General features: G+C 49.6%; 2 protein-coding genes and 1 long non-coding RNA gene across 5 annotated transcripts; 2 read left to right on the top strand and 1 right to left on the bottom strand.

Annotated features, from left to right (window-relative positions):
- The first annotated feature begins 22770 nt into the window (after positions 1 to 22770).
- On the top strand, positions 22771 to 30047 carry LOC138753918 (zinc finger protein 703-A-like). Its single transcript, XM_069917470.1, has 2 exons — positions 22771 to 23212; positions 28280 to 30047. Exons 1-2 carry the CDS (start codon positions 23015 to 23017, stop codon positions 29594 to 29596), a joined length of 1515 nt encoding a protein of 504 aa, XP_069773571.1. The 5' UTR covers positions 22771 to 23014; the 3' UTR covers positions 29597 to 30047.
- A 558-nt stretch (positions 30048 to 30605) lies between these two features.
- On the bottom strand, positions 30606 to 45848 carry LOC138753919 (uncharacterized). Its single transcript, XR_011351510.1, has 3 exons — positions 45591 to 45848; positions 32882 to 33931; positions 30606 to 31462 (listed from the first exon to the last, which is right to left on the bottom strand). It is a non-coding gene; the product is annotated as an uncharacterized lncRNA (long non-coding RNA).
- A 730-nt stretch (positions 45849 to 46578) lies between these two features.
- On the top strand, positions 46579 to 70538 carry LOC138753916 (erlin-2-B-like). Of its 3 annotated transcripts, none has more exons than XM_069917469.1 (12): positions 46579 to 46637; positions 49004 to 49121; positions 51360 to 51441; positions 51921 to 51967; positions 53447 to 53508; positions 56810 to 56935; positions 57094 to 57167; positions 58850 to 58908; positions 60938 to 61029; positions 65347 to 65436; positions 65887 to 65966; positions 67630 to 70538. In XM_069917469.1, exons 2-12 carry the CDS (start codon positions 49012 to 49014, stop codon positions 67825 to 67827), a joined length of 1020 nt encoding a protein of 339 aa, XP_069773570.1. In that variant the 5' UTR covers positions 46579 to 46637; positions 49004 to 49011; the 3' UTR covers positions 67828 to 70538. The 3 variants fall into 3 exon arrangements, with proteins under 3 accessions (XP_069773570.1, XP_069773568.1, XP_069773569.1); XM_069917467.1 differs by having other exon boundaries at positions 46619 to 46673; XM_069917468.1 differs by lacking the exon at positions 46579 to 46637 and adding an exon at positions 46660 to 46740.
- The last annotated feature ends 239 nt before the right edge of the window (positions 70539 to 70777 follow it).

Below are 70777 nucleotides of genomic sequence, written 5' to 3'. Positions count from 1 at the left end.
TATGTTGGATGCTCTTTGGAGGCAGCAGGAAAGATCAATAGAGCTAAAGGGAATAGCGGAGGCGTTGTGTGACCATCTGAACCGCGCTAACAACTCTCTGGACTTTCTTGCGGTCTTGGGCAGTGCGGTTCACGTACTGCATAGTGATGTATCTGAGGAAGATACTTTCATGGAAGCATCTAATTTTAAATGTAGATGTACAGCATGGTACCAGGCCCTTCCCACCCACGAGCCTGTGTCACCCAAATATCTCAATTGACCTACAACTCCCAGTACATTTTGAAGGGTGGGAGGAAACCAGAACCCCCCCCTAGGAAAACTCACGCAGACCCGGTCAGCACAGGATTGAAACCGGTTGCTGGCGCTGTAACCGTGCTGCCCATGGGTGGAAGTTGTTGAGGGATGCAGGGGACGTGTTGAAATCCCTCAGGCTAATCTGCCACTGCTGACCCTGTTCTCCGGATTGCCGCCCTCTCCCACAGGCCGATTCAGGTGCTTGTGACCAGCTGTCTCATCCCACCACTCCCATTTCCTCTGAGATGCACTCCAACTCGCTCCACCAGTCCATTCCCCATGAGAGACTGTTTTAAGCTGGTGTAGGTGCTCAAGAGGGTGTTCTGGGGTGGGGGGGGCATTGATGGAGAGACAGATGGCTGGTCACTAGGAAGCCATCTTGCTCCTATCCAGTCACATACAGCTTGTTAAACCGCAGCCTATATGTGACTGGAAAGGAGCAAGATGGGCTCCTCGCGACCAGTGGGCTGCTCATCGTTGGGGTGAAGCCTTTTCAACTGAAGAAAAAAAACCCCAAATGATAGGGGCAGCATCATTGGCATAACGGTTGTCACAACGCAGTTACTGCGCCAGCGACCGGCGATCGAATCCGGTGCTGCCTGCAAGGAGTTTGTACGTTCTCCCCGTGTCTGCGTGGGCTTCCTCCCACCATTCGAAGTGTACCATGGGTGTAGGTCAATTGGGTGTAATCAGGCTCGTGGGCCAGAAGGGCCTGGAAGCGCACTGTATGTCTAGATTTATACAGAATTGAAAACACCCAGACAGTTCACAGACCCTGCTCCATTGCAGCAGCTTCCCAGCTGAAGGTTTGGATGCCAACCCCCCGCCCCCCCACCCCACACACACATACAGATTGTGCCAAGTTATGTTTTCGGATTTTAATAACAGTTAGTACAAATATCATAAATTTTAATGCTGCTTTGGAGAATGTGTTTTTTTTTCCCTCCAAGTTGCTCACCCCGAGGTCGTGATTTTTTTGCTTAGAGAGCCAGATGTTTGCACTCTGTCTGTACCTGACGTGATACTCTGGTGATGGCAAATCAGTGTATTTATGTGTAGCAAAAGTCCCATAAAAATGTCAGCACTTCAATTACTTGATACCATATTTCACTGTTTTCTATTTTCGTACAGTGAGTTCAAGCAGCAGAAATGTGTCCCCATTAAAGGTGATTTGATATATTTTCTGCCTTGTTTAGAAGGACATCCATCTCCTGAGCAATAAAGAAACTTGCCCTTCCATTATTCTTTCGCTCTCCCTGTCCTGTCTGCGATAATTTATGGCTTTACAGTCTCTTGGCAGCCTCTCACTGCAAACAACTAAATAACCTTTCGAAGGTTTTAAATGTGTTGCTGTAGTCTCAGTGTGCTGGGTGTATCAATTGCAAACTTCTGCAGAGGGCTTAGTGTGGTTAGTGGGAGGAGGTTGGGGGGCAGGGGAGAGGAGGGAAGGTGATCTATTAACGGGTCGATGAAAGCAGCGGCCCTGAAACCAAGCCGTGCGATTTCTGCTCCTCTTGGCTCCGTCCGCCGTCCTCCCTGCCCGCTCGGTGCGGCCGAGGACATTCGCGGAGCTGGTGGGCACATGGCCCAGCTTCCAGCACTATCCACCAGCTCCTCTCTGGTCGAGGTGGGAAGGTGGCGGTCAACATCAGGGAGTCCATGTAAAGGGTTGTCTTCTGCAATGAGGCCATAGAACCACGGAACAAAAGAGCACAGAAACAGGCCCTTCAGCCCTGTTAATCGCTGCCCAACTATTATTCCACCTAGTTCCACTGATCTGCAACCTGACCATAACCCTCCATACCCTCCCATTCATGTACCTGTCCAAATTGTCAAAAGTAAAATTGAGCTCGCATTCACCATTTCAACTAGCAGCTCGATCCACACTCCCATCAGTTTCTGCGTGAAAAAATTTCCCCTCACATTCCCTCTAAACCTTTCCACTTTCACCCTTAAACCAATGCCCTCTGGTTTGTATCTCACCTCCCCTCAGTAGAAAAACCTACCTACATTTACTCTGTCTAGACCCTTTATAATTTTAAATACAGTGGTGGGTTCAAGCCCTGCTCTGGAGACCGGAGCCCTATATGAGGGGTATGGAGGGCTTTGGTGAAGGTGCAGGTCAGTGGGATGAGGTGGAATAATAGTGCTGGCACAGACTAGAAGGGCCAAAGGACCTGCTTCCCTGCTACATTGCTCAATGCTTCAATGTTGGCAGAGAATGACAGACATTGAAAGGTTCTTGCTTAGCCAGGTTATGGGGAGAAGGCAGGGGAGTAGGGCTGATTGGGAAAATGGATCAGCTCATGATTAGGATTGGTGGGGCAGACTTGATGGGCTGAATGGCCTATGTCTTATGGACGGGGGGTGTTGCTTGTTGTTCCTGAGCAAGTCTCGAGAATATTTTTACACCCGAACGTCCATGGCAGGAGCAAGAGCTCTTTAATTCTCGTTGGGGTAGGTGCTGGGGACATGTATTAAATAGCACAGCTATCACTGGTGGTAACAAGAGCAGCTCATGAGGCAGAGGCTAAAGGCCAGAGGTTGTCAAGGGAGAAGAGAGGGGGGTTTTATTTGAGAGGTTGTAGTGGAGACTCATTGTGGGAACGAGATATAAAGAATATCACAGTGTGCTTAGCTTATGATGTAGCGAGCCAAGAAATGCTAGTTTCTGGCAGCCAGCACTCCATTTCCCAGAACTGTCATCATTCACTTCGATGACAGGCTGACATGAACAAAAATAAGTTATTAATTAGCTTCTTTTTAAAAATGGTGAATGGATTTAACACAGGAAACTATTATTTTAAGTTCTCACTTAGTGTTTGCAGAGGACAGTTCCAATTTTACAAACAAGCCCACAGCTCAGAATTTTTATCAATTATGGGCCGGAGGAGGAGAACCAGGAGCTGGTCTGATGTTGACAGCATCCGAGTGCTTCGCCCCATCAGCTGATCCATAATCCACAGGGGTGTGGGAGTCAGGGGGCACAGGAAGCCTCAGAACTTGGACCCACACTTCAGATTTATTGTCAGAGTGCGAACAGGTTGTCACATAGAACCCTGAGTTCCTTTTTTCCCCGTAGGTGAGGCAGGATTAGCTCTCATTGGTAGTACTCATGTCCCTTCTCCGTGGATTGTCACCTTTGGCGTCGGGGAGAAACTTGTGCGGTCCTGGGATCCCAAGAGCAATGCCATCTGGAGCTGTGGTCCTGGTGGTAAGGTCAAGGGGGAGGTCCCTGACAAAGAACAATCCAACGGTGGAACAGGCGATCGAACAGTGGAACAGGCGGACAAACTTGATGGCTGTGAAGGCAGACGAAGGCTGCAACAAGTCCATCAGCTCCAATCGTCGTGGTTTCCGTGCCATTGGAACTAGTTGGTTGATTTGTGAAGTATTGTGTGCTTCTTGGAGTGCAACACCACATGCACGTTAAATAAATACACGCACAGGCGTCACGCTTGGTGGACCACTCTCCAAGTTTGGACATAAGCCACTTGTGAGCCCATAGGAACAAGCACCATCCTTGACCTTGAGGGAAAGACACGACGACAATGACTCATGTACACATATAAACAAAGAAAGAAATGTAAACAAACTGACTGTGCAATAGAGAGAGAGAAAAAAATCAATCAAGTGCAAAACTCAGAGTCCTTAAATGAGTCCCTGATTGAGTTTGTGGTTGACGAGTCTGATGGTGGAGGGGGAGCTGCTGTTCCTGAACCTGGTGGTGCGAGTCTTGTGGCACCTACACCTCTTCCCTGATGGCAGCAGCGAGAACAAAGCATGTGGAACCTTGATGATTGCTGCTGCTCTCCGACGGCAGTGTTCCCTGTGGATCAGTTGTTCTCACTCTTTTTCATTCCACTCATATACCACTTTAAGTAATCCCTCTACCATCGGTGCTCTGCTTAAGATTGCTTAAGGTGGGATGTGGGCAGAAAGAAAATGTTTGAAAACCACTGTTGACTCGTTATGTGCACGGTTTCAGAGCTCCAAAGGAAATGGGCCAATGACAATTCTTCTCAAGCAAAATATTTCAGTAACAATAAGGACTAGAGCAATGATCCTCAACCTTCCCTTCCCACCGTAACCAATCCCTTACTAATCACAGAGCACCGATGGCAGAGGGATTATTTAAAGGAGGATGTGAGTGGAAAGAAAAAGGTTGAGAACCACTACTGTGGATGGTTTTGATGGTGGGGAGGGTTTTGCCTGGGATGTCCTGGACTGTGTCCACTACCTTTCACCTAGTGGTTGGAGATTGTTGACATTGTAAATACTGAATGAGGAATGTTAGCATGGAACAATGGTGTCCCAGTGGTGAACCTCCTCACAATGTTGATGGCAAACACAATAGTTTGTTTGTTAATGTTCTAATTGTTGTAACTTGGATTTTACTGTCCTGAGAAGCCCATGACATTGGAATGGAAAATCCAAAGTGAAAACATTCACATGTATCTGTTGATTTGACTTCGTCATTCCAGATCAGCCCCTCAGCACAAATATGTCCAGTCTGCAGCAGAAATGGAAAATGATTTCCATTTCTGCATCTTGCAGTATAACTCCTTTCCCCAGGAGCAGAAACCCGATGGAAATGCAAACTCTACATTCAACAATTTTCCTGGTATGCAAGTTCTAGGACCACTCCATGCAATCAGAATGTTAAACTTGGCCAGACCTCCCTCGCTGCAATGGGGTTCTATCAAACCCCCCAGGTCTAAGCTCAGAGTTTCTCTCCTTCTACCTTCTCCCCCTTCTCCCCTTAGTTCTGCTTTTGTGCCTGTTCAGGCTGTGAAAGGCCCAGTAGAAATGCAACGCTTTCTTTCTCCAGGGGTGGGGTATTTCAGCAGGTGTACTCGCTGGATGAAGGAGGAGTTAAAGGCAGAGTGGAGAACATAAGGAACATGAGCAGGAGTCGGCCATCCGGCCCATTGAGCCTGCTCTGCCACTCAATGTGATCTGGCTATGCACTTGGCTCCATTTCCCCAGAACTCCCCAACTATTTCAAAGGATATCATATACTCATAGATATGTGCTCAATCCATTCAGTGAGACAGCCTCCACTTCTTCTTTGGGCAGAGAATTCCACATTCTCTACTCTGAGAGAAGCAATTCCTTCTTATCTCTGCCTTAAATCTATTCCTTCAAATCTTTTTTCCCATGGTTCTGGTCTCACCTGCCAGTGGAAACAACCTCCTTGGCTCTATTTTATTCAATGGGCAGTTGGTGATGCGAGGCAAGGAACCCACGCAAGCTCCAGGTTGCTGGAGACTGTGGCCAAGGGACTCCCACCAGGCTGCAGACTGCTGGAGAATGGCTCAAGACTGATTGAAGGGGTGCCAGGTATCGGAACCGGGATGCGAGAGGGTGCCAAGGGCACTCAAGGGTTCCCAATGGAGCTCGGGCTACTGATGATTTGGACTGGACCCTGTGAGGCTGCGGGAGGTGAATCCACGGACACTCAGTGACTTTGGGGGAGGGTGGGCGCCCTCTTTTGTTTCTCAGACTATAAGGGGTGCTGGGCAATTTCTACTGAAAGCAAATCTTTTTCTGCTTATGATAGACTAAAGGAAATTTCATGTAATATATTTTATGACATGACAATAAATAATCTTGAATTATAATATTATGTCTTGATAAGATCTCTGCCCATCCTCTGAGGTTCCATTGAGTGTGGTCCTGGGCTAGTCACTTTGTCCTTTCCAGAACCAACCTGGTGAACCTCCTCTGCATCACCTCCCAAGCAGGGAAATCAAAACTGTACACAGTATTCCAGGTGCAGTGTCACCAGAACCCTGTACAATTGCAACTCAACCTCCCTGCTCTTAAATTCAATCCTCCAGCAATGAAAACCAATATCCCACCTGATTACCTGTTACACCTGTGAACCAACCTTTTGAGATTTATGCACAAGCCCTCCCAAGCCCCTCTGCACAACAGCAGGCTGCAATCTTTCACCATTTAAATCATCTGATCTACTTAAGAGAGGGTGAAGAACGTCATATTTCTAGGTGGCATCTCTTGAGGGCCTCGTCCCTCCATGTTGATGCAATCACGAAGAAGGCTTGCCATACTTCATGAGGAGTTTGAGGAGATTTGGTGTGTCACCAAAGGCTTTCAAATTTCTATAGGTGCACCGTGGAGAGCCTGGGACAGAGGTGCCAATGGACAGGACAAGAATAAACTCCAGAGGGTTGTTAACTTGGCCAGGGACATTACAGGCACCAGACTTCACCCCATCGAGGACATCTACATGAGGTAGTGTCTTAAAAAAGCAGACTCTATCCACAAGGACCCCACCACCCAGGCCAGGCCCTCTTCACTCTGCTACCAGACTGAAGACGAGCACTCAGTGGCACAAGGGCAGCTTCTTCCCACCGCTAACAGATTCCTGAACAGACAATGAACCAGAGACACTACTTGATTTCTCCTATTTTGTTTTGCACTATTTATCTTGAAATGTAATTTATAGCGATGTTTGCCCGGTGATGTGGCCACAAAACAACAAATTTTGTGCTATGTCATGACAATAAATTCTGATTCTGAAAGGTGATGATCTCACACTTACCAACGAGGTGCTCCATTTGCCAGGACCTTGCCTACTCGCTGAATGATATCTCTCTCTGCAAACCCTGTGAACTCGACACAACTTGCTCGCACACTCTGCCACACTTGGCCTCACCTTTACTCAGCACACATTATCCAACCTGAATTATCCATTCTTCTGGTTTTCTCAATTCATTACAAAGTAGTCCAAAGAGACTTAGAACGTGCCCTGCATATTCCATCTCGCATGTGTCAGAGATAGGATGGAAACGCTGGTCTGATCTCGGGGAGACACACTGTCAATCACTGGGGGTAGGCATCGGAGAGTCTGGGCACAGTCTGGGAGATCCCTTCACCTTCACTCTGTCCTCATCAGTGACAGGGACCTCCCAGTGTCCAGCCATTTCAATTCTATGCCCCATTCCCCTGCTGACACTTCTGTCCATGGCCTCATGTCCTATCCCACCGACCACCTGTAAATTGGAGGAACAACACTTGATTTTCCGCCTGGGCACTCTCCAACCAGATGGGATTAACGTCGACTTCTCTGGTTTCTGCCAGCCTGCTCTCCGTTCTCCCTCCCTTCCCTTTCCCTTCTTTCCCTTAGCTCTCCATTCCCCCTCTATTCCCAGAGTCATCCCTCCTTCCCCCGATTGATGCTGTGCCCTCCCTCCCTTCTCCACCTATTATCTGTGGGACTATGCTCCTTCCCCTGTCCCTCCTCCGCCCCCACCATTTTGTTTGGATGCCTGCCGACATTTTGTCCATGCCTTGATGAAGGGCTCCAGCCCGAAACATTGGTTCTGTAGCTTTATCTTTGCTCCGTAAAGTGCCCTGTTTGACCAGCTGAGTTTCTCCAGCCTTGTGTTCTCACATGGTAGATGGTGAGGTCATGCTACAGTACTATCACAGCCCCAAGTGTTCCCATACTGGACGGCTATTGTAAAGAACCCAGAAGAGATCAAGCATGGTGGCTTTGTGATTTGAATGCAAGTATCCCAATCTAGGATAGCCACTGTTCTAGAGAAGTTTCTTCTCTTCTCTGGGAGATTAGTGAGGATTGGATGAGTCACTTTGACAGCTGGATAAGGAAAGGAACAGAGGGTAAGTTGAAGAGCTAAAGGGGATGAGTCTCCCGTGGAGTTGAAGCACTAACACTGCAAACTCAACTCAACAAGTCCACCTCAAACCCAAAAATCCCCAAAACAGATTGAACGCTTCAGGTCATTTCAATATGACTGAAGTCGTCCCATTGTTCATTCAAACTCCTCTGAAAGGTGCAGGGACATGTTTTTGTAATAATATGGTGCTAAAGGGAGATTGCACAGAGCAATACCAATTGACCACATATGTAAAACGTATCCACTTTAATATCCCCAGTGAAAAAACGAGGCCAAAGTATCTTGGACGCAGAAAGGTTTGCTGAATGCTGTTTATATAGGGAACGAGAATGTGATTTAACCAACGTGGTCTTCATTAACTTTGCTCACAGCTTAACACAGCACAGATGCACACAATCAGATGGAGGCTCTTTCCCTGAGTTTGGCTCTTGTTAGCAATTCATAAATCACCCTGAGTGATGGCTTAAACCAGCGATGGAGTCAATTAGGAGGAAGATATGGGGCCCTTTATCCCCATGACTCTCTCGTCAGTGCCTCGCCCCTCCCTTGAGGGACTTTTCTCTGAATACCATGCCCCATTGTCACTTCCCACACCCATTGATGGACTCCTCCTTCAATCCCACTGTGGAAAACTTTCACCCTGAATCGTTTCTACCTTCCTCTTTCAAGTGGTTTGGAATCAGAACTTATCGTCATGAACATGTCACAAAATTTGTTGTTTTGTGGTAGCATCACAGGCATAAATGGTGTGAGCTTGCAGGCGCCTCAGATTGAAGAGACTGCCATCCGTGCGGTATCGGACGTAAACAGCGTCTTCATTGTTCGGGTCTTTCATGGCTTGGTTCAGCATCATGCTGAAGAAGATTGAAAAGAGGGTTGGTGCGAGAACACAGCCTTGCTTCACGCCATTGTTAATGGAGAAGGATTGAGAGAGCTCATTGCTGTATCTGACCCGACCTTGTTGGTTTTCGTGCAGTTGGATAATCATGTTGAGGAACTTTGGGGGACATCCGATGCGCTCTAGTATTTGCCAAAGCCCTTTCCTGCTCACGGTGTCGAAGGCTTTGGTGAGGTCAACAAAGGTGATGTAGAGTCCTTTGTTTTGTTCTCTGCACTTTTCTTGGAGCTGTCTGAGGGCAAAGACCATGTCAGTAGTTCCTCTGTTTGCGCGAAAGCCGCACTGTTTCTGGGAGAATATTCTCGGCGACACTAGGTATTATTCTATTTAGTAGAATCCTAGCGAAGATTTTGCCTGCAATGGAGAGCAACGTGATTCCCCTGTAGTTTGAGCAGTCTGATTTCTCGCCTTTGTTTTTGTACAGGGTGATGATGGTGGCATCACGAAGATCCTGAGGCAGTTTACCTTGGTCCCAACAAAGCTTGAAAAACTCATGCAGTTTGGCATGCAGAGTTTTGCCGCCAGCCTTCCAGACTTCTGGGGGGATTCCATCCATACCTGCTGCTTTGCCACTTTTCAGTTGTTCGATTGCCTTATATGTCTCATCCAGGGTGGGAACCTCATCCAGCTCTAGCCTTAGGGGCTGTTGAGGGAGCTGGAGCAGGGCGGAATCTTGGACTGAGCGGTTGGCACTGAAAAGAGATTGGAAGTGTTCTGACCATCGGTTGAGGATGGAGATCTTGTCGCTGAGGAGGACTTTGCCGTCTGAGCTGCGCAGCGGGCTTTGGACTTGGGGTGAGGGGCCGTACACAGCCTTTAGAGCCTCGTAGAAACCCCTGAAGTCGCCAATGTCCGCGCTGAGCTGGGTTCGTTTGGCGAGGCTAGTCCACCACTCATTTTGGATCTCCCGGAGTTTGCGCTGAAGATGGCTGCATGCGCGACGGAAGGCTTGTTTCTTCTCTGGACAGGACGGCTTTGTAAGGTGAGCCTGGTGGGCAGCTCGCTTCTTTGCCAGCAGCTCCTGGATTTCCTGGCTGTTTTCGTCAAACCAGTCCTTGTTTTTCCTGGAGGAGAAGCCCAGTACCTCTTCAGTGGATTGCAGTATGGTAGTCTTCAACTGATCCCAGAGGGTTTCAGGGGACGGGTCCGTGAGGCGGGTTGCATCGTCGAGCTTTGCTTTGAGGTTTGCCTGGAAGCTTCCTCTCGCTTCGTCTGACTGCAGGTTTCCAACATTGAACCTCTTTCTGGGGGCTTTATTGTTCCTGGGCTTTGGCTTGAAGTGAAGGTTGAGCTTGCAGCGAACCAGCCGGTGGTCAGTGTGGCATTCCGCGCTAGGCATGACCCTGGTGTGGAGCACATCTCGTTTGTCACTTTCTCGCACCAGGATGTAGTCCAGGAGGTGCCAGTGTTTGGATCGGGGATGCATCCAGGTGGTCTTAAGGCTGTCCCTCTGCTGAAAAAGGGTGTTTGTAATGACAAGCCACTGTTCTGCGCAGAGCTCCAACAGGAGGCGCCCATTGTCGTTGCACTTGCCGACGCCATGCTTGCCCAGGATTCCTGGCCAGGTTTCTGAGTCTTTGCCGACACGAGCGTTGAAGTCGCCCAGGATGACAACCTTGTCGGCTGTAGGGGTGCGTTGGATGAGGTTGCGCAGGTCGGTGTAGAACTTGTCCTTTTCTGCTGGTTCCGCCTGGAGGGTTGGAGCATAGACACTGATGAGGGTGATGTGACGCTTGTTTTGAAGGGGGAGTCGCATGGACATGATTCAGTCCGAGAGGCCTGTCGGAAGGTTTTCGAGTTTGGAGGCAATGAAGCTCTTGACCATGAAGCCTACACCAGATAGGCGTCGTTCATCCGAAGGCTTGCCAGACCAGTAGAGTGTGTAGCCCGCGCCGCGTTCTTGGAGGCTGCCTACATCTGCCAGGCGGACTTCACTGAGAGCGGCTCTGTCGATGTCAAGTCTGAGGAGTTCATGTGCAATGAGGGCAGACCGACGTTCAGGTCGGTGGCTGTCAGCCTTGTCTAGCATGGTTCTGATGTTCCAGCATGCTAGCTTGAGTTTGTGAGCATCTTTTGAGGGGGAGGACGTGGAGGGGGAGGACGTGGAGGGGGAGGACCACACACCAAGCTCACACCAAGACACAAGAGAAACTTGTCCGTGAACTACTCTTTGCAGACGATGCCGCTTTAGTTGCCCATTCAGAGCCAGCTCTTCAGCGCTTGACGTCCTGCTTTGCGGAAACTGCCAAAATGTTTGGCCTGGAAGTCAGCCTGAAGAAAACTGAGGTCCTCCATCAGCCAGCTCCCCACCATGATTACCAGCCCCCCCACATCTCCATCGGGCACACAAAACTCAAAACGGTCAACCAGTTTACCTATCTCGGCTGCATCATTTCATCAGATGCAAGGATCGACAATGAGATAGACAACAGACTCGCCAAGGCAAATAGTGCCTTTGGAAGACTACACAAAAGAGTCTGGAAAAACAACCAACTGAAAAACCTCACAAAGATAAGCGTATACAGAGCCGTTGTCATACCCACACTCCTGTTCGGCTCCGAATCATGGGTCCTCTACCGGCACCACCTACGGCTCCTAGAACGCTTCCACCAGCGTTGTCTCCGCTCCATCCTCAACATCCATTGGAGCGCTTACATCCCTAATGTCGAAGTACTCGAGATGGCAGAGGTCGACAGCATCAAGTCCACGCTGCTAAAGATCCAGCTGCGCTGGATGGGTCACGTCTCCAGAATGGAGGACCATCGCCTTCCCAAGATCGTGTTATAAGGCGAGCTCTCCACTGGCCACCGTGACAGAGGTGCACCAAAGAAAAGGTACAAGGACTGCCTAAAGAAATCTCTTGGTGCCTGCCACATTGACCACCGCCAGTGGGCTGATAACGCCTCAAACCGTGCATCTTGGCGCCTCACAGTTTGGCGGGCAGCAACCTCCTTTGAAGAAGACCGCAGAGCCCACCTCACTGACAAAAGGCAAAGGAGGAAAAACCCAACACCCAACCCCAACCAACCAATTTTCCCCTGCAACCGCTGCAATCGTGTCTGCCTGTCCCGCATCGGACTTGTCAGCCACAAACGAGCCTGCAGCTGACGTGGACTTTTTACCCCCTCCATAAATCTTCGTCCGCGAAGCCAAGCCAAAGAAAAAAAAAAAACAGGCATAAATATTGCTATAATTACACTTAAAATAAATAAATCAGTGCAAAATAGGAGAAAGTGAGGTTGTGTCTGTGGTTCATTGACCAGTTGGAAATCTGATGGCAGAGGGCAAGAAGTTGATTTTGTAACTTTGGGTGTTTGCCCTCAGGCTCCTGTACCTTTGTCTTGATGGTAGCAGAGTGAAGACAGACCTGAACGATGAGGGTTCTTGAGGATAGAGGCTGCTTTCTTAAGACACCACCTCTCGTGGATGTCCTCAATGGAATGAAGACCGGTGCCCATAATGGCAGTGGCCAAGTTCACTACTCACTGGAGTATAGGAGCTGGGAAGTGATGCTGCAGCTGTTTAAGGCATTGGTGAGGCCAGGTTTGGAGTACTGTGCTCAGTTCTGGTCTCCAAATTATAGAAAGGATATAGATAAGGTGGAGAGGGTGCAGAGAAGATTTACAAGGATGTTACCTGGCTTACAGCATCTAGAGTACTGTGAAAGATTAAGGAGACTGGGACTTTATTCATTGGAACATAGATGGTTGAGAGGGGATTTGATAGAGGTATTTAAAATTATGAAGGGAATAGACAGACTAGATGTAAATAGACTCTTTCCCCTGAGGGCAGGGGAGGTTGGAACAAGAGGGCATAAGTTAAGGGTAAGGGGGAAAAACTTTAGGAGAAATATTAGAGGATACTTTTTCACTCAGAGAGTGGTGGCAGAATGGAATGATCTTCCAGAGGAAATAGTTGCGGCATTTCTGTCATTTAAGAGAAGGTTGGATATGTACATGGATGTGAACGGGTTGGAGGGTTATGGGTGGAGAGTGGGAGGGGGGAGCTAGTGGAGTTGTTCAAGTCAACCAGCACATACTCGAAGAGTTGACATGGCCTGTTTCCACGCTGTAAACGGTTATATGGTTATATATAGGATGAGGCAAAACCCTCCCCACCATTGAGAGCATCTACGGGGAACACTGCCATCGGACAGCAGCAGCAACCACCCAGCACACGCTCTGTTCTCGCTGCTGCCATCAGGAAAGAGGTGTTGGTGCCACAAGACCCGCTCCACCAGGTTCAGGAACAGCTGCTGCCCCTCCACCATCAGACTAAACAACGACAAACTCAATCAGGAACTCACTTAAGGACTCTTACTTTTGCAGTTTATTGAATTTTTCCTCTCTGTATTGCAGTCAGTTTGTTTACATTTCTTTCTTGGTTTACATGTGTACGTCAAGTACAGGTTTTTTTTAGAGTGGTAATTCTGCTTCGCCCACAGGTAAAAGAATCTCAGGGTTGTAAGTGATGTCCTGTATGAATTCTGACAATAGACCTGAACTTCCCCACCTGGCAGGGGTGTTGTTCTTATTCATCATCTAATCTCTTCTCTCTGCCCCTGTGGTTAGTTGCAATGTAAGATCCAACTGTGCTGGGTAGGTCACGTCTCCAGAATGGAGGACCATCACCTTCCCAAGATCGTGTTATATGGCGAGCTCTCCACTGGCCACCGTGACAGAGGTGCACCAAAGAAGAGGCACAAGGACTGCCTAAAGAAATCTCTTGGTGCCTGCCACATTGACCACCGCCAGTGGGCTGATATCGCCTCAAACCGTGCATCTTGGTGCCTCACAGTTCGGCGGGCAGCAACCTCCTTGGAAGAAGACCGCAGAGCCCACCTCACTGACAAAAGACAAAGGAGGAAAAACCCAACACCCAACCCCAACCCACCAATTTTCCCTTGCAACCGCTGCAACCGTGTCTGCCTGTCCCGCATCGGACTTGTCAGCCACAAACCAGCCTGCAGCTGACTTGGACATTACCCCTCCATAAATCTTCACTCTGCTTCATCTGCCAAGGGACCTAGTCTCAAAAGTTGCGTAGATTGACGAGCACTGAACCCGGCTCAAAAGAGGGATGGCTGATGACGTTGCGAGGATGTCCTCAGCCAGCAACCGAAGCACACAAATTTTAAAATTAACCATCTGTGAACTGTTCCAATTCCAGCAGCCCCAGTTCAGTTGCAGCCTCCAATGCTCTCTGTGTGGAGTCTGCATGTTCTCCTTGGGACTGTGTGGGCTTTCCTGGATGTTTTCTTAGAACATCCCAAAAAGTGGTGGCCAGTAGGTTAATTTGATACTGTGAGTAGCCCCCAGTGCCTGGATGAGGGTTAAAGTCTAGGGGAATTGACAAATTTACTGGAATTCTTTGTGGATATAACAAGCATAGTGGATGGAAGGGAGCAGGTAGACGTAGTTTACATGGATTTCCAGAAGGATTTCAATAAGATGTTGCATAAAAGACAGACACCATAAAAATGTATAGAGTTGAGAGTGATGTATTAACTTTGGTTAACCAATAGAAAGGGGTGTTTTTCTGGTTGTCAATCAGTGGTGTGCGAGGTGCCACAGGGGTCAGTGGTGGACCCACGACTGTTCACTGTATGCATTAACGATCTGGAAGAGGGGACAGTGTGCAGTGTACCTATGTTTGCTGATGACACTAATTTGAGTAGGAAAGCAAATTGTGCAGAGGATACGGAGAGTCTGCAGAGAGATATAGATAAGTTAAGTGAGTGGGGAAGGGTCTGGCAGATGGAGGACAATGTGGGTAAATGTAAGATTTTCCACTTTGGAAGGAAACATGGAAGTTCAGATTATTATTTAAATGGCAAGCGATTGCAGCATATTGCTGTGCAGAAGGACTTGGGAGAGCTTGTGCATGAATCACAAAAGGTTGGTTTGCAGGTGCCACAGACTATGAAGAAGGTAAATGGAATGTTGGCCCTTGTTGCCAGAGGGATGGAATTTAGGAGCAGCAAGGTTCTGCTGCAACTGTACGAGGTCCTGGTGGGGTCGAATCTGGAGAATTGTGTACAGTTCAGGTCTCCTTACTTGAGGAAGGATGTACTGGGTTTGGAGGCGGTGCAGAGGGAGGGTCACCAGGTTGATTCCAGAGATGAGGGGGTTGGCCTATGAGGAGAGATTGGGTCGTCTGGGACTGGACTTGCTGGAATTTAGAACAATGAGAGAGGATCTTATACAAAAATGTAAAATTATGAAAGGCAGGGATAAAATCGAGGTAGGTAAGTCATTCCCATTGGTGAGGGAGACTAGAACCAGGGGATGTAGCCTCAAGATCCAGGGGAGTAGATTTAGGACGGAGATGAGGAGGAACTGCTTTTCCCGGGGGTGGAGAATCTGTGGAATTCGCTGCCCCTTGGAGGCAACCTCAGTAAATATTTTTAAGACAAGGTTGGATAGATTTTTACATAGTAGGAAATTAAGGGATATGGGGAAAAGGCAGGTCAGTGGAGATGAGCCCATCATGAAATAGGCACATGGATGTAAGAAAAATAGAGGGGCCATGGGTGTGAGGGAGTGGTCAGATTGACATGGAGTAGGCTTGCGTTGGTCGGCACAACATTGTGGGCAGAGGGCTTTGTATTGTGCTACAATGTTCTGCATTCTGAGGAAGTGGCTGGGAGCATTTCCTGGGAAGGAGACTGGAAACAGCTGGCTAGCGTTTTCACAGCTGTTGGTGCGATGAGTCAGGGAGCCCAGTTTTGTTGGGATTTTTCAGAGGCTTTCTGATCCACTGAAACAATCCATCGGAATGGATAGCTTGAGTCCTTCCAGCCCATAGAGCCAGCAGCTGATCCCATGCCCACATTTCCCAGTAACCCACTCTCCCCACATTCCCATCACAGACTCCACCCATCGCGCACACACTGGGGGCAATTCACATTCCAAGCAGCCCACCCTGAGATAGAGTGATGGAGGCACACAGCATGGAGACAAGCCCTTTGGCCAACTCATCCATGCCAGCCACATAGTCCCACCCACACTAGTCCCACCTGCCCGCATTTGGCCCATATCTCTCTAAAGCAGTGGTTCTCAATCTTCTTCCTTCCACTCACATAATCCCTATGCCATCAGTGTGCTCTGTGATTAGTAAGGGATTGCTTAAGGTAGTACTTGGGTGGAAATTATAAATGTTTGAAAACCATCGTTTTAATCATCCTTCATTGACTCCTTATGTGCACGGTTTCATGACTCCAAAGGAAATGGGCCAATGACAACTTTTCTCAAGCCAAATATTTCAGTAACAATTGAGTCCAGAGCAGTGATTCTCAACCTTCCTGTCCCACCCACATCCCACCTTAAGCAATCCCTTACTAATCACAGAGCACCAGTGGCTGAGGGATTACTTAAAGGGGCATGTGAGTGGAAAGAAAAAGGTGGAGAACCACTCGTCTAAAACCACCCTATCCATGGATCCATCCAATGTGGGAGGAAATCGGAACATCTAGGGGAACCCACAAAGTCACAGGGAAAATGTGCAAACTCCACATAGAGAGCACTAGAGGTCAGGATCGATCTTGAGCTACAGAGTGGTGAAGGATGAGAAAAAAAAGAGAACAGAAAAGCAAGAAAAAAAGAAGAGAGAAGGAACTGTTGGGTCCAGTCTCCATTTCAGAGGATCTGATTCCTTTTCTTACCCTCGATCTCGAGTAGGGAAAGAACCAGGATGTAGATCTCAAGAACAGAATAAGTATCTCTAAAGATTCAACCCTGTGTTTTGGAAATATGACTGCCATCCCTACAAAAACATTAAACTTCTTCCTCAAGTTGAAAGCAATCTTCTACAGGGGAAGACAACTCTGCATTTCCGCATTCCATCAGGCTGTGTCCAGAGGGGAATCAGACTTCCAAGTATCCGCAATACATTTCCTGGGCACTACCAATGCAAGTTTAAGAAATGGAGTGAGAATTTGATGGTTACCTCATTTCCCCTCCATCTCCCCGTTCCTCTCCATCTCCCCCATCCTCCCTCCTCCCCATCTCTCCATCTCCCCCTCCTCCCCATCTCCCCCTCCTCCCCATCCCCCCTCCTCCCCATCTCCCTTTCCCAGCGTGTTCCTCCCCACCCGTTTCCCCACGTTGATTGCCCGTCTTCATTGCATCAGTCATTTGCCGATCACTGGACCCTCTCTGCAGCTGTCGGGGAGCCAACATCTCGCTCTGGCTGAGGAGTTGGGCAAAGCCCAAGTTTCTCTGTACACAGCGCATTGCAACCTCCTCCATCCTGCACATTAACAGAATTCAGCCCCACGCCAGACAGCCCCTTTAATCCGACTCCACATGGCACGGCTCCAGTTCTGGATTTGCAGCTCTGACCCGGCTTGTCAAACGACACCACCGAGATTAATGGGGTGGGCGGGTTGCAGCAATGATCGTTTGTTTGATGTGACAGCCTTTGATGGACATTGATTTACTTACAGACGGATAGGTTTTTAATTGTCCGCCTTGATCCAAATCACTTCAAACGATCGCTTAAATCCTAAACCGGAGAGAGAAAGTGTCTGTGGGGCAAAGGAAAGGTTTCTGGAAATTCCGAGATCCCAGATGCATGGAGGTTTGAACGATCTCCCCGCCCCCGGGCTCCTCTGTCAGAGCGAACCCATTGCATTCAGCGTTTGGAAATCTGCTGATGTGCACGGTGCAAATTCCTGCCAACGCGTGGCCTCAAGGAGCTTCGTCCTAGAGGGAGAAAAGCAAGGACTAAACGCAAGGATTACAATGGAAGCAGGAGCATCGGTCCCATCCGCAGGACGCGAGCTGAACCTGCTCACCCCGCCACCCGCCCTCACCTCGCACGGAAAGGTTCTTGGACCTTCTGTGGGCCACAGGCTGTGGCACTCGCTCTCGCAAACCCACTGCTCCAAAGTGTGGGTTTCTCTTCATATGCACCCAGAATAGCCGCCTGTGTGTGTGTGTGAAAGAGAGCGAGAGTCTGTGTCGGAATGTGTGTGTAAATCTGTGTGCATGTTTCTCTGTCTGTTTTGTTGATGTGTGTCTGTGTGCAAATGTGTGTAAATCTGTGTGTGTGTGTGTGAAAGTGAGTGTAAATCTGTGAGAGTGTGTGTGTGTGTGGCTGTGAGAGAATCTGTGTGCCTGTCTGTGTGCATGTGAGTCTGCGTCGGCATGTGTGTGTAAATCTGTGTGTGTGTGAATCTGTGTGCACGTATGTAAATCTGTGTCCATGTGTCTCTGTCTGTTTTGTTTATGTGTGTCTGTGTGCAAATGTGTGTAAATTTGTGTGTGTGTGTGTGTGAGTGAGTCTGTGTACAAGTGAGTGTAAATCTGAGAGAATGTGTGTGTGTGGCTGTGAGAGAATCTGTGTGCCTGTCTGTGTGCATGTGAGTCTGCGTCGGCATGTGTGTGTAAATCTGTGTGTGTGTGTGAATCTGTGTGCACGTATGTAAATCTGTGTGCATGTGTCTGCCTGTTTTGTTTGTATGTGTGTGTCTGTGTGCAAATCAAGGGGAGGAGGGATGGCTGGGTGAAGGGAGGGGGAAGGGAGAATTGGGAAGGGGGAAAAAAGCAGGTTAGCAGAAACCAGAAAAGTCCATGTTCATGTCATTTGGATGGAGAGAGCCCGGACGGAAAATCAGGCGGTGTTCCTCCAATTTGCGGGCGGTCTTGGTGGGATAGTACATAAGGCCATGGACAGACGTGTGAGTGTGACACAGAACTGAAATGGTTGGCTACTGGGAGGTTACTGGTATGGACGGAGCAAACATGCTCAGTGAAGCAATCTCCCAAGCTGCGCCCATTCTCTCTGATGTAGAGAAGGCCTCAAAGGGAGCATCTGATGCAGTAAATCGGTCCTGTGGATGCTTGAAAAGTAAACAAACTGACTGTGCAACACAGAAAAAATAAAAAAATCAATAAAGTGCAAAAGTGTGAGTCCTTAATGAGTTCCTGATTGAGGAGTCTGATGGTGGAGGGGGAGCAGCTGTTCCTGAACCTGATGGTACAGTCTTGTGGCCCCTACACCTCCTTCCTGATGGCAGCAGCAAGAACAGAGCATGTGTTGGGTGGTGTGGGCCTTTGCTCTCCAGTGGCAGGTGTTCTCGAGGGTGGGCAGGGTTTTACCCATAATGTCCTGAGCTGTGTCCACTGCCTTTTGCAGGGCTTTTCACTTGGGGGCATTGATGCCTGAGTTATATTCACAACTCTCGCAGTTTTGGGTAGAGCAGTTCTTGACTGCATCCAGAGAGGATATTTGGTAGAGCACATCTGGGACACTTAGCAGGAGACTCTGAGAACATGCACATTTCCTATATTTGTTGGTGCACTTTCTTGGTCACTGTTGGAGCAGGATAGGTGTTAATGATATTTATACTCAAAAACTTCAGGAGAGCATTCCAGGATTGAGATACATTGATGAAGGACCAGTGGGGCATTTCCAAGTGACACACAACTTGGAGAGAGATCTGCAGTGGCACTGGTGGGAGAGTGTGCCAGTTCAGAAGTGCTGTTAGAAATAGGAGTCGGCCATCAGACCCGTTGAGGCTGCTCCATCATTCAATGAGATCATGGCTGATCTGATGATTGGCTCATCTCTACCTACCTGCCTTTTCCCCATCTCCTTTAATTTCCCAACTATGTAAAAATCTATCCACCTTGCCTTAAATATATTTACTGCTTTATTGGGCAGTAAATTCCACAGATTCACCACTCCCTGGGAAAAGCAGTTCTTCCCCATTTCCATCTTAAATCTACTCCCCTGGATCTTGATGCTACACTCCCTAGTTCTGGTCTCCCCCACTTACCTACCTCTACCTTATCTATACCTTTCTTAATTTTATACATTTCTATAAGATCCCTTCTAAATGCCAGTGAGTACAGCCCTAGATGTCTCAATCTCTCCTGTTGGAGTTGCCTTGCAGAGTAACTCAATGCAGTTTGGAGATGGTGCCGGTGATCTGTTGCATGATAAATCTTTGCAATTGGCCAGGATGTTAGTCAAGCAGTCAGATCTACATAGTGGGCAAAGTCAAAATTCTGGACGACAGCAACAGGTAGAGTACAAGTGAAGCACTTGCTCAGTCCTGGAGGATATCAAATTGAAAGGGTTCCACTCATCCATGCAAATGGTAAATTATTAATGTTCATAAGGCACCATTTAACTCAACTAACTGAGCAATGGAACATTCTAGAAAACACTAGCATCAATAACCAAATTCTCCAGCTAGATATTCCAAAGTTTTGATTCTGGTCACAGTGCACCATTAAGACTATCATCCATCGTAGCTCCACAATACTGTCACCATTTACACTATTCACACTGGAAACAACCCCAGCACAGGCTCCTTTAATAACTAGGTCGGACCTCATTTAATGAAGCTTGGGGAGGGGTAGTGAGGCTTGGGGAGTGGAGGTAGAATGAATCTCTGGAGAAGGACATTTCTCTATCCCAAATCTCTCAGAATTGGCTGAGGGGAATCTGAGAGATGTCACAATTTCAGCCCAATCACTGATTTTCAATTAGTAAAGAACTGGTGGGTGGGCACTGTTGTGGGAGGGTGGGGTGATGGTTCCCCTTCTCTGGTCCAGGCCTGACCCAGCCCTCATAGAATGCACCGCATGAATTTCAGACAGCTCCTGAACACAGTGCCCCTCAGACCTATACAAATCCACAGGGAAATAAGAACATGTGCTTTTCTCATACAAATTTACATCCCCCCATCTCACACATTCACATACCCCCATCTCTCTCCCCATTCACATACCCCCATCTCTCTCCCACATTCACATGTCCCCATCTCTCTCCCACATTCACATGCCCCCATCTCTCTCCCACATTCACATGCCCCCATCTCTCTCCCCATTCACATGCCCCCATCTCTCTCCCACATTCACATGCCCTCATCTCTCTCCCACATTCACATACCCCCATCTCTCTCCCCATTCACATACCCCCATCTCTCTCCCACATTCACATGCCCCCATCTCTCTCCCACATTCACATACCCCCATCTCTCTCCCACATTCACATACCCCCATCTCTCTCCCCATTCACATACCCCCATCTCTCTCCCACATTCACATGCCCCCATCTCTCTCCCACATTCACATACCCCCATCTCTCTCCCCATTCACATACCCCCATCTCTCTCCCACATTCACATGCCCCCATCTCTCTCCCACATTCACATACCCCCATCTCTCTCTTACAAAATCTAACAAAGCTCTCACACACGCAGGTACACAACTAAACTAGAACCCATTGTCCCTCAAGCGTGCTCGGCCATTTAATCTTATTACGTCTGATCCTCGCTGACCACAGGTCCCCAGAGTTTTCAATTCATTGATCAATCAAATATTTATCTGCAAAAACACAACACTGGAGAAAGTTAGCGGGTCAATCTATATGGCAAGGACACTGTTTGACCTTATGAATTTCTCCATTTTTTTTAACTTTAACCACGATGTCTTTAGACTTTAGTGTTTTACTTCAATTATTTACCTGTCTCCGTCTTATATAGAATCAAATAATGTCGCCTCCACTACCCTGAAGGTGAATGGACGACCAGAGATTCAACACCCTGATTTAAATGACCAGACCTTTAATTTGTAGTCTGTCCCCTTGATCATGACTCTACCACGGGTGAAAACGTATTGCAGACGTGACCTCCCCAACATCTTGTACAACTGCACAAAACCTCACTATTCACAAACTCCAACACCTTCCCTATAAAGGTCATCATATTCCTTCATGACTTAACTACTTAGTGGATCTGCCTGCATGCCCAAAAACACCCAAATTCCTTTGATCTCTCTTCCTACAGTTTTCCTCCATGCAGGTAAGAATCCATCTATTTTTGTGGCAAAGCAAGACCTCATATTTCCCCCATCAAAAACTCTCTCCTTCAAAAAAATATACCCTCAAACATAACATCTCACAGACTTCGCCCCCCCCCCACGCTTTAGCAGATTTACACTCCGCAATTTTTCTCACACTCACTCTCCCCCCCCCCCACACACACACACAAACATACACATATGTTGAAACAACCAAGGTGCCAGCTCGATGACCTAGGTAGGCCAGTGTGATTGTGGTTCACAGAGCAGTGGGACCTGGGATTTCCTTGTGGTTGAATTGAATTAAATAACAATTCAATCCAATTCTCTGATCAGGCATATTTCCACTCGCCTGTGTATCCCCCCACTCTCTCTCCTCGACTACTTTCTTTTTCTTCTATCCTTTGTTTTCGGTCTCCCCCTCACCCGGTCCATCGCCCCACTACTGTCTTCGCTCTCCCTTTTCCCATCTCCCCTCTCCCTGTCACTATCTCGCTTCACTCCCCTTCCCCTCTCTCCTCCCTCTCTTCCCCTCCTCCTTATCTTACGTCTCTCTTTCTCTCGCTCCCCCTCACTTTTCCCTCTCTCACTTTCTCCCTCCCTTCCTCCCTCCTTCCCCTCCACTCCCCTTCTCTCTCCTCCCTCCCCAACTCTCCTCTTCTCTCTCCTCCACCCTCCCCTCCTATTCTCTCTCCTCCACCCTCCCCTCCTATTCTCTCCCCTTCCCACTCCTCCACCCTCTCCTCCACCCTCCCCTCCTATTCTCTCCCCTTCTCTCTCCTCCCCTCCATCCCTCCCTTCTCTCTCCATCTTCTCTCCCCCCTCTCTCCTCCCCTTCTTCCCTCCTCTCATCCTTTCTCCCCTTCCCCCTTTCTCTCTCCATCCCTTCCTCTCTCCCTCTCCCTCCCTCCCTTCCTCCCTCCTTTCTCTCTCTCTCCCTCCCCTCCTTTCTCTCTCTCTCGCTCTCTCTCCCTCCCCTCCTTTCCCTCTCTTCCTCCCCACGGCAGAGTACGCACTCCCTTCTGGTGAGAGCGATGTGGCTTTAAATCTGGCTGAGGGCAGAGGCGGGGGCGGGCGTTGTCACTGCGCACGCCGCCTCCCTCCGTGGCTCAGACTCTCAGACGCGATGAGCTGGTTCCGGGCGGCGGAGCGTTTAGGGTGTTGTCGCTGAGAAGGGCAGCGAGCAAGCGGATGGCCCCAGCCCTAGTGCACGGGCGTAGCCGTGAAATTGCGGCCGCGATGAGTCTCGGCGCGCAGTGAGCCCTCATTCACCGTGTAGCCACCCCACCCCCCCCCCCCTTCCCTTCCTGAGCCTGGCCGCCCAGATCCGCCCTCGGGACATGCGGCAAAGTGCCCGCGGGGCCGGAGCGGAGCCGGGGCGCAGCGACAGCGAGCAGGCGGAACGCAGCCTGCAGTCCCCGGAGGCTGGAGCGCAGGCCAGGAGGCTGCCGGTCAGCGCCCTCAGTATGCTGAGCGCCCACATTCTGCATTCGGACTACATGCAGCCCGTGTCCGCCACCCCGCTCAGCCCCATCGAGGTGAGTGAGGGCCCGGAGCAATCCCGGATCTCGCTCATCCGGGACCCTGGAACTGAAAGCCCTTTCACCGGCCAGTGTCTCCCTCCCACCCCCCAACTCCCCGGTCTCCGGCCAGGGTGTTCCCCCCCTTCCCCGGTCTCCGGCCAGGGTCTTCCCTTCCCCGGTCTCCGGCCAGGGTGTTCCCCCACTTCCCCGGTCTCCGGCCAGGGTCTTCCCTTCCCCGGTCTCCGGCCAGGGTCTTCGCCCTCCCCCTTCCCCGGTCTCCGGCCAGGGTCTTCGCCCTCCCCCTTCCCCGGTCTCCGGCCAGGGTCTTCGCCCTCCCCCTTCCCCGGTCTCCGGCCAGGGTCTTCGCCCTCCCCCTTCCCCGGTCTCCGGCCAGGGTCTTCGCCCTCCCCCTTCCCCGGTCTCCGGCCAGGGTCTTCGCCCTCCCCCTTCCCCGGTCTCCGGCCAGGGTCTTCTCCCTTCCGCGGTCTCCGGCCAGGGTCTTCGCCCTCCCCCTTCCCCGGTCTCCGGCCATGGTCTTCGCCCTCCCCCTTCCCCGGTCTCCGGCCAGGGTCTTCGCCCTCCCCCTTCCCCGGTCTCCGGCCAGGGTCTTCCCTTCCCCGGTCTCCGGCCAGGGTCTTCGCCCTCCCCCTTCCCCGGTCTCCGGCCAGGGTCTTCGCCCTCCCCCTCCCCCTTCCCCGGTCTCCGGCCAGGGTCTTCGCCCTCCCCCTTCCCCGGTCTCCGGCCAGGGTCTTCGCCCTCCCCCTTCCCCGGTCTCCGGCCAGGGTCTTCGCCCTCCCCCTTCCCCGGTCTCCGGCCAGGGTCTTCGTCCTCCCCCTTCCCCGGTCTCCGGCCAGGGTCTTCGCCCTCCCCCTTCCCCGGTCTCCGGCCAGGGTCTTCGCCCTCCCCCTTCCCCGGTCTCCGGCCAGGGTCTTCGCCCTCCCCCCTCCCCCTTCCCCGGTCTCCGGCCAGTGTCTTCGCCCTCCCCCTCCCCCTTCCCCGGTCTCCGGCCAGGGTCTTCGCCCTCCCCCTTCCCCGGTCTCCGGCCAGGGTCTTCGCCCTCCCCCTTCCCCGGTCTCCGGCCAGGGTCTTCGCCCTCCCCGCACCCCCGGTCTCCGGCCAGGTTCCCCTCTCCACAACCCCGTCTCCGGCCAGGGACCACCCCACCCGCAACCCCGGTCTCCGGCCTGGGAACCCCCCACCCGCAACCCCGGTCTCCGGCCTGGGATCCCCCCACCCGCAACCCCGGTCTCCCGCCAGGGTCCCACCCGCAACCCCGGTCTCCGGCCAGGGTCCCCCCCACTCGCAACCACGGTCTCCGGCCAGGATCCCTCCCCACTCGCACCCCCGGTCTCCGGCCAGGGTCCCTCCCCACTCGCAACCCCGGTCTCCGGCCTGGGTTACCCCACTCCCTCCCCCGTCTCCGGCCTGGGATACCCTCCCTCCCTCCCCGGTCTCCGGCTCCCACCCCCCCACCAGGATCCTATTCCACCCCCTCCCCCAGCAGGATCCTATCCCACCCCCACCCCCCGGGCAGGATCTAATCCCACCCCCACACTATGGCAGGATCTAATCCCACCCCCCCACCCTCCAGGCAGGATCTAATCCCACCCCCCCCCACCCTCCAGGCAGGATCTAATCCCACCCCCCCCACCCTCCAGGCAGGATCTAATCCCACCCCCCCCACCCTCCAGGCAGGATCTAATCCCACCCCCCCCACCCTCCAGGCAGGATCTAATCCCACCCCCCCCACCCTCCAGGCAGGATCTAATCCCACCCCCCCCACCTTCCAGGCAGGATCTAATCCCACCCCCCCCACCCTCCAGGCAGGAACTAATCCCACCCCCCCCCACCCTCCGGCCAGGATCTAATCCCACCCCCCCCACCCTCCGGCCAGGATCTAATCCCACCCCCCCACCCTCCGGCCAGGATCTAATCCCACCCCCCCACCCTCCGGCCAGGATCTAATCCCACCCCCCCACCCTCCGGATCTCCTCCCACCCTCCGGCCAGGATCTAATGCCACCCTCCGGCCAGGATCTAATGCCACCCTCCGGCTAGGATCCAATGCCACCCTCCGGCCAGGATCCAATGCCACCCTCCGGCCAGGATCCAATGCCACCCTCCGGCCAGGATCCAATGCCACCCTCCGGCCAGGATCCAATGCCACCCTCCGGCCAGGATCCAATGCCACCCTCCGGCCAGGATCCAATGCCACCCTCCGGCCAGGATCCAATGCCACCCTCCGGCCAGGATCCAATGCCACCCTCCGGCCAGGATCCAATGCCACCCTCCGGCCAGGATCCAATGCCACCCTCCGGCCAGGATCCAATGCCACCCTCCGGCCAGGATCTAATCCATCCACCCCACCCTCCGGCCAGGATCTAATCCATCCCCCCCACCCTCCGGCCAGGATCTAATCCATCCCCCCCACCCTCCGGCCAGGATCTAATCCATCCCCCCCCACCCTCCGGCCAGGATCTAATCCCACCTCCCCCTCCTGCCATCCGCACAGGATCTAACCCACCCCCTCTCCCTCTGGGCAGGATGTAATCCCACCCTCCGGCCAGGATCTAATCCCACACTCCGGCCAGGATCTAATCCATCCAACCCACCCTCCGGCCAGGATCTAATCCATCCACCCCACCCTCCGGCCAGGATCTAATCCATCCCCCCCACTCTCCGGCCAGGATCTAATCCATCCACCCCCACCCTCCGGCCAGGATCTAATCCCACCCCCCCCTCCTGCCATCCGCACAGGATCTAACCCACCCCCCCACCCTCCGGCCAGGATGTAATCCCACCCTCCGGCCAGGATGTAATCCCACCCTCCGGCCAGGATGTAATCCCACCCACCGGCCAGGATCTAATCCCACCCTCCGGCCAGGATCTAATCCCACACTCCGGCCAGGATCTAATCCCACCCTCCGGCCAGGATCTAATCCCACCCTCCGGCCAGGATCTAATCCCACCCTCCGGCCAGGATCTAATCCCACCCTCCGGCCAGGATCTAATCCCACCCTCCGGCCAGGATCTAATCCCACCCTCCGGCCAGGATCTAATCCCACACTCCGGCCAGGATCTAATCCCACCCTCCGGCCAGGATCTAATCCCACCCTCCGGCCAGGATCTAATCCCACCCTCCGGCCAGGATCTAATCCCTCCCTCCGGCCTGGATCTAATCCCACCCCCCCACCCTCCGGATCTCCTCCCACCCTCCGGATCTCCTCCCACCCTCCGGCCAGGATCTAATGCCACCCTCCGGCCAGGATCTAATGCCACCCTCCGGCCAGGATCTAATGCCACCCTCCGGCCAGGATCTAATGCCACCCTCCGGCCAGGATCTAATGCCACCCTCCGGCCAGGATCTAATGCCACCCTCCGGCCAGGATCTAATGCCACCCTCCGGCCAGGATCTAATGCCACCCTCCGGCCAGGATCTAATGCCACCCTCCGGCCAGGATCTAATCCCACCCTCCGGCCAGGATCTAATCCCACCCTCCGGCCAGGATCTAATCCATCCCCCCCACCCTCCGGCCAGGATCTAATCCATCCCCCCCCACCCTCCGGCCAGGATCTAATCCCACCTCCCCCTCCTGCCATCCGCACAGGATCTAACCCACCCCCTCTCCCTCTGGGCAGGATCTAATCCCACCCCCACCCTCCGGTCAGGATCTAATCCCACCCAGCCACCCTCCGGCCAGGATCTAATCCAACCCCCCCGCCCTCCGGCCAGGATCTAATCCCATCCTTCCTCCAGCCCTCTGACCAGGATCTAATCCCACTCCCTCCAGCCAGGATCTAATCCAACCCCCCCCCCCCACCCTCCGGCCAGGATCTAATCCATCCCCCCCACCCTCCGGCCAGGATCTAATCCATCCCCCCCCACCCTCCGGCCAGGATCTAATCCATCCCCCCCCACCCTCCGGCCAGGATCTAATCCCACCTCCCCCTCCTGCCATCCGCACAGGATCTAACCCACCCCCTCTCCCTCTGGGCAGGATCTAATCCCACCCCCACCCTCCGGTCAGGATCTAATCCCACCCAGCCACCCTCCGGCCAGGATCTAATCCAACCCCCCCGCCCTCCGGCCAGGATCTAATCCCATCCTTCCTCCAGCCGTCTGACCAGGATCTAATCCCACTCCCTCCAGCCAGGATCTAATCCAACCCCCCCCCCCACCCTCTGGCCAGGATCTAATCCCACCCCCCCCACCCTCCGGCCAGGATCTAATCCCACCTGATCCCCCCCGCCCTCCGGCCAGGATCTAATCCCATCCACCCTCTGGCCAGGATTCTCCTCTCTCCCCCCCCCACCCCCGGTCTCCAGCCAGGGTCTTCCTATCTCCCCACCCCCTACCCTGCCCTCTGGCCAAGATCTTTCTCTCCCTCCCACCCCCTCCATTGCCCAACAGAACCTTACCGTCCGTCAGTGGAATTGAAGAACTGGCGAGATCTTTCGGCCCCTCTGTTTCTGTGCACGCCTCTTCCCAACAGTCCTCTGCTCTGCAGAAACCAGGTGTCCTGGGGGGGAAGGGAACTCGAGGATTCAGTGTGGGGGGATGGGCTGGGGTAGGAGAAGAGCGCAGGAGTCCGGTGGGGGGGAAGATCCCTGACTATCTTCACGGGTGCGCACCGCCCTCTTCCCTTCTCCACTCTGCTCCCCAGTATCGCGCTGCCCCCCCCTTTCCCACCCACCCGGTGCCCGCATCCCCTCAGCGTGCACTGCCCTCCGGTCGTGCGCCTCGCTCCCCTGCCGTCCCCCGGGGTGCGTCCACCACTTCCCTTTCTCCCGCCCCGCTGTCCCCTTCCCGGGCTCCTGCACCCACTTGTGGTGCTCCTCTCTTTCCCCCCTCCCCCCCCAATGAAGGTGATCTGCAACAAGCCCTTCAGCCTTCTGTCCTTACTAGCCATCAGCCACCCTCACTGATCCCCCAATTGGAGTTTCCCTGCTCCAAGTTGAGACCTTCCGGTCTCAGAGAGTCACTGCGAATACTGTGCACTGGGCTCAGATTAAGCTGGGGATGTGGAGACCATGGCACTACCTGCTGCTTCCTTCTGATACATCTCTCTCCCTCCTCCTGCAGTTGGATGCCAAGAAGAGTCCGCTGGCACTGTTGGCCCAGACATGCTCGCAGATCGGTAAGCCGGACCCTCAGCCAACCAGCAAGCTGGGATTGGTGACCCCCAGCGAGAAGGACTCTCCCAGGCCTTCTACTTGCTTGAAATTGGGGGAGGCGGCCCTCGAGGACAAGTCCAGCTTCAAACCCTACTCCAAATTGGGAGAGGCAAAGGATGCGAGCGAAAAGGCTGGATTCCGGCTGCCAGGAGGTTCCAGTCAGGCGTTCCCTGCCCGGCCACCGTCCTTGCCCACCGTCAGTTCCCCAGCGCTGGGAGAAGTCAAGGCTGGCGAGAAAGAGGAGAAGAAGGAAGCCGAGGCCAAGGTGTGTCGCAATCACTCACCCAGTGAGCCCACGCATTGCCGTCCAGCCTCTGAGATCACCCACCACAGGGACACGCCAACAGGGGCCAAGGGAGAGGCCGCCGCCAGCCTGGTGCCGGGTCACGTGGCCCCAGTGTCACCGTACAAGCCGGGACCCTCCGTCTACCCCCTGCCCCCATCCAGCATGGGGTACCATGGCTCCATCGTGGGAGCCTACTCATCTGCCTACCCGTCCCAGTTCATCGGAGGTGTGGAGCCTAAATCTGGCCTGGTAGGCAGCCCGCTCTCGGGGGCGGTGGGTTGCCCTGTCCCTGCTGGCAAGTCGGCCAATTCCAGCCCGCTGACGGGAGCGTCACCGCCTTCCTTCATCCAAGGACTGTGCCGGGATCCCTACTGCCTGGCCTATCACAGCGCCTCGCACCTGGGTGGCAACTGCTCCTCCTGCCTGCATGACCAGCCCTCACTGAAGACTGGATACCCGTTGGTCTACTCACCCCATCCGCTGCACTCCTCGGTCCTGGGCACTAGCAGCACGCCACCCCTGGGCACCCACCCCCTCTACACCTACGGCTTCATGCTCCATGGAGATCCCCGGCCTCATGTATGCAACTGGGTGTCAGCCGGTGGGCCCTGTGACAAGCGCTTTGGCACCTCCGAAGAGCTCCTGGGCCACCTGCGCACGCACACTGCCCTGCCCGGGGCCGAGAAACTGTTGGCGCACTACCCCTCACCAGCTTCCTGCGGCCTGCACCTGCCTCAAGGACCCCCAGGGAGCCCCAATGGTCTGGCCCTTCGCAGCCCTCACACCCTGGCCCTCGGCAGGTACCACCCCTACAGCAAGAACCATCTGGCCACCCCCACCAGCTCGGTGCTCAGCATGTCCGCCGCCAGTCCGTACTATTCCCCATATGCTCTCTATGGACAACAGCTGACTTCTGCCTCCACCTTGGGCTATCAGTAGAGGTGGCAACATTGGGTGTGGGAGGGCAGAAACTTGTACATCACCTGGTCTTCATCCTTGCTTCAGGGTGAACTTGACTCTCCACCAGGTACGTGAGCTCGAACCAGAGACTATGCGATCTTACAGATTCACTACTTACCTAACGTTGAATGCAATGTATATACCACACTCCTAGGGGTATTTTTTTTGTAACAAGTTTTCGTTAAATTGTCTTATTTAAAAATATTTTTTAATTTTCTGTTTCTGGTTGGAGGGGGAGTTGATATGCATGTTTTTAGTAATCCCTTATTCCATTTGCATTTGAGATTTTTTTCTTTATTTTTAACCTGTATAATGGAGATGTACTATTTTTTTGTATGTATTTCAAAAGGGGGTGATACATATGATGGCAGGGCTATCCGAGATGTGGGAGGGCTTATTTTGTTATTAAACAAGAGCCTGGTTATATTTATATTCTGATGGCTGGTGCTTTTCATGACTTTTCCAAATGTTTCCAGTGCCTTTGTCCTGCTCACTCGCCCCTCTCTGTCCTGGGTTGGGCCCTGGCCCAGAGGTTTGAGTGCACAGTTGAAGCTGTGGTGAAGGACTGAGGGAGCACATTCAAACTAGGCGTTGGGTCTGGCTGCTTGATCCCTCCTTGAGGGGACACGGCTGATATCGCAGCACCTTTACGAGCGGGGTGGGGGTTCTGGCAATTCAGTTGCTCTTGTATGATGTCCACTGTAACAATACATTTTTTGGGATCTTGCTCTGCACATGTTAAGTGCCTTGATTCCTGCAATGCAATGGTGACGGAACCCCATTGGCTATGCAGCACATCAGGAGGACGTGTTGTGCTGTAGAAATAAAAAAACTGAAGGAACTCAGTCTCACACCATCCAGAGGAGGTAATGGTAATGTTGCTGACATTTCAGGCCTGAGCTCTTCAAGGAATGAACGAAGAACAGGAATGGCATAAGATTAAAGAGACTGAAGGCTGCCTGGGGGAGAAGTCCAGACTAACATGGTGTTAATTGGATATGACAAGATTTATTTTTAAATTTAAGACATACAGCATGGTAACGGGCCATTTCGAGTCCTTGCCACCCCAATACATCCAATTAACCTTCACCCCCAGAACATTTTTGAACGATGGGAGGAAACTGGAGCCCCCGGAGAAAACCCACACAGATACAGGGAGAACGTACAAACTCCTTACAGACAGTGCGGGATTCGAATCCTGATCACTGGTGCTGTAACGGCATTGCTCTAACCGCTATGCCAACCATGCCGCTCTAAATTTTAATGTGAAGCACTCAGCAGCATCAGTGAAGAGAGAACCAGAGTTGGGAATGGATTGTTGGGAAGTTCTTGAAGGAAAGAGCGACGCGAGGAAGGGAGGAGGGTGCCACCTAGAGGGCGAACCCCAAACTTAACTCTGGCAAACTGGCATGAAGGGGGAATGTGGACTGGGGAGATGGGCAGATTGCTCTTTCCTGCACTCCACCCTGTCCTGGAGCTCTTCATTTTCACTACCAATGACCTTTTATTTTGCTCAATTATCTTTTCATACTAAAATATTCTTGGTACTAAAATTCACAATTGGATAAATTTTTAACAAATGCAAAGAATTTTTTTTCACTTTGCCTGGCCTCTTTGAGTGTTCCAGCAACTTGAAACAGTTACAGTTGAGAAGGGGTTCAGATTTTGACAGGGCGACACATGTCTGGAGTTGGTGTGAGGAAGGTTCAGGATCTGGTGATGGGTCTGCTCTACTCCACTGTGGCTTTTGGCTGTCCTTTATCCCTGGATTTTCCCTCGCACTAAAAGATCCCCATGTAACCCAGGGCATTTCTTCATTAAGTGGAAGGTGTTGGCAGGCAGCATCTGTGGAGAGAGAACCAGAGTTAATGTTTCATATCAGGAACCCTTTCACCAGAACTGGGAAAGTGAAAAAACATCGGGATATGACTTATAACATCAACTTTCTCCCTGCGTGGATGCTGCCTGACCTCAGAGTATTTCCAGCATTTTCTATTTTTAGTTCAGATTTCCAGCATTTACAGTTTTTATTTTCACTTCCTAATTATTTCTTTCTGCAGGTGGAAGATTAACTACACTTAACCATATAACCATATAACCGTTTACAGCACGGAAACAGGCCATGTCGGCCCTTCAAGTCCGTACCGGTTCACTTGAACAACTCCACTAGCTCCTCCGCAATTGAACCAATTTATTTTTAATATCATATTTATGGAAATGTAATTATAGCGATTTCATATCTGCAATACACAAGAATGGCGCTTAATGTTGGAATCTTGTGTGCCCAGGATGGTGTGACTGTATTTATCACAGAATCAGATTACAACCTTGAATTTATTATTGGGAGGCCACTTTGGCCTGTGCCTTTCTTTGCTCTACGTTGAACCACTCCATTTTTAACCACGAAGTTGGAAATGTATACTTTTGAATCTGCTTTTGGAAGCTCCTATTTGCTTCCAAATTAAAATAAATCTCCTCTCCCCTTGACCATTTACACAATTATGATGATACTGTGACTAACACCATTTCACAGTCCATTACAGCACAGAAACAGGCCCCTTTGGCCTTTCTAGTCTGTGCCAAACTGTTTTTCTGCCTAGTCCCATTGACCTGCACCCACTCCATAGCCCTTCATACCCCTCCTCTCCATGTACCTGTCCAAATTCTTCTTAAATGTGAAAACTGAGCCTGCATTAACTTGAGTTGGAAGCTTGATCCACACCCCGCTACTCTCTGTGTGAAGAAATTCCCTCTAATGTCAGTGGAAAAAGCCTACTTGGATTTTCTGTCTATACCCTTCATAATTTTGTATACCTCAATCAAATCTCCCTTCATTTTTCTACACGCCAGGGAAATAAAGTCCTAATCAGTTTAATCTTTCCCTGTAACTCAGTTCCTGAAGTCCAGACATCTTGGTCAATCTTCTCTGCACTTTCTTTCTTATTGATATCTTTCCTCTAGTTTGGTGACCAAAACTGTACACATTCCTATCACAATTTTCCTGTCTAAACCCTGCCTGGTTTTAAAAGCCTCCATTGAATCTCCTAACCTTCTGGATTCCAAGGAGATTCCCCCAACAAACTCTTTTCATGAAGTGGGGAGATTTTTTTGATGTTTTTGAATTTGCAACTTTTTATCCTTCCTATCTGTCTGAGGGGAGAGATGAGCTCAGAGTGAGTTTTTTTTCCAGGGCAGAGTTGCTGTAAATTTGTTTTAAAAAGGTGGATATGTACCGACCAAGGCAAGACATTGAAAAGGATGCACCTGAAGTCACAGCAACTGTGTGACTGTTCCTCTGCCTCTTCTCGTTGGTGACCTTCTGAAATAGTTGTCGAGTCTTCTGGCCGAGCGAGGAGCCTTTGGTAAAACTGAGTCCTGTTGAGTGTTGCGCAGACCCCTGGAGAAGTTTGGATTATCCAAAGGGGATGTATGCAGTGGACCACAATGCAAAACTGACACTTGCAGTTCTGTTGGAGTTTGATCCGATGGCTGGATTTGTGGATGGTTGGAAACCTGGAATCTGGTGCAAAGCTCCTCTGTGGATTTACAGCTCCCCTTGGAATTTTACTCCAACCTTCAACTGATCTTGGGATTCCCTGTTTGATCATGGACTCGCCCGTGGTACAACTGTCCACGTATGTGGTGTGCAGATTTGTTAATTGTGCCCAAACTAATTTGATCAGCTGCCCTGAGAGTGCACAGGGTTCGAAGCAGAAAATCAAAGTCTCTTTTCCTTGTTTATCTTCTGCATTTATAAAGTATCTACCAGTCTGTCTTTGTCTGTATCTGTCAATCAATATTGCTCTACTTGTATCGATCAAAACCTCCTTTGTCTGAATCCATTAGTCAGTCTAATTCTCTCAATCCCTATTTGCCTATCTTTATCCATCAATTCATGTCCATCAATTGATATCTTTTGCTCTAACAATCAAAATCTCTATTGATCTGTCTGTCTATAACCATCAGTTTCTATTATTTCCTTCACTCTCTTTATAAAATAAGATCTGTTTGCTTCCATCAAGCATCTATGTAAGAGCTGGGTAAGCCTTGTGGCCAGATTTGGAAGGGAATCTGCCTTTGTAAACCAGCAATTGCACTTAGTGAATGCAAATTTTGGAACAAAAAAAAAATGCAGGAAGAATTCAGTGGGTGTGCATAGAGGTAAAATATGAATGTTGATGTCCTGCATTGACCATTTGCTTCGCAACTGGCTAACTTCTCCAGAGCACTTTGCTTTTGATGGAGGTACTCTTGTGATAGGAGGTAGAATTTTGGAATGTGGCTGTTCATATGGGTTTCCAGTTCATACTGTACCTGCAAATGAACAGACATGGAATGACCATCTTTAAACTCATTTCTAATTACCCCTGTCCCACTTCACCCTATGCGCCCAAGAGCTACAATCTGGACACAGTGTCTTGGGACAGCTACTAAGTCAGTGAAGAATGGGAATTCTTGATTTTGAAATATTAGTGAGAGACGAGCACCAGAAGACAGATTTTAGATAATTGGCAAGAGAAACCGGGAGAGGGGGAAGGATTCCATTCTGTAATGGTCTGTGACATTGTATGGAAAAAGGTGGTTTGTTCAGTGATAACAGGAAATCACAAATACAATATTTCAGTTGCACACTATTTACACGTTCAAATTATAACTGGGTTGTCACAGTCCAGAATGCACTGGAGCCCGCCCGGTGTTGCCCACAGCTCCCAGAAACCTCCCATTGTACCTGAAGAAATAACGTACTCTTTCAGAGTTAACGTTCAGAAGGGTATTGCATGCAAGGGTAGAGAATTTGGAACAAGAGCAAGTCTTGGTCTGCTCCACCATTCAGTAACGTGGTTGATCTGACTAACCTCAGCTCCGCATTCCTCCTGACCTGGTCGGTTATCCAGAATCTGTCCATCCACTGCTCTTGCAGACTTTCAAGTATCAGAATCAATTTATTTATGGTCATGAACATGTCACAAAATTCCTTGTTTTGCAGCAGCGTCAAAGTGGAAACATTTATATAAACCACCTCATCAAATAAATTTTTGTGCAAGAAAAAGACAGTGAGGCAGTGTCTTTGGTTCATTGATCATTCAGGATTCTGATGGCAGAGGGGGAGCAGCTGTCCTTGTGCCGCTGAGTGCTTGCCCTCAGCCTCCTATACCTTTTCCTGAGAGTAGCAGAGTGAAGAGGGCATGGCCTGGGTGGTGGGGGTCCTTGAGGATAGAGACAGCTTTTTTTTAAGACCCCACCTCTTGTAGAGGTCCTCGATGGAGTGAAGACTGGTGCCTGTGATGTCACAGGCTGAGTTAACAACCCTCTGGAGTTTATCACCTCATTTCTGTCTTAATGCCTAGGATTTTTTTTTTTTTTAAAAACAGAAATGACTACATTCTGGATTCAGCCACAAGAGGAAACTTCCTCTCTGCACCCACCCTGACGAGACCCCCTCAGGATCTCATTCCCCTTTCACTCTTGGATCCAAGCCCAGCCTGGCCAAACCCGTAAACACTCGCCTATTCCAGGTACTAGTCAAGAAAGTCTTCTCTGCCAACACATCAATATCCTTCCTGAAATAAGATGTAGAATGGAGGCAGTGTTCCAGCTGTGCTCTCACCTATTGAACTGAAACACAACCTGCCTTTGTTTCCATTCCCTGTACAATAAACCACATTGATATATCACATTGATATATCACTTTCCCAATGACTATATATAACTGCGTATTAGCCTTTTACGAGCTGCACTATTGGAGGAATCCTTGAGTAAGCAGTAATGAATAAAGGGAATCAACTGGAGGGTGTGGTAAAAGATCAGGGAGTGAGCATAACCTGACCACTTCCAAACCACTTCCAAGCCCAGGAGATGGGCTGAATGGTCACTAAATCTTTGACAAAAAAATATACAAGGTGCATAAGAAATGGAAGCAGGAGTCGGCCGTCCAGCCCATCAAGCCTGCTCTGCTGTTCAATGAGATCATGGCTGATCTGATGATGGGCTCATCTCCACCTTCCTGCCTTTTCCCCATATCCCTTAATTCCCCTGCTATGTAAAAATCTATCCAAGCGTGTCTTAAATATATTTACTGAGGTTGCCTCCACTGCTTCAATGGGCAGTGAATTCCACAGATTCCCCACCCTCTGGGAAAAGCAGTTCCTGCCCATCTCTCCCTGAAGGTACAAATAAACCAAAATGGAACAAAGGTGATGTGAGATTTGTGAAGATGGCATTTTCACTGCTCCTGTTGGGACATCAGTATGTCTCAAGTTATTGTTGCTGGTCAAGGTGAGAGACAGAGGGGAGATCTCTGACCTTGGGGCTTAATGTCGTTGTGGTGAGTGAGCCACAGATTGCGACAGCACAAATCTGTTCAGTCCACAGCAACCATCAAATGCCCATTTGGGCAGATTCCCCTTTCATCCCCTCAACTGCCCAGTTCCTAACCTACACCTACATGGAGGACAATTTACAGCAGCCAGTTAACTTACACACCCACATGTCTTTGGGATATGGGTGGAAACTGGAGCACCCGAGGGAAAACTCTTGGGGGGGGGGGGGGGGTGTCACAGGGAGAATGTGTAAACTCCACACAAACAGCAACCAGAGGACACCTGGCGATGTGAGGCAATGGGGGAATCTGCTGTCTGACCAAGTGGGATAGACACTTTCTGTGCCTGCAAATGTTGCATTTTGTTGGGGATTTCCCATCAGACATTGATTTTAACTTTGAGGATGTTGCTGGTTTGTGAAAGTTTCCGGAAAAGCTGAGATCTGCGATAGGTTAGATCATCGACAATGCAAACCCATGCCAGAAATGTAAGTGTACACAGGTAGCAGTGTTTGTCTCGGGATGTCCAGCACAGAATAATGTCAGATCCCAGTGCAACAACAGTTCAAATGTTACTTCTGTCACCTCCGTCTCCATGCCTACTTTCAAGACCGTGACTCTCCACCCTCCATCAAATGGCCCCTTCTCCCACTTTACACCTTCTTTCTCCTCTTGGAGACTTCATCCTGGCCAGCTGCCCACTCTGGGTCTTTCCAGTTGCTGCCAAGACGTCAACCATCTCAACTTGACTACTCTCCTATTATCCCAATCTCACCCCCTCTGAACGCTCTGCCCTCCACTCTCCGCAACAATCCCAACTTCACCATCACACTTGCAGACAAGGGTGGTGCTGTTGTAGCCTGGTACACTGATCACTATCTTGCTGAGGCCAGACAACAGCTCTCGGACACCTCTTCCTGCTTACCCCTTCAACAGGACCCCACCACAGAACATCAAACCTCTGTCTCCAGTAAGATGCAGACTTTCGTGTTTTACTACTCAAATGTAACTCCAGAAGCTTCAGCACAAATCCACCAATACTACACAAACAACATAACAGATACATCAAACACACAACATGCATGAGAAGCAGTAAGTCAATACCGCCCATCTGCTACATACAATTAACATTTTAAAATTAAAATCCCATTGTTACAGTCTACTACACTCGTGATTCCCTGGGGATCCACTGTTCCCTGCCCCTCCCTCAGTGTGACTCCCTCTCAGTACTGCCCCTCCCTCAGTGACCCACAGCAAGACACTTCCTCAATATTGCCCCTCCGACAACAAGGCACTTCCTCAGTCCTGCCCATCCCAGTGAGAAACTCCTTCATTACTGCCCCCCCACAGCGAGCTCCCTCAGTCCTGCCTCTCCCACAGTGAGGAGCTCCCTCAGTCCTGCCTCTCCCACAGTGAGGAGCTCCCTCAGTCCTGCCCCTCCCACAGCGATGAGCTCCCTCAGTCCTGCCCCTCCCACAGCGAGGAGCTCCCTCAGTCCTGCCCCTCCCACAGCGAGGAGCTCCCTCAGTTCTGCCCCTCCCACAGTGAGGAGCCCCCTCATTCCTCCCTCCCCACAGTGAGGAGCTCCCTCATTCCTGCCCCTCCCACAATGAGGAGCTCCCTCAGTCCTGCACTATGAAAATTGGCTTGTTGGAACATGACCAGGTCTCTGGACCGTGACTAACCTTCTCACCTGGGGGCCTCGAACAGCCAAAGACCCTCAGTCATCACCACTGACCATGAGCAGGAAATGTGCACACAACACTCATTCCCTCCCCTCTCCACAAACTCAAAGGGGTCTCAGTCCACGGTGTGAGTTTAACATCCCCTATTCCAGCAAGTAATACTGCAGACAGACTGTTGAAGGCTCAGTAAGATTTACTGCAGACAGAGTTGATCCCAGTTAATAGGCCTTCTCCTGAAGATGCAGGATGGTTATTTACATCTGGGACTTGCCATTTGTTTCAATGAACAGTGTCTTTCATCTATTCTGGAGGCACCAGTGAAGCTGTCACATCTCATCAGGCACTTAATATGACAGGCTGTGGGAGTCAGGACCCATTGAACAGAGAGCCCTTGTCTGTCACAGTTGTCTGACACATCCCATAATCCCAAGATTGATGGCTCTGAAGGCAGATCCAGCACATTTGCCGGTCTATTTTGGGTGAAAATATTTCTTGATAGATCTTGAAAGGAACTGGCAGTTAGCTGAGTTGCTGATTAATGAGTGCTGGCCAGATTGGAAATGAGTCCTCCTGCTGCCAGCAGTCAATATGCAGGCCAGAACATGTTAGCCCTCTGTTCTCCACCGGAAACAACAGCAATGACAGCCTGCATATGGAAGATCTTAAAATAAATTACAGCTTAGATGAGGAATGAGCAACGTTTGGCCAGAGTGTAACTTCCTTCAGGATATGAGGGGCTGAATCTGCAATGAAACTCAGAAGTGACTGAACTGGCGAGGAATTTCTGCAGAAGGTGTTCCGTACTGTGGTAAAAGGCCAACCCTTTTCAAACCCACGTCAACGGCAATTAGTGAGGATCAGGGAAACTGGCTTTTTCCAAGAAGTGTAATGTTGTACAAGTTGTCTGGTGGAGGGGCTAGATTCCATCAAAATGCTTTGCAGATATCTGATCCACTCTTGGAGGCCGGGGGCTCGGACTCTCTCCCTGCTGCACTGGAAACGTCAGCCCAGCATTGCGATGCTGCCAATATTTTCCACAAGGATTTGGACATTGAAATCACAAAAAAGCCCCGAAATGGAATCCTTTGTTTAATGTTCCTTCTGCTTTCGGTGATTAAACAAAGCAGTCAACAAAACACAGTAGGAAACAGGGGCAGTACTGGGGGAGGGGCAGTACTGAGGGAGGGGGCAATGCTGGGGGAGATGCAGTACTGAGGGAGGGGTCACTGTTGAAGGGGAATTACTGGGGGGAGTACTAGGGATGGGGGTACTGGGGAGGGGGTGGTACTGGGGGATGGGCTGGTACTGGGGGAAGGGGCAGTACTAGGGGAGGGGTCACTGGGAGTACTGGGAAGGGGGAGAAAAGGGGAGGGGGCAGTACTGGGGGAGGAGTCACTGTGGGAGGGGACTGGGGAGGGGGCAGTATTGGCAGAGGGATGGTTCTGGGGAGGGGGCAGTATTGGGAGAGGGGTGGTACTGGGGGAGAGGGGTGGTACTGGGGGAGAGGGGTGGTACTGAGGGAGGGGCATATTGGGAGAGGAAGTACTGGGGAGGGGGCAGTATTCAGAGAGGGGTGGTACTGGGGAAGGGGGTGGTACTGGGAGAGGGGTGGTACTGGTGACGGGGTGGTACTGGGGGAGGGGGCGGTATTGGGAGAGGGGTGGTACTGGGGAGGGGGCAGTATTGGGAGAGGGGTGGTACTGGGGAGGGGGCAGTATTGGGAGAGGGGTGGTACTGGGGAGGGGGCGGTACTGGCATAGGGGGCAGTATTGGGAGAGGGGTGGTACTGGGAGGGGGCAGTATTGGGAGAGGGGTGGTACTGGGGAGGGTTCACTGTGTACTGGGGGAGGGGGTGGTACTGGGGGAGGGGGCACACTTTGAACATTAGACAGACAAAGTTCTCCCTAAAACCATAAAGTATTGGATTTGAGGAATTTGCAAGTATTTGAGCAACAGAGAGGATGTGGCTTCCAATGGGTAGAAAGGCCTCCTTCTGAGCTAAGGACAAGATCCATGGGGTCTGCCAATATGCTCTCACTATGTCTGGCCCTTTCACTGATGCCCTGCTCCACATCCCACAACCAATCAGATAACCTTATTGGATGATTTCTGGCCATTAGACAAAATATTTCCATGACCCCATCGGAGAAGGAGTGCAAGGATTGGGTTTCTTGAGTTCTTGCCGCTGTGACCTGAAGGATGGATTAGTTCCTGGAGACAGTCGCCTGCCTCTTTGCTGAATGCAGATTCATCCCCAGCGGCAGCGAGACTCTCTAATTTACACAGAGGGATCTACATGGAGTCAGACATCCAGTACTGCTGGAATAGCGTCAACTTGGTGAAAGACGCATTTTGGTCTTTCGGCACAAAGAGGTGTCGGTGAGGGAATGCCGCTGACTGGCTGCTTTGCAGGCTGCAGGAGTTTGTGCTGAAGGATGCACTGAGGCTTGGTGCAGCCAACGTGAGGGCTCTGTAGGGAAGGACCACAGTCTAGAGTCCTCCCATTACTGGGGCTGAGACCGAGAGACAGTCCCTCAAACAACAGAGAGGGGAAGAAGGTGCCACAGGGGTGGTAATGGGGTATTTAGAGAACAAATGTAACAACGTACATTAATGGGAATAAATGTTGTAAAACATTTTAAATTTAGACACACAGCCCAATTGACCTACACCCCCAGTATACTTTGAACGGTGGGAGGAAATCGGAACCCCCAGGGAAAATCCGTGCAGACACAGGGAGAACGTACAAACTCCTTACAGACAGTGCAGGATTCTAACCTCAGTTCCGATCACTGGCACTGCAAAGGTGTTGCACTGATCGCTACACCAACCATGCTGGGAATGTATAGATATAACAGATACTATGGGCGTGAAAAGACTTTGAACGGTTTTCTTTTTTTAATAAATAATTTATTGTGAAGTTTATCTTTGGAGAGAAAAAAATTCAAGGAGGCTGCAGGACCAAGGTCTAGATTTTGGGGTTTGTCTAATCTGATCCCAGAGTGGGGGAGGGTCCCAGTCTGGGATTCACCTCAGCCTCCTTCTTACCATGACCTTCAGAAGCTGTAACTGGAACAGCTCCAATCCTGCAGCAGAAAGAACATTCCTCATTCCGGCCCTCTGGAAGAGCTGGGAACGAACCAAGCCATCCATCTGGTTGGCTTTTCACATCAGTGTTTACTTGCAGTTCCACGCCTTCCTCTCAGTGGGACTCACAGGGGGTGAAGGAGATTGGGACGTCATTCTCTTTAATCATCCGGTTGGCCTGGATGATTTATTGGCACAATGAGTGGTTTCTAGCTCAATAGGAGAGTACAGAGAGCTTTTAACGGACCTGGGCCACACAGCATCCCAAGTTTTCAAAGTCAATTTGGATCATATTTTAAGTCTGCAACATTAAACAAAGTCTGGAGTTGAGTCCACGGCTTGAGCCAGGCAGATGGCTTTTAAAACCCAGAGTGCTGGTTTCTTTATTTTGTCAAGGAATGATTAATGACTGGCGGCTGTGATTTGCCTCAATAGTCAGCTCACTATTGTTCCCTCTGACAGCTGAGGGACACTCTGGAGGAGATCACAGTACAGGCTCTTTGTCTCCCCATGCATTCGAATCCAGGCCAGGACGTTGGGGGGGGGGGGGGGTGGGGAAGAGGGGGATGCGCGTTTGATGGGAGGTAAATGCAGGCAAAGGGGATGGAAAGTAGGTGAGTGATGGAATCTGGTGGTGGGAATGTGGGGAGAATCGTTTGCAGGTTTCAGGAGGAATGGGATTACTATGTCAGCATGCACTCAATGGGCCAAATGGCCTCCTTCAAGGAAATATGGGAGTAAAGGAGGTGATCAGACCTTCCGCATTGGACAAGAGGTGCCCAAGAGGCCAGTGATCTGCTGCTCCATAGTGCTTCATGTGCTCCCAATTTCAGTTCTCAATACCATTCCCACGCTCCCACCCCTTCTTGATCTGGGGACGGAGATTCCTGAGTCAGGAACGTCACACATCATCATGGAGGCTTTGAGAACAATGTATCCACCACCCTTCCACCCCCTCTCCACCTATCCCTCACCCACCACCCCACCCACTCTTTACAGTGGTGACTGCCCCAGATTACTTGGAAGCCAAGGCACCGGACTGGAAATCTGGTGTTTTGAAGCTCTAACTGGGGACTAGAAAGAATCTGGATTCCTTCCAGTTCTGAACTAGATGGAGTCGGATTCAAATGGTGAACTTTGACATTCAAGATAGCTTTATTTGGTTAAATACTTTGGGAGAAAGATCATTGTCTGAAGGTGTGCAAAATCATTGAGGACCCCTTCCACCCCGCACACAGCATCTTTCAGCTGGTCCCGTCGGGGAAGAGATTCAGGGGTATCAACCACCAGGCTGAGGAACAGCTTCTTCCCATGGGCAGTGAGAATGCTGAATGACCAAAGGAACTGCTCACACTTACCATCCAAGACACTCATCTTTGTATATATGAATACTTGTCCTGCATATGTATTGTTTGTCTGTCTGGGTTATGTCTAGTTGTGTGTCTGCGTGTTTTGCACCGAGCACCAGAGAATGCTGTTTGGTCAGGTTATATGTGCAATTGGATGAAAATAAACTTGACTTAACGTAGATCAGAACCAAACACTGGCCTCCTCGATCCACTATTACCAACAGCTTCTATCTTTGGAACCTTGACCAAAACATTCAGAAGAATGCTCTCTGACGATTACAGAGCATGGGGATTAAATACTTGATCAATGAGGAGCATATTGAGGGAGCAGATGGAGGGAATTCCAAAGCTCAGGAAGACAAAAGCATGGTCACCAACGGGGAGTGATTGAATCCAGGGAATGGCGAGAGGCCAGAAATGGAGTGTAGAAAGAACTAAAACACGGAAGTCTGCAGATACCATGGTTGAAGTATAAACACGACGCTGGAGAAACTCAGTAGGTCAAACAGTGTCCTTTATGTAGCAAAGATAAAGATACAGAACCAACGTTTCAGGCTTGAGCCCTTCATCAAGGTCTGAGTGAAATGTAGGCAGGAGCCCAAACAAAATGGTTGGGGAGAGGGGCAGGGGGAAGAGCATCGGCCCACAGACAGGAGGTAATAGGTGGATAAGGGAGGGAGGGCACAGCAGCAAACAGGGTGGGGGGGGGTGGCCCTGTGAATTGAGAGGGAAGGGGGTGGAGAGCTGGAGGAAAGAAGACAGAGGGATGGGGGAGAGAGGGAGAATTGGGAGTGGGCCAGCAGAAACCGGAGAAGTCGATGTTAATGCCGTCCAGTTGGAGAGGGCCCAGATGGAAAATTAGATGTTGCTCCCCCAATGTACGGATAATCTTGGTTTGACCGTGTACAAGGCCATGGACAGGCATGTCAGCAGGGGAGTGGGGTGCAGAGTTGGAATGGTTGGTCATTGGGTGATCCCTGTCTCTGATACGGACCGAGCGAAGGTGCTCAGCGAAGTAGGCATAGAAATCCTGGGGAGATGTAGGTTTGGAAGAGAAGCGTGAGACAGAGGAAGGAACTCCAGGAGCTTTTGAAATGGGAGGCAATTGTAAAGTCAAGGAATTAAATGGGAAGGAGTGTTGGTCAGTGAATGGGGGTGGTAAGTGAACAGGCAGCAGTTTTGGATGAGCTCGAGTTTACAGAGAGACCATGGAAGACAAATTTAAAAATGGTGCCATGTTTGTTCAGCATCGGTGAGAGAAGCTGCTCACCCAGAACACAGCAAGTTCTAAAGCACCCACACTGTACACATACGGTCAATGCTGCAGAGCTGGGGAGCCTGTCCCACCTCTGTGGGCTGACCATCAATTACATTGCAACAAAGCAATTCACCTTTAACCTTGTTTTATAACATGAATTAAATTGATTTATTGTTGTCACATGTTCTCACAGGCCCTTCAAAGGCTGGGAGAGTCACCACATTCCAGCAACATCTTGCAAATAAAACCAGAGAAAAAGAAGGTCCTGTCAAAGGCTGCGAGAGATTCAAAGCTCCTTTGTTGTCATATGCACTAAATACATACCATTTGTTTGTCCTGTCAAGACACGGATGTCCAGGAGTCACACCACCTCCTCCTGTGCCCTGCAACCTTGTGGCTAGCGCTGGACCCAAGCTCCAGGCATCCCCCCTCAGCCCTGGTTCCAACCCACCCCCCCCAACCCCGATGGAAGCAGCAAGTTGTCGAGACCCATTCATCACCGTCACCCTCACGACGCCCGTTCACACTGCCTCTGGATTGAAACACGGAAGTCATTGCACACTGTAATTGTAGTAAAAACACACAGAAATGCTGGAGGAACTCAGCCGACTCCTCCCTCCCCACAAATCATCCCCTCGGCACCTACCCCTTGTGACTGCAGGAAGTGCTCCATTTCCACCTACACCTCCTCCCTCACCACCATTCGGGGCCCCAAACTGCCTTTCCAATGAAGCAACATTTCACCTGTGAATCTCCAGGCATCTCCTGCTGCATCCAGTGCTCCTGCTGTCAGCTCCTCTACATCGGAGAGACAGGGCACAGACTGGCCCATCACTTCATTGAGCACCTCAGCTCTGTCCGCCGCAATAGTGTGGAACTCCCAGTGGCTACCTGTTTCAATTCCCCATCCCATTCCCTTGCTGACATGTCTGCCCATGGTCTCGTGCATTGCCAGACTGAGACCACCCACAAAAAGGAGGAAAAACGCCTAATCTTCCATCTGGGCACTCTCCAACTGTCTTCTTTCCCCCAGCTCTGTCTCTCTCTCCCTTCCCTTTTCCCTCTGTCTCCTTTCACAGAGCCAAGATCAATTCTCCCCTTTCCTCTTATCATACCCAATTAACACCTTTTGTCTGTTGGTCTGGTATCCTTCCCCTCCTGTTCTTTAGTTCTCACACCTGCCTGAATTTTGCTTCTACCTTGAAGAAGGGGCAAAACATTGGTGCTATATCTTTACTTCCTAAGGATGCTGCAAGAGTGGCTGAGTACCTCCAGCATCTCTGTGGAAGAAGGGCTCAGGCCTGGAACGTCAGTAATATATATTTATCTCCTGTGGACACTGCGAGACCGGCTGAGTTCCTCCAGTATCTCTGTGGAAAAAGAACTTAGGTCCGGGACATCAGTAATATATCTTCACCTCCTGTGGACGCTGTGAGACCGGGTGAGTTCCTCCAGGATCTCTGTGGAAGTAGGGCTCAGGCCTGAAACATCAGTAATATATCTTTACCTCCTGTGGATGTGCGAGACCAGCTGAGTTCCTCCAGCATCTCTGTGTACTTTCGTGCCACCTTTGGTGACCATCCAGAGATCGAATCCATGGACTACATTTGCTCAGACCTTTATGAGGGACTCAAGCCCGAAACATCAGTACTGCATTTTTATCTTTGCTACATAAAGGGCCCTGTTTGACCTCTTGAGTTTCTCCAGCATCGTGTTTTCACCAAGTGGATTGAGGAAAGGCTCAAGGATGTGTTCAAATCCAACTTCTTCCTGGGACTCTCTTTGCCCAAGGAGGAGGAGGAATATTCGGGATGGTATTGAGAAGCCCAAAGCTCTACATCAGTTGCACACAGAGCCTTGGGAGTTCACCACCTCCCAAACACCCATTCACCCGTCCCAGGCCCTCTGCGGCCCCACAGCTGTCTGATCAGTCACCTCACAGCCCACAGATTCCGACTTATAGTCAGAGTACATACATAACCTCACATACAACCCTGAAATTGTGTTTTCCTGTGGGCGAGGTAGAATCACCACTTACTGGTAGTGCAAAAGAAAAACTGCACTCAATGTACACACGTAAGCAAATAAAGAAATGTAAACAAACCGACTGTGCAAAACAGAGAGAAAGAATTAGACTCAATTACATTGAGATCCTGACCAATAATCCAACAATCCAAGTTTAGACCCCAGTGAGGGAGAGGTATTTTTAAAATCCAGTTAATAGTAACAATAACCACAGAACCACCATCTTTGTAAAGACACGTGGCTCACTTACCTTCATTGGGCTGGGAAGTCTTCCACCTTCCTGCTCCAGTATCTCTGACCTCACGTCTATCCATGTGATTAACTCACTCGGGTGAAAAACTGTCAATGATGGGTAATAAACGTTGACCCTGACACTAATGGCCATGCCTCACATTGTAAAGAAGCAGTCCAACTCTTCTCTCCCCATCACTTTATATCCCTCCTCATCTCCTCTCCCTCCTCTCCCCATCTCTTTCCATTGTCTCAGCAGTTCTTCATCCTTCTCATCTTCCCCATTTTCACCAAACCCTCCCTCCCTCTTCCTCTTTCATCACCTCCCTCTCCCTCATCCCCTCCCTCTTCCCATCCCTTCTCTCTCCCTCTTTCATCACCTCCCTCTCCATCATCTCCTCCCTCTTCCCATCCCTTCTCTCTCCCTCTTTCATCACCTCCCTCTCCCTCATCCCCTCCCTCTTCCCATCCCCTCTCTCCCTCATCCCCTCCCTCTTTCCATTCCCCCTCTCTCATCACCTCCCTCTTCCCATCCCCTCTCTCATCACCTCCCTCTCCCCATCCCCTCCCCTCTCTCTCCCTCTCTCATCTCCTTCCTCTCCCCATCCCTTCCCTCTCTCACATCCCCTCCCTCTCCCTCATCCTCTACCACATCCCCTCCCTCTCCCCATCCCCTCTCCCTCATCCCCTCCCTCTTCCCATCCCCTCCCTCTTCCCATCCCCTCTCTCCACCTCCCTCTCCCTCATCCTCTACCACATCCCCTCCCTCTCCCTCATCCCCTCTCTCATCACCTCCCTCTCCTCATCCCCTCCCCTCTCTCTCCCTCTCTCATCCCCTTCCTCTCTCCATCCCTTCCCTCTCTCACATCCTCTCCCTCATCCCCTCCCTCTTCCCATCCCCTCTCTCATCACCTCCCTCATCACCTCCTTCTTTCTCCTCACACTTTCACTCACTCCCGCCCTCCGGTCAGCTGATCACCTGCAGTATGCTGCTGAGCCAGAGGGTGGTGCTGCCGCGCGGTATCGCCGCGACCCGATGAGGTCATCAGCCGTCGCCACTGAGGAGGTGGGTGATCGATGCTGGGCCCGGCGGGGGAATGCGGTGGGTTGCCCCGGGTTGGAGCCGGATCCTGACCCGGAACTGGGGAAGAGAGGGCAGAAGGAGGGAGGTGAGAGGCGCAGAGGGCGGGCTCTGTGGGGGAAAGGGTTCCAAGTAGGGGAGGGTTGCAGATGGGGAGGGGTGCAGGTAGGGAAGGTGCAGGTGGGGGAAGGGTTCCAAGAAGGGGAGGGTTGCAGATGGGGCAGGTTAGGGGGAGGGGTATAGGTGGGGGGGAGGGTACTGTGGGGGTATGGGGTTACAGGTGGTGGAGGGGGTTTTCACAAAGGAGCTGCTTCCAAATGTGAGGAAGCTTCACTTTTCCCCATCACCTGGTTACTTGGACATCCCATCACCCACATACTTCACAGTAGTTTTATCTTTGATTCCTCTTTCCTATCTTCTGCCCCAACCCCCACTGTCCAACATCCCCTTCGCTTGATTTCACCTATCGCCTGTCCTACTAGCTGTCTCCCCTCTGCACTCAGTACTGATCCATGATCTCAACCTCAAACTGTTGACACTTAATCTGGCACCACTGATGCTACCTGACCCGGATTCTCCAGAGAATGAAACTGGGAGAGCATGTGCCTGCTGAGATCAATGAATCTGTTTTGAAAACAAAATGATGGGTTGGGCTGCATCTGTGGCGAGAGAGAAAAAGTCAATAGCCCTTTTCCCACTGGCAGTGTCCCAGGAGAGGAAGCTGTTTGTGCTGATTCCACTGGGCCACCATTAACTGTGATACTGATCATATTCATCCCCAAGGATTGGAGAGTCTACCTTTGAATGGAATGGATGTAATTGTCCTTTTTCCACGAGTGTAATCAGCACACCAGCGTCAGCTGATGCCAGGGATATGAGTGGAGTAGAGGCCGTAACTCCCTGACTTGTTTTGACATCATTTGATACTGGGGGGTGCTGATCGTTTTTCTTTCCTCTGGTCCCTTAACCGGTTAATTCCTGGGACAAGGAGCCAGTGGAAAGGGGGCCATTGATTCAGTTTGAATATCCCTGCTTTTGATTTTCTGTGGGAATGCTTTGTTCTGGGCTGTTTTATTCCCACCTCTAAACCTGAAGATTGGGGATATTCAGCTCAAGAAGTAGGATGTGCACTCCAGGGCCCTGAAAAGAACATAAGAAATAGGATCAGGAGTCGGCCATCCAGCCCGTCGAGCCTGGTCCACCATTCAATGAGATCACGGCTAATCTGATGATCGGCTCATCTCCACCTACCTGCCTTTTTCCCATATCCCTTAATTCCCCGACTATATAAAAATCTATCCAACCATGTCTTAAATATAGTTATTGAGGTTGTCTCCACTGCTGTAGTGGACAGTGAGTTCCATAAATAGTCATCATTGAACAAAGTTTATGACAAACAGGAAAGGGTGAAGTGTCTGGGGCTCTACTGAAGAAGGGCAAGGCTCAACACATCAGGTGTACAGCTTTGGTGATGTGAGTTTGGTTCTGAGCATCAGGAAACTTGCATGTTCTCCCTGAGACCGTGGGTTCCCCCCCCCCCACCCCCCCATGACCCAAAGGCCCACAGATTTGTCAGATAAATGGCTGCTGTGTTGTCTCTACTGTGTAAATTTTAAATTTTGATGTATTGCACGGTATCAGCCCCTTCCAACTTACTAGCCTGTGCCGCCCAGTGCATTTTTAACAGTGGGAGGAAACTGGAGCCCCTGGAGGAAACCTAGGCAGACACAGGGAGAGCGTACAAACTCCTATATGACAGTGCCGGATTTGAACTCTATCGCTGGCGCTGAACTGAGGGATAGAATGTGGGAGGGAAGGCCGAGGTGGTGAGGCAAAAAAAGGGATCAATTTAAATGAGGCCTGTAGAGTTCCAGGACACTACCTGGTCATCAGCAAGTCACCAAGTAAGGGGATTTGAAGGAGGGACGAAGTGAAAGGAACAGAACTAGGTCCTAAATACAAGATGGTCATTGATTTTTGATGAGCCTCTCAAGTCATGGTTCTTTTTAGACATACAACACGGTAACAGGCCCTTTTCACCCACAAGCCTGTGTCACCCAATCACACCCAATTAACCTACAACCCCCGGTACATTTTTCAAGGGTGGGAGGAAACCAGAGTACCCAGAGGAAACCCACACAGACACAAGGAGAGCCTACAAACTCCTTACAGACAGCGACAGTTGCTGGCAGCATTACACTAACTGCTAACTGTGTTTGAAAGCATTTACAAGGAATTCAGGTAAAGAGGAGATGGGTGAGGAATGGAAGTGTGTAGAGATGGAGGAGACTCATGGAATGTTAGCACTGGCACAAAGTGGTTAGGCTGAATGGCCTTGTCGTGTCCCACAGACCTGCCGATGATGGCTCAGCTCAGCTCAGTGGTGGCTGTGGCTGCGGCAATCCTGGCTGCCACCATCTTCTCCTCCGTGCACAAGGTGGAAGAAGGTCACATCGCTGTGTACTACAGGTGAGCCTCACGTTGCTCCAGCTCCTGTCCGCTCAGCTGGTCTGCAGGGTCATGCTGCACCCTGACGGAGGGTGCAAGCTTGGGATGGGTTGTGGGGTGGGGACAGCAAACAGAAATGGCAGCAGAAGAACAGCGAGGAAGTCCAGCCAATGCACAGCTCCAGTCAGCAGCTGGGCAGCGACTAACCCATCACAACTACAAACTGTGCTTTTGTTGGGAGTGTAGAAGTCCACCTCCCCGATCCTGCCATTGCTTCCTCTGGTCACCTTGGTTAAAGGTTCTTCATTAATTCAGTGTGCTGATCTGGGTGAGGTTGAGCCAATGTCAGAATCAGAATTTATTGTCATAAACGTGTCATGAAATTTGTTGTTTTGCAGCAGCGTCACAGGTGGAAAATTGTTATAAATTACATTTCTGAAAATACACTGTTTAAAAATATAAATTAGTGCAAAAGAGAAAATGTGAGGTAGTGTCTGTGAGTCATTGTCCATTCAGAAATCTTGTGGCAGAGGGGAAGAAGACATGATTGATTGTTCGTCTTCAGGCTCCTGTACCTTCCTTCCTTGAGGATAGAGGCTGCTTTCTTGGGACATCACCTCTTGTTGATGTCCTTGATGGGGTGAAGACTAATAATGCCCATAATGGCGCTGGCCAAGTTCACAACCCTCTGTAGCCTTTTCCTGTATGTGCATTGTCCATACCAGACAGTGATGCAACCACTCAAAATGCTTCAGAACTAAAACATGAAAGTCTGCAGACGGTGCAATTGTAGTAAAAACACAGCGAAATGCATGAGGAGCTCAGGCGGTCTCACAGCAGACAGATATATTACCAACATTTTGGGCCGGGGCCCTTCTTCAACGAATAAGCAGATTACAGATACTCCCTGACTTGTGACATATGCGACTTGTGCTCATCCACACATATGAAAATTTGTTTAAAAAAAAAAGAAAAAAATACAAAATTTACACTGTTTATGTTGTATTTGACAAACTATAACAGAGATATGGGGCATGTAACAGCCAAAATGTGAGTACTTACCTTGTTAGTCAGCATCCCAGGGTCCGTAGGCTGGGCACAGCCATCTTGATTCCTGTGCACATGCGAGTCTTGGGTTGGACATGCACGGTGAGTTTGCGTATTGGAGTTTCGTTGGGCATGTGCGAGAGTTAAGGGCACAAATTCAGTATCATTAGGGCACTTAACTCTTGCACATGTGCGAACGGAACTCCAATATGCGAACCCACCGTGAATGCTCACAGGATTCAAAATGGCCACACCCAGCCCAAGGACCCCGGTTCGCCAAATAACAAGTACGCACATTTTGGCTCTTCCATGCCCCATATCCCTGCTATAGTTTGTCAAATACAACATAAACCACACAAATTTTATATTTTTTCAACAAATGTACGCAATTCTGACATGAGTCCATTCCGAGATACAACTGATCCTTCGGTCCGAACTACAGTGGTAAGTCTCTGTACCTGTACAGAGTTTGGCATGCTGAATTTCTCCAGCATTGTGTTTTTACTAGAATGCTTCTGAGCCCAGGTTGCGCTGGGTCAGAAGCAGTGTGAAGTCGCTTGAGTTGTTCTGCAGAGAAATCTAAAGATTGCCCGTACTGGAATCTTGAGCAAACCAAGAACTGTCGGAGGACTCAGCAGGTCAGACACCGTCCATGGGTAGAACTGGCCAATTAATGTTTTGGGTCAGACTCCTTTAATGAAAACTAAGGTAAAAAGGAAGGGAGAGGGCTGAGGTTATAGGACAAGTGAGAAAGGTGGAGAGATGGGTAGCAGAAAACGCTACTGGGCCGAAGGGGTAGAAAGGTTGGAGAGAAAATAGCGCGTACAGGAGTAGGTAAAGAAAAGGTGGAAGCATTGGATCCAGACGGGGGCGGAGGATACCTGTAATCGTTCATGCTGTTAGGGTCAAGCTATCCAGGAGGAATCTGATGCATTATTCCTCAAGTTTGTATTTGGCCTTACCCTGACAATGGATGAGGTTGAGGGCAGATGTGTCACTGTAGGGAGTTGTTGGGGGAGTTGAAATGGTCGGCTGCAGGGAGCTCACATTTAGACCCACGCACAGAGTGAGGGTGGCCACCCGAACTGCATTTGGTCTCACCGACCTAGAGGAGGCCACGCTGGATACACCGAATGGATTTGGATGTTGTGGAGAATTGTTTCCTTCCACTGCCCCTCACTTCACTAATGGCTCCGTTCAATTGTTCCCCAGGGGTGGAGCGCTCTTGAAGGCAACAAGCGGCCCAGGATTCCATCTGATGCTTCCATTTATTACCACCTTTAAAGCAGTACAGGTGGGTCCTGACGCCTTGCTTTTCTTTCGATTAACAAAATCTTTTTATCAGAAGTCGATGTTAAGTCAGCACATTCCAGATCACTGTGCTATTTAGATGGCAAATAGTCTAGGATGTCCTTGTACCCTGTCAAATGTAAACATTCCAAATTCGGAGTGCCTTGCTTCATGCTGGATTCACCCAAATTCCAATCAAGCTGAGGTCCCCAGACATGGAGAACCACCTCTGTCTCGGATCTCCTCTCAGCCTAAAGCCCCAGCGTCTCCAGCCTTTCACCAGAGTCCGAGTGTCTCACCACTGACACCATCCTGATGGGTCTCCTGTGCACCCTCTCCAGGATCGGTGAGCTTGCTGTTGGAAACTTGCTTGAAGCCATTGTCCAGAGATGACCATTTAAAATGACCCAGTGCGTTCCGTGCCCTCCATCCTGCATGCAGCTGTGTTTCTTTCCTGTATTTGATTCAAAGTTTATTTTTCAGAACACCTTGCAGACAGATGAAGTGAAAAATGTCCCTTGTGGTACAAGGTATGTCTGCCTCTCTGTTCACGCGTGATTGTGTGTGTGTGTGTGTGTGTGTGTGTGTGTGTGTGTGTGTCTGCTGTGTGTTATGTTCAAGATTCAAGATTATTTTATTGTCATGTAATAAAACAGAAAATATGATATTACACATTTTCTTGAGGCAGACAAAGATTCACTATCAGCAGAAATTACCCAGTGTCCATTAACGTCAGAGAGAAGCAAAAGAGAAACCCCTCCCCCCAACCAGATTCACCGAGCGTCCATGCATGCGCCTCCTACAGCCTCATAGTACTGAAGTTCTGTTCAAACTATTGGTAATCTGAGCTCCAGATGCCCGCCTCAGACATGATCAGCAGCCTCTCACATCTCGGTTCTGGTACCTGGTACCCCTTCAACCAGTCTCCAGCAGTCTGCAGCCTAGTGTGAGACCCTTGGCCAGTTGCCTGCAGTCTGCAGCCTTGTGTGAGACCCTTGGCCACTGTCGCCTGCAGTCTGCAGCCTTGTGTGAGTCCCAATTCCTGGTATCCCTTCAGCCAGTCTCCAGCAGTCCGTAGCCTGGTGTGAGACCCTTGACCACTGTCGCCCGCAATGTGCAGCCTTGTGTGAGTCCTGATTCCTGGTATCCCTTCAGCCAATCTCCTGCAGTCCGCAGCTTGGTGTGAGACCCTTGGCCACTGCCCGCAGTCCTTAGCCTGGTGTGAGTCCCGATACCTGGTATCCTTTCAGCCAGTCTCCAGCAGTCCGCACCCTGATGTGAGACCCTTGGCCACTGTCGCCCGCAGTCTGCAGCCATGTGTGAGTCCCGATTCCTGTTGTAAGTCCCTTAACCACAGTCGTCTGCACCCTGGTGTGAGTCTTGATATCTGGTATCCCTTCAGTCTCTCTCCAGCAGTCCGCAGCCTGGTCCTGATACTTGTTACCCCTTCAGCCAGTCTCTAGCAGTCTGCAGCCTGTTGTGAATCCCTTAACTACAGTTGTCTGCAGCCTGACGTGAGTCCTGAAACCTGGTATCCCTTCAGCCAGTCACCAGCAGTCCGTAGCCTGATGTGAGTCCCGATACCTGTTATCCCTTCAGCCAGTCTTCAGTAGTCCGTAGCCTGGTTTGAGTCCTTTGATCGCTGTCGCCTACCTGGGTTCCTTTCCTGAAGTCACCAACAGTCTGTCACCTGCACTACCTGATGTCTCTTCTTTCCAGTCCTATTGCCACTTGGATTACTAGAGGGTGGCCAGTTTGATTTGTGTGGCCTTATTCCATTGTTTTTGACTTCTATATGGATGAGTCTGGTTTAGTTTTAACATCAGAATAGTGATCCTTCAATACTTTGCACTGATTTGACAACGTGCGATGGGCCTTGAGGTTTCCGTTGCATTTCCACGGTTAATGGGTAACAGGGCATCATTCGATGATAAAGTGGTGGGAACCTGGAGTCAAATCGCAGCTTACGAGCTGTGTTAATTCTGATCTTTCCTCTCTCCCTTTGGCAGTGGTGGTGTAATAATCTACTTTGATCGGATTGAAGTGGTGAACTTCCTCATTCCAAGCGCAGGTGAGGAGTTTGTAACACTGATACCTACACCACATCGACTGACACCGTCATCTCCCCCCACCACCGCCTGCCTCAGCCCACGATCCCCAGACCAAGCTCTAAAATTCCTGCTCTTTGAAGTGGAAGAAGAAAATGTTCAGACACTGTGATTGTAGTCAGTGCACAAAGGCACTGGAGAAACTCCCCAAATCAATTCTCAGCTTTTCTCTCCTCCCCTCCTAGACCATGTTCAGCTATGGCGTCTTGGCTGTTGGCCCCCAGCCCTTTCTTCTTCTCCTTCCCCTGCCTTTTTATTCAGATGTCTGCCTGCTCTTTACTCGTACCTTGACAAATGGCTCAGGCCCCAAATGTTGGTTATGCAGGGCAGCACGGTGGGTGTAGCAGTTAGTACAGTGCCAGTGATTGGGGCCAGAGTTCAAATCCGGTGCTGTCTGTATGGAGTTTGTTCATTCTCCGTGTGTCTGTGTGGGTTTCCTCTGGATGCTCTGGTTTCCTCCCACCCTTCAAAACCTTCCTGGGCTTGTTGTGTAATTGGGCGGCACAGACTCATGGACCTGTAACCGTGATGTATGTCTAAATTAAAAAATTTGTCTTTGCTTCCTATGGACACCGCGGGACCCGCTGAGTTTCTCCTCTTTTAAGAAGCTCCTCAGTACCTGTCCTGCACCAAGTTTGGCCACGTGAGACATTCTCAGTTGTTGAAGGCCATTGCAGCAGTTTTACGGCACGAAAATGAGTTGTAGATCTGAGCACAGCAGTTAGAATGTGATGAATAGATAGGTAGCTGCACTCAGAGTATTGGTCACCGCGCCAGAGGAAGCAGTGGTTATTACCAGAGAGAATGTAAAGGATATTATCTGGAATGGAGGTCATTAGTTATGGGGAGAGACTAGGTAGGCTGGGCTTCTCTACAGAGAGAAGGAGGCCGAGAGGCAGAGATGGGGTAGATGGCCAGAATTTATTTTCCTAGTGTTGGAGTATCTAAAACAAAAGGGCCAAGTTTAGGGGGAACAGTGGAAGACTTGAAGGGGATCTCTGGGGTAGGTTTTATTTTTACCCAGAGTGATTGATAAATCAGCCATGATTGAATGGCTAGCACATTCGATGGCTGTACTCTGCTCCATCATGTTATGATGCCTGGAATTCACTGCTACAGATAATTGCGTACAATTTATATGCTATGATTTGTGAAGGTGGGCCAGAAGGCCGGTTTCTGTGATACATGACAGTCCATGACCATTGTTCCATGCTCTGTGTGGCTATAGCAAGTTTCAGCCACTGGAAGTCACCAGTGAGCTGCCTCAGCTCCATCATAGTTACAGTATTGAGGTCGTTTCTCCCAGAACATTCCCTCTTCCAGCTTCACTGAGTGAACACTAGAAGCCTTACCCTGGACATTACTGCATCCTAACATGATTGTCCGTGGCACAGTGTCAATGCACTCACTTCCTGTACATTATGTCCCAAGGCAAATGACCAAAACTTAATTGCTTAGAGTTTGCAGCAGTGCAAGTCCCATTGCTGCGTGTCATCCTTTCTGCTCCTCACGACTCCTGTCTTCCACAACACTTCCAAGTACAGGTTTATTGTCAGAGTACATACATGACATCACATACAACCCTGAGATTCTTCTACCCAGATAGAATCACCTCTTATTGGGAGTGCAAAAAACTACTCAGCATACACACGTAAACAAATCAAGAAATGTAAACAAACTGCGCAATACAGAGAGAAAACAGTCAAGAAAGGCAAATGTTCGAGTCCTAAAACGAGTCCCTGATTGAGTTTGTGGTCGAGGAGTCTGATGGTGGAGTGGGAGCAGCTGTTCCTGAACCTGATGGTGCGAGTCTTGTGGCACCGACACCTCTTTCCTGATGGCAGCACCGAGAATAGAGCATGTGCTGGGTTGGGAGGGATCCTTGATTGTTGTTGCTCTCCGACGGCAGCATTTGTTGTAGATGTTCTCGATGGTGGGGAGGGTTTTACCTGTGATGTCCTGGGCTGTGGCTGCTACCTTTTGCAGGGCTTTATACTCAGGGCTGTTGGTGTCCCTGTCCCAACTGTGATGCAGCTAGAGAGCACACTTTCCATCACACTCGTAGAAATTTACCAGGGTTTCCAGTATCATACCAAACCTCCACAAACTTTGAGGAAGTAGAGGCGCTGCCGAGCTTTCTCCCTCCTGCTTCCCACTGAGACACAGAGGGAGATTGGTGCCCATACTGCTTACCAGTCAGTTTAATCCCTGAGCTGTTCCAAAGGTGGGGGCATAAGTCACCCTCTCTTCCTCGTCCACCTCTCACACATCCCCCTTTCCAAGACCATGGCCCTGCCTCCCCCCACCCTGACTACATCTGCCTTGTCATCTGCTGCCATCACTCTCCTACCTCTGTCATCTATTCATCAATCTCATCGGTCTGTCATCCTTCTCCACTCAGTCCACCAATCACCTTCCGGCCTTCCTCCCTCCCCCTCTCTTCAAGGGGTGAAGAAGGTGAATGTAATGTTGGCATTCGTTTCTGGGAGAATAGTGCACAAGAGCCATCAGTGCTCTGTGATTAGTAAGGGATTGCTTAAGGTGGAATGTCAGTTTACAGAGGCAATTTGAAAACCACTGGTCTAGAGCATCTGGGGAAACCTGTGCAGCAACAAGTAGAATGTGCAAACTCCACACCGACAGCATCTTAGGAGGGGATTGAACCCTGGTCTCTGGAGATGTGAGGCAGCGTCTCCTCCACCTGCATCACAGTGTCACTATGAAGTAGTTTCTCCAAAACCCCTCAATTCTCTGTCAAACTTTAGGCCTGTGTTAAGAATGTAAGAAAGAGGAGCAAGAGCCTGCTCCACCATTCAATGATGATGGGCTCATCTGCACCCACCTGCCTTTTCGCCCTTATCCCTTAATTCCCTGACTGTAAAAATCTATCTACCCTTGACTTAAATATATTTACTGAGGTCGCCTCTACTGCTTCTATGGGCAGTGAATTCCACAGATGCCCCACCCTCTGGGAAAAGCAGTCCCTCTTCCTATATCAATGTGTATTGCTTTTATCTGTTGTCTCCTTCTGTCCGTCTACACTGGTTGGGTGCCAAGAATGCCTCTGCATCGGCTGGCTTCTGCTATTGCAATAGTCACCCCTTCATCTGGGCTCCACATCTATCCTGTCAAACCCTAATCACATCTTGTGTATTTAAGACGGGAATGTTTGCCTGGCTGTTGCCCAGGCTTTGTGCCTTGTGTCTGTCTGGATGTCTGACGCTCACACCACAGTGAGGCTCATGTTGGTTTTATGTTGTGCAGTTTATGACATAGTGAGGAATTACACCGCTGACTATGACAGGACGCTGATCTTCAACAAGATCCACCACGAGCTAAATCAGTTCTGCAGCGTGCACACCCTGCAGGAGGTCTACATTGAGCTGTTTGGTAAGTGGCATTGGCTTCTGGAGGTTGTGGGGGCGGTAGGGTAGGGGATTCTGTGATGAACTTGTGTAGTGAGAAGGCATGGTTGATCCAGGCAATTAAGCTTACTCTGTCACACACGCTCTCTCTCCCTCCTGATGAGTGGTTCCTTGTCTTGTCAGATCGGATCGATGAAGACCTGAAGCTGGCATTGCAAAAGGACCTAACGAGCATGGCTCCTGGTCTGATCATCCATGTGAGTTCTGCCACATTGCTTTGTTGCCAACCAACTGTCACGAGTGTAGAGAGGCTAAGCTAGTGTCAGTTCACACCTGCTCCACCATCCAGTAAAATTGCAGCCAATTCTCTGCCCAATCGCCACCTCTCCTGTGGAAGGGGAAGTTGGAAATTGCACGTTCCTTTCATTTTATTGTCATGTAATAAAACAGAAAATGTGATGTTACATAACGTAAGGCAGACAAAAGTTCACTCTCAGCAAGAATTGCCCAGTGGCCCTTATAGTCAGAGAAAGAGAACCAAAAGAGAGTCCATCCGTCCTAAGTGACCAATCCCTTGGTTACTCATCCTGAAACAGTTCGAACCTCTGCAGTTTTTTTGCCTTTCTCCAGTCAACTTCTCTGAACCTATTCTAATTCAATGAGCTCAGCTGACTCTCTTAGTTTTAGGGAATATCGGTCCTCTTATTGTAACTCTCAGAGTAGCCCACCACTTCTGTACACTATCCACCAGGTAGATGTTACCCAAACCTTCCAGTAAGGCTTCCTCACTCACATAACAAATAGCTGGCATTAAAAGCAAAGATGATCTTCACGGTCCTAATTACACTGGACAACAATTTTTTTTAAAAAGTTTTGCTTCCTGAAAGAAAATTGGGGATTATGTTAGACAACTTCAAGCTGAACACAAAGATAATTTCAGATTTGTTGCATCATGTAGATTGGAGAAACATTAAATTAACTTTTATTGAATTTAGCCTGTTTAAATGCAGCACGACGCTGACACTGCTTTCGTTCAACTGACCTAAAAATATTTTCTGCTGATTTTCGTTGGTACTCAGCATCTGATGCCTCTCATGTCGGGGTCCAACAATAGTCAGCCAGAATTGACATCTTCCAGTGGCCCTGGTCACAATGTCCTGGTGAAGCCTTTCACGGTGTACGTCACTGACGTCACCAGGTCCAGCCGGGAAGGACACGCTGCACTTCATAGTTTTGTATGCTTGAAGTATTATTTTTTTTAAAAAGGTGCATGATAGGAAAATTTTAACATGATTTTTGTGACCAGGAGTGCAAAGTCCATAAAATACACCCAAAAGTACTCAGGAAGCAAAATCTTCATGATCGAGTGTTATTTGATGTTCTCTGTTGTAACTTCCCGTGATCACTGTGCAATACCTGGCTCATTGACACATGCAACGGTCGCGTTTTTAAACTGAACAACTTTTTAAAATTTTTCCTACTGAAGTGAATGGCTTTGCATTTTCTCCATGTTACCCCATCTGACCCATACCATGTTTGTAGTGAACTCCCTATCCAATAAGATATCATGAAGAAACTTGGGCACCTTTCGCATCATTCACTGACTTGAGGGATACATACAGATTGTGTCTGTCCATGACCTTGGCAACAGCCCGTGACAGTCCACCTCGCCATCCTGAAAATAACCCAATTATTCCTACTCTTCTTTACCTGAATTCCTAACAATCTTGCAGGATTCTGTTCATTGTGAGAGGCCTCGGCTCACGCCAGGAGAAACCATAATGTTTTCTGTCAGTCCTTGAGCCAAGAGCTCCAGGAACGAACTGCATTTATGTTGGCGCCAACCTTTCCTCTTCAATCTGTGAGCAGTTGTGTGTTCTACTCACCGCTCCACTCCCGTGGGAGTTTCCTGACTCCTGTGTTTCCCGTTTCTTCGCAGGCAGTGCGTGTGACAAAGCCAAACATTCCAGAAGCTATCAGGAGAAATTACGAATTGATGTAAGTTTGAGTTCAACATAGTAACTCCCAATTGGGAGCAAACTCAGTGGGAATGTGCCCTTTACTCAGCTGTGGTAATGATTTTGCTCACTTCTGTTTCCTCGATATTTAACAGCCTGATATAAAAACAGAAAATACTTGTCAGATCATGCAACATTTGAGAAAGGTTCCTGATGGTTCAGCAGAACAGAGTTCCAAAGAATGACTGAACTACTCTGTAGTCCAAGGGGAGCCAACCTTTTAATTTTTAATCTTTAATTTAGACATACAGCACGGTAACAGGCCATTTCAGGCCACATGTACGTACCAGGAGTGTAGGTTAATTGGGCGCCACGGACACACTGTGCTGCATGTCCAAATTAAAAATGTAAAATTAATAGGTTGGCCACCCCTGCTGTAGTCACAGCTGCAAATTAGGAACACAGCAACTAATGTGCATGGAATAGGAACACAGCAACTAACGTGCATGGAATTAGGAACACAGCAACTAACGTGCATGGAATTAGGAACACAGCAACTAACGTGCATGGAATGAGGAACACAGCAACTAACGTGCATGGAATTAGGAACACAGCAACTAACGTGCATGGAATTAGGAACACAGCAACTAACGTGCATGGAATTAGGAATATGGCAACTAACGTGCATGGAATTAGGAACACGGCAACTAACGTGCTGTTAAAAGATTAAAGAAACAAAGTGAGGTCGTGTCTGTGGTTGAAGTAAAAACAACACTGGAAAAACTCATGGTCAAATAGTGTACTTTATATCGCAAAGATAAAGATACATATCTAGTGGACTAGATTAGTGCTTAAGTCACTTCAATGGGACTTGAACCAGCAACTCTAGCTCGCAGCTAAGTGAATGCTAACAACTGGGTCACAGCTGAAACCAGTCCATGATTCAGCAAGAGCAGCACTGAATCCCTGTTGGTGTTCCTGTCTCTCTGACCTGAGCTTCAACACCAGGCCTGCTGTACTCCCCATGCAAAGCATCTCTGTTGTGTGTACAGAGGTGGAGAGCAATGTGGCAGGTTAGTGCAACTCAGAACAAGTGCTGCTGCATCGTTAAAACAAAGATCCTTATCGGGTTGACTGCAAATAAAACCCCCTTGTTCTCCATGGCATGGTTCTTCCTTATTGCTGACATTGACAGTTTAGTCCTTGAGCCACATTCCTCCTGTCCCCACTCCCCTTATTTTGGATAGCTCAAAGGGATTGGCGTTCCCCAAATGGCTGTTGTACAGGTACAGCCAACATTAGGAATTTTGAGACTGCTGCAATCATTCTTTTAAAAATTTAGACATACAGCACGGGAACAGCCCACGAGTCTCTGCCACCGAATTTGAAGGGTGGGAAGAAACCCATGCAGACACGGGGAGAAAGTACAAACCACTTATAGACAGTTCCGGATTTGAACCTAGGTTGAATCGGCGCCGTTGCAAAATTGTGCTAACCGCCACTAACCATGCAGGCCGTATTTGTTCATTTTCACCCCATTTCTCTGTTTATGGTTTTGAATCTGAGTTCCTTTGACCCACAAAGCCCAGCGCACTCAATTTTGACATTTAACTGCCTGCCTTGACAGAGTTCTGTTGCCTTGTGTTTGAAGATGTGTTCGCCGACATGAACCCCAAAGGGCGGACTCTGATTTTAACGCCCTTGTTCTGGACCCTGCAGACTGGGATTGCTGTCATCTTTGGAACCCAGTGTAGGTCACTGCTGCTCAGATTTATTTAGACATCCAGCACAGTAACAGGCCATTTCGGCCCACAAGTCTATCGTTGGAGTAGATCCATGACATCACATACAACCCTGAGATTCTTTCTCCTGCAGGCGAAGGCAGAATCACCACATACTGGCGGTGCAAAAAAATACTGTACTCAACATACACGTGTAAACAAATAATGAAATGTAAGCAAACTGTGAAAGACAGAGAGAAAAAGATCAATAAAATGCTAAAATGTGAGAGTTCTTAAACGAATCTGTTGTGGAGGTGGTCACGTCTTGTCCTTTCTGCGTGTCCACAGGGAGAGTGAGAAGACCAAGCTACTGATTGCAGCTCAAAAACAGAAGGTGGTGGAGAAGGAAGCGGAGACAGAGCGGAAGAAAGCCCTCATTGGTCAGTGCATGTCCAGTGTACAAGAGTAAAGAGGTGTTGATGAGGCTCTACGGGGCACTGGTGAGACCACATTTGGAGCACTGTGTTCAGTTTTGGGCCCCCCTTATCTTAGAAAGGATGTGACGTTGTTGGAGAGGGTGCAGAGGAGATTCCCAGACGGCAAGGGCTAACGTACGAGGAGCGTTTGGCAGCTCTTGGGTTGCATTCATTGGCATCTAGGAGAATGAGGGGAGATCTCATAGAGGCTTTTCGTATTTTGAATGGTTTTGACAAGGTGGATGTGGGTAAGATGTTTCCCTTGGTGGGTGAATCGAGGACAAGGGGTCATAGTCTGAAAATTAGAGATTATCCATATAAAACAGAGATGAGGAAGAACTTCTTGAGCCAGAGGATCGTGGATCTGTGGAACTCACTGCTGCATTCAGCAGTGGAGGCCTGATCACTGGGAGTATTTAAACAAGAAATAGACAAGCATCTCATTAGTGAGGGCATCAAGGGATACGGGGAAAAGACCAGAAATTGGAACTAGTGTAGATTTACGGAACAGACTTGATGGGCCTAGTGGCCTGCTTCTGTTTCTTTATCTTGTGATTCAATAACCCCTGCAATTTTACCAGTAAATCCCCCCCCTGCCTTTAATTGCAATCTGGACTATACATTGCTCATCTTCGCTGGGTCGTAACATAGTCGATAGCATGGTTTTTTGTGCACCTTTAGCCGCCTGCTTCTCATTGGCACTGCAGCTAAATCAAGGATGTCACATATCTCGGCATACTGAGAGTCTGACACCAGCAACCACATGCAAACTTCGCGTTAGTTTGGAAGAATAGAGGCTTAGAGATATTCAAGGGAGTGATGGAAATTGAGCCACTTGCTCACCGTGAGGAGGGAGAACAAGGGAAATCGGGTTATAAATAAACAGAAGTTATATTGCTCAAGCTGTGGTGGTAAAGCAGGGTTTGGTGTACTGCGACTGTATACAGAATCTACATAGCCAGCTCTCTGCAGCAATCCGCAAACTGATAGTATTTGAGGAGTGAAGATGCATCTTTCTGGAATCTATAAACAGCATGTTAGTGCAGTCTGCTTAGAGAGCATGCCCACCAGCCTCCCAGTCGATGTGGTAATATGTTCAATAAAGTTCCTGTAACCACACAGAAACGCTGGAGGATCTCAGCCGGTCTCACAGCGTCCGAAGGAGATAGAGATATTTAACCAATGTTTCAGGCCTGAGCCTTGCTTGAAGGTATACCTGTTGAGAGCTGCTGAGTTCCTCCAGCATTTTTGTGTTTTTACTACAATCGCAGCGTCTTCACTTGTGCTTCACTTTGTTCCAGTAATTAGTGAACGTTAAACAGCACGCCCACAGCTGTACCAGGTGCTGCCGTACTTCCCACGTACAAAGCAACGCTGACTTATCCTTAATCAGTCCTTGCCTTTCCAAACGTTTCTCAGAATCCCCTCCAATAACTTCCCCATGACTGATGTTAAGTTCAATGGCCCTTTGTTCTCGGGCTTATCCTTGGAGCCTTTCCAAATTACAGGAACATGGATAGCCATGCTTCATTTTCCTGACACCACCTCCCTGCATAACCCTGCCACCGCCCCAGCAATTTCTTCCCCAGCTTCCTACAGTCCGAGGATCCTTTATCAGGCCTGAAGAGTTCTTTATATACATCACCTCCTCTTCTGTTACGTGGTCTTGAAGCATCTGATGGAGACTGAATTTTCCAACTTTTGGTAACCCTGACCTCCTGTGTTCCCTCTTCCATTCCCCATCCTCCAGCCCCCATCACTCACTTCCCACTGCCTGCAGATTTCATCCAGGCTTCACCTCTCTCCCAATGGGTTCTGTCTGCCCTTCAGAGTAAAACACTGAAGTTTGCAGTCTCTGTGATTGTAGTAAAAACATAGAAATGCTGGAGAAACTCGGGCAGTCTTGCAGCGTCCAAAGGGTTGGTGGGGGGGGTGGGGGTGTAAAGATACTTTACTGACATTTTGGGCCTGAGTAAAAAGTAGGCAAGGAGCCAATATTAAAAAGCTGGTGAAAGGAGAACAATTGGAGGAGCAAGAGTACAGACTAACAGTCAAAAGACTGTTAATTACTGGAGATGTGATGTGGACAGAAGAGAGGGAAGGTGAGAGTTGATAGGGGAAGGGAGGTACTTTTTGGCTCTGTGAAAGGAGACAGGGAGAAGGGAAGAGAGAGAGCGAGAGGAAAGGAGACATCATGAAAGATGGAGGGGGTGGCTAGCAGAAACTGGAGAAGTCAATGTTAATGCCGTCTGGTTGGAGAGTGGCCTAAGATGAGGTGTTTGTCCAATTTACAAGTGGCCACAGTCAGGCAGTGCATGAGACCATGGACAGACGTGTTGGCAAGGGAGTGTGGCCACTTGGAAATCCACTCTATTCCCAGAGCTCAAAGGTGCTCAAAGAAGTGGTCTCCCAGTCTGCGTTCAGTTTCTCTGACGTGGAGGAGGCCATAAAGCAGAGCTCCGAATGACCGCTGCAGATTCACAAGTGTTGCTTCACTGAGAAGGACTGTTTGGGGCCCTGAAGGGTGGCGAGGGCGAAGGTGTGGGCACAAGTGGTCAGAGGGGTAGGGGTCAAGGAGGCGAATGGTGGGGAGGGAGTCTTAGAGGGAGCGGTCCCTGTGGAAGGCAAAAAGGGGAAGGAAGGACGTGTTTATTGCTGGAATCACATAGCATGGCTCCTCCTCCTGCCCCTCCCCTCCACCTTTTAGTTTGGGCGCCTGCCTACATTTTGCTCCTACCTTGATGAAGGGCTCAAACCCTGAAATATTGGTTCTGTATCTTTATCTTTGTCTGTAAAATATGCTGTTTGACCAGCTGAGTTTCTCCAACATTGTGTTTTCACTCTCTTTCTCTCGACTTCATGCTGGCAATATGACCTCAATGTGTGTTCTTCAGCAGGTTGCCTTCGCTTGGAGCCTGATAACAGTTTAACAGTTGTACAGAAATACAGCATCCTCCATAATGTTTGGGTCAGACACTTTTTTCCTTTATTTGGCCCTGTACTCAATAGTTTTAAATTTGTAATCAAACAATTCACATAATTAAAGTGCACATTCCAAATTTTATTCAAGGTTATTTGTACACATTTTGGTTTGACCATGTAGAAATGACAGCACTTATTATACATAGTTCCCTCAGTTCAGGGCATCATAATGTTTGGGACATTTGGCTTCATAGGTGTTTGTGAGTACTCAGGTATGTTTAATTGCTTCATTGGTGCAGGGACAAAAGAGCTGGGCTTGCTTCAAAGCTTTTGATCACCTTTGGAGTCTGTAGTTGCCATTTTTCGACATGACGACCAGAGTTGTGCCATTGAGAGTCAAAGAAGCCAGAATAAAACAGGAAGAGATGTCGCCCAAACCTTAGGATGAACAAAATCAACTGTTAGAAACATGATTAAGAAGAAAAAGCATCCTGGTGAGCTCAGTAATCCCAAAGGGACAGGTAGGCCAAGGAATATCTCCACTGCTGAAGACAAAAGAATTGTTATCATAATGAAGAAAAATCCCCCAACGTCTGTCCGACAGATCAGAAACACTCTTCAGGAGGCAGGTGGGGATATGTCAATGAATCCTCAGAAGGCTTCATGAACAGAGGCTACACTGCACCATTATTTAGTCACAATTAACCAGGAACTGGCAAGAAATGTGAGTGAACCAGGAAGGGGGCGTGATTGGCGTAGCGGTTTAATGCAATGCTATTACAGCGCCAGCTACTAGGGTTCAAATTCGGCACTGGCTGTAGGGAATTTGTTTGTTCTCCCCATGTCTACATGGGAGTGTAGGTCAATTGGGCTGTGGGCCAAAATGGCCTGTTACCGTGCTATATGTCTAAATAAAAAAATTAAGTTCCCCCCATGCCTTACTGCCATTCCTCTCCATTGGACTGAGTGGTGAGGCTTCTTTTTGCCAGCTCCACTCTGATACAGGGGCAGCAGGCTCATTTCCCAGGGGAATGTTTAGGAAATTGGGATATTCCCAAATCATTATCATGGAGCACAGTCAAGACGATAGTGAACAGACAGTCGCAAAGTTTCGTGCCAGTTCCTGGTCTGGAGCCAGTTCTCTTCAAAGCCAGAATCTGCTCAGAGTAGCAGGTTTTTCATTTTTGATCATTCTTTGACTTGACCACTTCTAGCTCCAACTTTGAGGCAAACTTTGTACTTCACAGTATCTGTGCTGATACCTTAAATTGGGCCGCCTTGTCCTGAACATTCTGAGAGGTGCACCTTGCATGGTGACTGACTACCTTGTAACCCTCTCCATTCCCCACTGTCTTGCAGAGGCCGAGAAGATTGCACAAGTGGCTGAGATCAAGTTTGCACAGATGATCATGGAAAAGGAAACTGAGAAACGGATTTCTGAGATTGAAGGTGGGTGAACATTTCTCTATACCTTTGCTGAGAGTACTGACCCGCAGTGTGCTGTGGAGTCCCGGTGCACACCATCTTCTTCAAATGCAGCTTCTGATCAATGAGTGTTAAACGTCCGCCTGCAGAGCTGCTAGATCGTATGGCAATGGGAGTACTAGCTGATGTGCTATCTTGTTTCACCAGCCCTTAGACAGGAGAGTTAAGGGTGGAGGGAGTGAACAGGCTGGTGGTCAAGAACTGGTCCCCTGGGGGGGATTCAGGGTGCAAGGACCAACCTGCGTGAGTGGGGGACTGTGCATGTGGGTCACACGAGCATGTGAGTGCGTGCATGCATGTGTGAGCCCACGAATGTGCGTGCCGGCGGAGTATGCGCATGTGTGTGCGTGGCTTTGAAAGAAACCTAGTGTGCTGTACTTTACTTCTTCTGTCCCACCCACTTCCATGTCACAGATGGAGCTTTTCTTGCACGGGAAAAAGCACGAGCGGATGCTGATTTCTACACGGCAAAACGAGTGGCTGAATCCAACCGGGTGAGAACGCGAGGTCTGGGGAGGGGGGGAGGGAGGGAGGGAGGGAGGGAGGGAGGGAGGGAGGGAGGGAGGGAGGGAGGGAGGGAGGGAGGGAGGGAGGGAGGGAGGGGAGATCACGTGTGCTGGGGGCAGGAAGGGACCGCGCGGGGTGAGGGGGTATCAGGCAGGGGGAGGATAGGAGAAGAGAGATTGTGCGTGGTGGGGTGTGGGAGATCGTGTGGGGCATGAGTGGAGGGGAGTCCACAGGGTGAATGGGGAAATTGTGCACGGGGGGGGTGGGGAGAATTTGTGATGGCTGGGAGGGGGGTGAGATTGCACGCTGGGGGGGGTTTCAGGTGGGTGTACAGAGGAGTGGTGGGAAGCTGATGCTCACTCCCCATTGAAGAGTGAACATTGACCTTCAGCATAATTGGGATGGCTTGCCCTAATTTTTAAAGCTTTTGTTTCTGTGTCCAATAAACTGGACATTGGGTGAAAATCTTTCATGTGGGAGAGGCAGAAGGTTAATTGTTCTTCCAAGAACACCAGTGTTTATTGGGTGTTAGGGCTCCAAACACACGCACTCGATCCCAAAATATGATTTTCTGAAATACATCATCGGAAAGTCACCCTGACTTCTTTTCATGATTGTTCTTGATCAGAGCTACATTCGGCATGTCGACCAGTAGATTGCCCTAAATCCCTAAACGATGCAGGAAGTCCACCTTCCACACGTGCCCATAACTCCGTGACCCCTGGCCCTCTTCATTGCGGCCAACGATCTTCGGTTGGACTGGCCTGGGAGACTGGTCAGTTCAAGCGCAATGCAGGATGGCCAGTAATTGTCACTGCTACAAGCGATGCATGTCCATGAGCAAGAGCTCCTTTAATGGGCCAGTGTAGTTAGCATAACAAGCGGTTACCTCAACACCATTACAGCACCAGCTAATGGGACAAGGGTTAGAATTCCGCACTGTCTATAAGGAGTTAGTATATTCTCCCTGTGTCTGCATGGGTTTCCTCCGAGTGCTCTGGGTTCCTCCCTCCATTCAAAAACATACCAGAGGTAGTAGGTCAATTGGGTATAATTGGGCAGCGTGGGTTTGTGGGACATACTAGCTATAGAGGGTGTGCAGCGCAGATTTACAAGGTTAGTTCCAGGGATGGCGGGGTTGACATATGCTGAAAGGCTAGAAAAACGACTTGTATCCGATGGAGTTTAGAAGGATGAGGGAGGACATGATTGAGGTAAACAAAATTATCAGGGGGATAGACAGGGTGAAGTCGGATTACTTGTTCCCAATGATGGGGGAGACAAGGACTAGAGGGCATAGTTTAAGAATACAGGGTAGGCCCTTTAGGACGGAGATGAGAAAACATTCTTTTACCCAGAGAAGTGTGAATCTGTGGAATGCTCTGCCACAGAGGGTGGTAGAGGCAGATTCACTGATTATGTTCAAAAGAGAGTTAGATAAGACTCTGGTGGGCAAAGGAGTTAAGGGTTATGGGGATAAGGCTGGAAAGAGGTACTGATGGTAGTGATCAGCCATGATCTGTAAAATGGCGGTGCTGGCTCGACGGGCCGAAGGGTCTATTGTCTATTATTGTCTAAAAGGGCTTGTTACCATGATGTACATCTGAATACATCTATACTGATGATACCTCCCTCCCTCCCCTCTCTCAGCTGAAGTTGAGTCCTGAATACTTGCAGCTGCTGAGATATCGTGCAATTGCCTCCAACAGCAAGATTTACTTTGGGAAGGACATCCCCAAGATGTTTTTGGACTTGAGCGCCTTTGCACCAAGTGCTGGAGATAAATCGTCAGCTAAAGCAAATTCCTCTCCTGAGCTCAACAACGAGGAGTTCGAGGATGGACTGTAACAATGTGAATTCACTATGGGCACAATTCAGCTTGGTTGAGCCACTGTAAACCAGCACTGAAACTAACTTATTCTATCCTTTGAGTGGAGTCTTTTGAATCTTATTTAAATAGTCACTGTAACACCTGTCATGTGCGTTACAGATCCCACTGTAAACCCAAATCTTGTATCTGGAGCGGTATGATTGCAGACTAAATCAGTAGTGGAGTGGTGTCAAGGTATCTTCTGTCTCGGCAACAGTTAACAGCTGAGCGCATGGAGAGTGTGGAGGGGATGAAAACTGGCTGGCATTGCACTCGGTACTTGGTTCTTCAGGTAACCTGGTAACTGATAGCCTCTTTCCTGTCCTGTTGAAATCAGACACAATCGTTTAGATTCTGAACTAAAAAGATTTGATGAACGAAAGCTTTGAAGTTGGACCTTTTCAAGCATTTATGAATGCTTCCTCAACTCAACTACTGGGATGTGAAAGTTCATCTTCAAAGCATTAGTTCATCAAACCCTCCAGATGCATGAAAGCCCTCAAAATGTAAAAGAGGGCTGAGAGGACTTGGAGCTTCCTGTTGCTGTTTACCTTGAGGAAGGGCTCAGGCCTTCTTTACCTCTTATGGACGCTGCGAGACCGGCAGAGTTCCTTCAGCATTTCTGTGTCTTTTTGCGATAATCACAGCGTCTGCAGTCCTTCGTGTTTCATTCCTGTTACTGTTTGAACTGCACTGTCGCCCGAACTGCAAGCTCAAAGCAGATGGCCATTGGGTTTCCCCCCTGCTCTAGATTCCTGTCCGACTTCCAGCAGAGTGGTTGGATGTGCGCAAGAGGCTTGCATAAGGAGCTGCGCAGGTTTCTCCCATTCCAGACCTGTAGTGCGCACACAGTCGAGCAACCTTGGGGAAGAATTCATATTGCTGGGGTTTCTTGCTGCAGCAGAGTCCAGAATGCTAAGGCTCAGACAAGCCCTCAGCAGTCTGTAGATTTTGATCTTGTGCACATTCCACTCATAGATATAGCTGTGAAGCCCCAGCCAGTTTTCACCTATAGTTTTACTGATTCCTGCTGCAGACCCACCCCTATGGCCAGCTCGATAAGGGGTTTCCCTCCCAACCACATCAGGAAGGGATCAGAACCTCTACTGAGCCATTAACCCACCCTGGCATTTACTGAAAAGTTTCTTGCAGACAGTGGGCATCATTCTTGGCAGGGGCCAGCTCTGATTCTATCCCTTGCTCTGCATCATTCTTGGCAGGGGCCAGCTCTGACTCTACCCCTTGCCCTGCATCTCCTGCTCACTTTATATTTTCTTGCTACCCAATTATGTTTCTATTTTCTGCCTGTTGGTTGGGAAATATTGAATCACTTAAAATATTAAACCCAAGTCAAAAGTCCTCAATCACTGCCGTAGGTCTCACCAGCTACACCGCCCGTCAGCAGGGAGCTGATTTGCTAAATATTGGCGTCTTGCATCATGAAACTTTTCACTACAATTTGTCATAAAAGTGCAAATGAACTTTAAAATGTAGACCTTTTGGGAAGGTTGTGATCTGGTTGCACCCATCGATTGGTGCAAAGATCAGCCATAATGCCCGTTCTAAGTTCTAGCAAAAGAACTGCAGTGTTTTCTCTCTCTCCACAGACAGATGTTTGCAGCCCTTTCCGTTTTATTTCAGATTTCCTAACACTCCATCCTGCTTCTCGTTCACTTCTGCAGTGGGAGTGAGATATGGAGAGGGTCCTCTGATATCATCACCCCAAATTGGTCCCTTTCCCTTTCGGGCCCTGAAAATACAATTGATCAAGATTCACTCTACTCTTAATGATTGTTGCACTTGAGGGAGTTGACAAGTGTAGGTAGAGACATCTCACGAGGAATTTGGCTCCTGGATAAAAATTGAATGTGTTCTGCATTTTAAATGAATGAAATTATTTTAGGTCTAGTCTGTCTGGTGCCATCCCAACTGAAATTTGTTCGTATTTTAGTATTCCAGTGTTGGATGTTGGATTGCATTTGGAGGGGTTTTTTTGGAGACCTCGTGTTCATTTTTCAGTGTCCTGTAAAATAAAAAAAATGTCAGAATGGTGAGTGAGCTTTTCCAGGTGGGAATGGGTGACCTTCAGGTCTTGGTTCTTGGCCCTTGCCCCAATCCATCACCTCTTGCCCATTCAAACTTCAAAGGGGGAAGAATGAGGCGGAAGAGCATGAAGGAGGCAACCTTCAGGCGAGGATTTCTGACCAGTTTTAAATCACTGAGATCGAAGAGCTTATCCCCACCCTCGGAAGATTTTGTGGGATCATTGGCAAATGGAGGCTGCGAGGTGTGCGTCCCTATTTGTGGGGGTTTCCCTACAATTCACAGAGTGCCTCGGATCCTGGGATAATGGAAGAAAGCTGCGCTGGTTTCGGAATCATTCATCCTCTTGTAAAAGTGGAGTGTCCGGTGGGATTCACAAGGATGTGGATGCAAGGAAATTGAAATCCCACCTGCTGCTGGTGGGTGCCAACGCATCTCGCAGCAATGGGGAGAGAACATTGCCCAGATAAATTCCCATCTTCACACCAGGGACATCCTCCTCTCTGTCAAGTTTATGAATGTACTGATTGCACAAATGCAACCCAGCGAAACAGTGTTCTCGGTGCAAAACCTGCAAACACACAGGCAGACAAACTTATTGGACTAGCATTGAAATATACAAATAAATATTGTTTCGTAAATATGAGAGTCCGATGGTGAGTGAGCAGTTCCTTTGGTCGTTCAGCCTTCTCACTGCCCGGTGGGGTTGACTCTTTATACTCATATCTTTTTCCCAAAGGGAGCAGCTGAAAGATGCTACGTGCAGGGTGGTAGGGATCTTCAACGATATTGCATGCCCTCTTCAGAACAACGATCCATTCAGATCATGTGGGCGGGGGTAGGAGATTCCATTGATCCTCTCTGCCACTCTTATGGTCACACTCA

The sequence above is a fragment of the Narcine bancroftii genome, chromosome 2 (genome assembly GCF_036971445.1).
Source record: "Narcine bancroftii isolate sNarBan1 chromosome 2, sNarBan1.hap1, whole genome shotgun sequence".
Classification (NCBI taxonomy): Eukaryota; Metazoa; Chordata; class Chondrichthyes; order Torpediniformes; family Narcinidae; genus Narcine; species Narcine bancroftii.
Note: the sequence above shows the minus strand (reverse complement) of the source record. Positions and strands in the feature narration are given on the sequence as shown.

Excerpts from the sequence above, each read along its gene's own strand:
- LOC138753918 (XM_069917470.1), top strand. The coding sequence starts at position 23,015 with ATGCGGCAAAGTGCCCGCGGGGCCGGAGCGGAGCCGGGGCGCAGCGAC. Across the intron at positions 23,213-28,279 it reads CCCCGCTCAGCCCCATCGAG|TTGGATGCCAAGAAGAGTCC; the intron begins GTGAGTGAGGGC and ends CTCCTCCTGCAG.
- LOC138753916 (XM_069917467.1), top strand. The coding sequence starts at position 46,649 with ATGCTGGGCCCGGCGGGGGAATGCG. Across the intron at positions 51,442-51,920 it reads CCACCTTTAAAGCAGTACAG|AACACCTTGCAGACAGATGA; the intron begins GTGGGTCCTGAC and ends TTTATTTTTCAG. Across the intron at positions 56,936-57,093 it reads GGTCTACATTGAGCTGTTTG|ATCGGATCGATGAAGACCTG; the intron begins GTAAGTGGCATT and ends TTGTCTTGTCAG.